This window comes from Malus domestica, chromosome 05, assembly GCF_042453785.1.
Source record: "Malus domestica chromosome 05, GDT2T_hap1".
Taxonomy (NCBI): Eukaryota; Viridiplantae; Streptophyta; class Magnoliopsida; order Rosales; family Rosaceae; genus Malus; species Malus domestica.
Window position 1 is genome coordinate 24,041,256 of NC_091665.1, and position 64,499 is coordinate 24,105,754.

The 64,499-nt window shown below is 36.6% G+C and overlaps 4 protein-coding genes, 1 non-coding gene and 1 pseudogene across 5 annotated transcripts; 1 reads left to right on the forward strand and 5 right to left on the reverse strand.

Annotated features, from left to right (window-relative positions):
• Positions 1 to 9,436: 9,436 nt before the first annotated feature.
• LOC103440814 (myb-related protein 308) lies at positions 9,437 to 10,960 on the reverse strand. The gene is made up of 2 exons (XM_008379525.4): positions 10,347 to 10,960; positions 9,437 to 10,138 (listed from the first exon to the last, which is right to left on the reverse strand). The coding sequence occupies exons 1-2, from the start codon at positions 10,607 to 10,609 to the stop codon at positions 9,634 to 9,636; spliced, it is 768 nt and encodes a 255-aa protein (XP_008377747.1). The 5' UTR covers positions 10,610 to 10,960; the 3' UTR covers positions 9,437 to 9,633.
• Positions 10,961 to 16,145: 5,185 nt separating this feature from the next.
• Positions 16,146 to 16,252, reverse strand: LOC139196653 (small nucleolar RNA R71). Its single transcript, XR_011581750.1, has one exon. It is a non-coding gene; the product is annotated as a small nucleolar RNA R71 (small nucleolar RNA).
• A 261-nt stretch (positions 16,253 to 16,513) lies between these two features.
• Positions 16,514 to 18,248, forward strand: LOC139196154 (uncharacterized). The gene is made up of 2 exons (XM_070821814.1): positions 16,514 to 18,091; positions 18,228 to 18,248. The coding sequence occupies exons 1-2, from the start codon at positions 16,514 to 16,516 to the stop codon at positions 18,246 to 18,248; spliced, it is 1,599 nt and encodes a 532-aa protein (XP_070677915.1).
• A 12,326-nt stretch (positions 18,249 to 30,574) lies between these two features.
• On the reverse strand, positions 30,575 to 43,752 carry LOC103410246 (L-ascorbate peroxidase 3-like; annotated as a pseudogene).
• Positions 43,753 to 50,946: 7,194 nt separating this feature from the next.
• On the reverse strand, positions 50,947 to 55,604 carry LOC103440812 (synaptotagmin-2-like). Its single transcript, XM_029102195.2, has 12 exons — positions 55,256 to 55,604; positions 54,314 to 54,412; positions 54,176 to 54,226; positions 53,961 to 54,084; positions 53,636 to 53,754; positions 53,421 to 53,522; positions 52,947 to 53,021; positions 52,740 to 52,816; positions 52,403 to 52,649; positions 51,849 to 52,199; positions 51,565 to 51,696; positions 50,947 to 51,325 (listed from the first exon to the last, which is right to left on the reverse strand). The coding sequence occupies exons 1-12, from the start codon at positions 55,364 to 55,366 to the stop codon at positions 51,194 to 51,196; spliced, it is 1,620 nt and encodes a 539-aa protein (XP_028958028.1). The 5' UTR covers positions 55,367 to 55,604; the 3' UTR covers positions 50,947 to 51,193.
• A 620-nt stretch (positions 55,605 to 56,224) lies between these two features.
• On the reverse strand, positions 56,225 to 60,648 carry LOC103410608 (L-ascorbate peroxidase 3-like). The gene is made up of 9 exons (XM_029102196.2): positions 60,389 to 60,648; positions 60,063 to 60,187; positions 58,817 to 58,866; positions 58,576 to 58,641; positions 58,430 to 58,478; positions 57,646 to 57,728; positions 57,476 to 57,555; positions 57,282 to 57,384; positions 56,225 to 56,628 (listed from the first exon to the last, which is right to left on the reverse strand). Exons 1-9 carry the CDS (start codon positions 60,499 to 60,501, stop codon positions 56,431 to 56,433), a joined length of 867 nt encoding a protein of 288 aa, XP_028958029.2. The 5' UTR covers positions 60,502 to 60,648; the 3' UTR covers positions 56,225 to 56,430.
• Between the last annotated feature and the right edge of the window lie 3,851 nt (positions 60,649 to 64,499).

A 64,499-nucleotide genomic window follows, 5' to 3' on the forward strand; every position in this document is an offset into this window, starting at 1 on the left:
TGCATATGATGTTGGTGGAAGTTGAAGCCATAGAAACAATATATAATTAAGGTGAAACAATATATAATTAAGGTGGAACAATAATTATTCTATTGAAAATTTGATAGAGATAGAGAGAAGCAATACTTGACCTAATAAATAGTCTTTGTGGTAAGCAATTTTTTTCTTGGCAATAACACGTGAAAAGAAAAAATAATTTCGTGGAAGCTTCCAATGCTTCTTCCGAACACCTTTGAAAAAGGAAAATAAAGTAGCATAAAAGGTAGCTCCTTTTCTAATGTGGGAAGGGCATCGTTTTTTTGTTCATCTTTTTTTAATTTATGTTTTTTAATTTCTGGATTTTCTTTCTTGTGTCCTTTTTCCAATGACCATCTATGTCTTAAAGAGACCATTTGATTTGCTTTTTGGGATGGAAGTGGCAAAGTCTTTCTTCTTTGGGAGATTTCACTTTATTATTTTGTCTGCCTCTGTTTTTGCTTTGCATTAATCTCTAAACTAAACATATTTACGTTGGTAATTGTCCATAACACAATTAGTGATCACTAAATTATATAGGGTTTTAGTTTTACTTCGATTATTTTATATGATTAGGTGGTTACGGATTAAATCTAAATCAGTGAAACAGAGCTAGGCACTACTACTAGATGGATTAATAAAGATTTGTTGTTCTAGTCGGACCCAAAGTGACATAACATACCAATGAATATATGTTTGTTGATAAAATTTGGATGGTGGATATGACTCATTGACCTACAATTTCGTCACATTTTTAATCATGAGGCAAGCACGAGAACTACAACTTTAAAAAACTAGCTAAGTTGTTCAAGTGATAGACTTGAAACTAATAAAAGTTTTGATGTATGGAGCAACATATGTATATCCTACCCAACTAATTAAACTCCTCTTCATTTAGACGGAGAAAAACTTGCATGTCACATGTATTAATTTTCATGTGTCTCACATATATGTTAGTGTACTTTTTACATAATGTTACAAATGCAAAATACATGTTTGATGCAACGAGTGCATGCATGCAAGTTTTCTTTTCTCATAACAACATTGTGTGTTCACAAAAAAAAAAATGGTGTGTTTATGTTTTTGTTTCTTTTTAATTTTTTGAGTGTTTATTATTTCTTCGTACTTAGATTTTTGTTGTTTTTGATGTGGGAGTATAAACGCACTCTCTAAGATTAGTTTGAAAAGCAGAAATAGAGAATGACAAGCGGATAAATGATGAGTTTGCCAAAATGTACTCCAATTGATCAACTCTCAAAGTAATTTTTATATAAAACTTAGAGTTGTCATAATGTACTTTAGAAAAGAAAAAAAAAAAAGTAGCACACATCCGACCAAATTTGTTTTACGCCCCCATTTTTGTCTTCCTATTAGAGCAGGAATAGTGACTGAATGCTAAACCTAGTGAGAGTTCCAATTTACATGCATTCCCTCCCTGGAGATGCTCTTAGGGCATTGTTTTATGCAAATCTTGAGTTCCAACTTTCTGGGCATGCTGTATTAGTCTTAGTCAGAAGAAGGTGTGCACGTATTGAATGATTAAAGGAAACGAGCCTCCCTAAAAGAAAATAATCTGAAAATATGAGAACACTCCTTGGAATTCAATTTTCTTTAACTAAAATTCATCATGGTAAATTTCTCTAACAAAAACCCAATAACTAAGCTCCAACTAAGTAATATCCATAATTAAGTTTGACTTGGCAAAATCTGTATTTTTGGATGTCTGAATTACCCCTAGTAAACACTTACTTTGGGTCTCTCACTTATTATCTACATTTATTTTACATTATTTCATTCAATTAAATGTCTTCAAATAACTTATGGGGATTTAAAAAAAAATTTAAATGTCATGATTCCTATGCATTTAATAATAAAAATGTACATGATACCAATGTTCCTTATATAGTTGTTTTCACATGATGCTAACAAGTAAATTAGTATATCCTACAAATATAAAAAAGTTATTTTATTCATAATTATCAATATTTTAAATATAACATAGGTGAATTATTTTGCACAACATAAATATAACAACAATATAAGTTCCGAGTAAATTATGTAATGATACATGCAAAATAATTTACCTACAAAATAAATAAATATTTTTTATTCAAAATTAATTAATACCAATATTTTGCAAAAAAAATATATATATAAAACAATTTACCTACATGCAAAATAATTTACCTACAGAATAAAAGAATGTCAATTGATTGCACACTCTATATAATAATAACAAAATGTGGCTATTATATATGTAATATCACATGAAAAATAATTAACCTACAAAATAAATAAATATTTTTAGCGAATTGATTCAAAATTAAGTAATTACATATTATTTTACATAAAAAAATATAGATAAATTATTTGCACCCATATATATAATTTTTAACAAAATATGCTTAATACATACATGCAAAATAATTTAGCTACAATGATTGTCAAACAAATAAAAGAAATGAAACATATGATTGTAAGAGAAGTATAAAGTAGATAATTTTATAATAATATGACACTTATTTCCCACCATTATGATGGATAATTAAATTCATTAACATAATTAGAGTGTTGTGGCACAATTGTAAATAGTTTGAAAATAATAGATATTTATTTGTTTACATGACAGTAGACATGGCATTCGTGTCGTGTTTTCCGTGTTCGTGTCGTTTTCGTGTCATACCCGATATCTTAACGGGTCGTGTCGTGTAACACCCGTTAAAATAAACGGGTAAAATGACCCGACCCGAAATCGACCCGATAATATTAATAGGTAATATGACCCGACCCGTTACCCGTTAAGGAAAATATATTTTAAACCAATAAATAATCAAATGAAAAACATAATACTAAATAAGTATATACATTTCATATTATCACATCCAAAACATAAAAACGCAATTTTGTTTTAAGTATATTTTCGCTTACCTAAAGTCTTTAATAGTTTTTTAATTAATGTAGAAGTGTAAAAAAATATAGAAAAAATATATAAACACTCGTAATGACAAGTTTTTTTCAACGATCCAACCGTCAAACTTATTTGTACACATTCCAAGATTGCATACGTAAAAAATTGTAAAAAAACAAACATTCAAATATTACGTAACGGAACAAAAGTTATCGACGATTATAAACGAAAAATCACAATTTAACGGTTATTTTAGCTCCGATTTTGATGATTTTTTTACATATACACTCCTCGACCCTATAAGAATGTAATGAATAAATTTGATCTTTAATTTAAAGTATTTACACTAGTAGATACCACAAAAACTTATTTTATACTTAATAGAAGTATTATATTAACTTTAAGTGTTTGTTTAATCTATTGTTTTGACGCAATATGCATTCTACGAAACTTTTTTCAACGATCCAACCATCAAACTTATTTGTACAAATTCCGAGATCGCATACATAAAAAATCGTAAAAAACAAACATTCAGAGATTACGTAACGGAACAAAAGTTTTCGACGGTTATAAACAAAAAATCACAATTTAACGGTTATTTTAGCTCTGATTTTCATGATTTTTTATAGATACACTCCTCGACCCTATAAGAATGTAATGAATAAATTTGATCTTTAATTTAAAGTATTTACACTAGTAGATACCACAAAAACTTATTTTATACTTAATAGAAGTATAATATTAACTCTAAGTGTTTGTTTAATCTACTGTTTTGACGCAATATGCATTCTACGAAACTTTTTTCAACGATCAAACCGTCAAACTTATTTGTACACATTCCGAGATCGCATACATAAAAAATCGTAAAAAACAAACATTCAGAGATTACATAACGGAACAAAAGTTTTCGACGGTTATAAACGAAAAATCACAATTTAACGGTTATTTTAGCTCCGATTTTGATGATTTTTTTACAGATACACTCCTCGACCCTATAAGAATGTAATGAATAAATTTGATCTTTAATTTAAAGTATTTAAACTAGTAGATACCACAAAAACTTATTTTATACTTAATAGAAGTATAATATTAACTCTAAGTTTTTGTTTAATCTACTGTTTTGACGCAATATGCATTCTACGAAACTTTTTTCAACGATCCAACCGTCAAACTTATTTGTACACATTCCGAGATCGCATACATAAAAAATCGTAAAAAACAAACATTTAGAGATTACGTAACGGAACAAAAGTTTTCGATGGTTATAAACCAAAAATCACAATTTAACGGTTATTTTAGCTCTGATTTTGATGATTTTTTACAAATACACTCCTCAATCCTATAAGAATGTAATGAATAAATTTGATCTTTAATTTAAATTATTTACACTAGTGGATACCGCAAAATCTTTTTTTATACTTAATAGAAGTATAATATTAACTTTAAGTGTTTGTTTAATCTACTATTTTGACGCAATATGCATTCTACGAAACTTTTTTTAACGATCCAACCATCAAACTTATTTGTACGCGTTCCAAGATTGCATACGTAAAAAATCGTAAAAAACAAACATTCAGAGATTACGTAACAGAACAAAAGTTATCAACGGTTATAAACAAAAAATCACAATTTAACGGTTATTTTAGCTCCGATTTTGATGATTTTTTACAGATACACTCCTCGACCCTATATGAATGTAATAAATAAATTTGATCTTTAATTTAAAGTATTTACACTAGTGGATACCACAAAAACTTATTTTATACTTAATAGAAGTATAATATTAACTCTTAAGTGTTTGTTTAATCCACCGTTTTGACGCAAAATGCATTCTACGAAACTTTTTTCAACAATCCAACCGTCAAAATTATTTGTACACATTCCGAGATTGCATACGTAAAAAATCATAAAAAATAAAGATTAAGAGATTACATAACGGAACAAAAGTTTTCGACGGTTATAAATGAAAAATCACAATTTAACGGTTATTTTAGCTCCGATTTTGATGATTTTTTACAGATACACTCCTCGACCCTATAAGAATGTAATGAATAAATTTGATCTTTAATTTAAAGTATTTACACTAGTGGATACCACAAAAACTTATTTTATACTTGATAGAAGTATAATATTAACTCTTAAGTGTTTGTTTAATCTACTGTTTTGACGCAATATGCATTCTACGAAACTTTTTTCAACGATCCAACCGTCAAACTTATTTGTACACATTCCGAGATCGCATACATAAAAAATTGTAAAAAACAAACATTCAGAGATTACGTAACGGAACAAAAGTTTTCGACGATTATAAACGAAAAATCACAATTTAACGGTTATTTTAGCTCCGATTTTGATGATTTTTTACAAATACACTCCTCAACCCTATAAGAATGTAATGAATAAATTTGATCTTTAATTTAAAGTATTTACACTAGTGGATACCGCAAAATCTTTTTTTATACTTAATAGAAGTATAATATTAACTTTAAGTGTTTGTTTAATCTACTATTTTGACGCAATATGCATTCTACGAAACTTTTTTTAACGATCCAACCATCAAACTTATTTGTACGCGTTCCAAGATTGCATACGTAAAAAATCGTAAAAAACAAACATTCAGAGATTACGTAACGGAACAAAAGTTATCAACGATTATAAACCAAAAATCACAATTTAACGGTTATTTTAGCTCCGATTTTGATGATTCTTTACAGATACACTCCTCGACCCTATAAGAATGTAATAAATAAATTTGATCTTTAATTTAAAGTATTTACACTAGTGGATACCACAAAAACTTATTTTATACTTAATAGAAGTATAATATTAACTCTAAGTGTTTGTTTTATCTACCGTTTTGATGCAATATGCATTCTACGAAACTTTTTTCAACGATCCAACCGTCAAACTTATTTGTACACATTCTGAGATTGCAAAAGTAAAAAATTGTAAAAAACAAACATTCAGAGATTACGTAACGGAACAAAAGTGTTCGACGGTTATAAACGAAAAATCACAATTTAACGGTTATTTTAGCTCCGATTTTGATGATTTTGTACATATACACTCCTCGACCCTATAAGAATGTAATGAATAAATTTGATCTTTAATTTAAAGTATTTACATTTTTTATATATGAGTGATTGTATATATATTTTTTTACATTTTTTACACTTCTACAATAATTATTATTAATTTTATTAATTTTTCCCTCAAATAAAAAACATTATTCATGAGGGTTTGAAGGATTTTAAAAATCTAAACGATAATATAAGTGTAACAATTATCTATTCGTGAAGGAATAATGATAAATCACGAGTGTTTATATATTCTTTCATATTTTTCATACTTGTATGTATGTCTTCTTAATTCTTGCATATACAAATACTATACTAGTATATTTTAATTTTGGACAAGAATATGTTATGTAAAATTTATCCTAGTAATAATAATAAGGAACTCTCATAATAAAAATAAATAATGACTAAAACTTTTTTTATTTTTTTATAATTTATATAGAACAATAATACAAAACTATATATTTAATATAGAATATATTGTATATATTAATATGATTATTGTATTTTATAATAAATCTTTTAGTAATTAAACTTTAAAATTATTAAAATATTTTTTTTCTTAACGGGTCGAAACGGGTTACCCACGTGTTACCCACGTGTATACCTGTTAAGAACCCGTTATTAACGGGTTCTTAACGGGTCACCCGATAGTGACCCGATAAGTTATCGTGTTGACCCGAAACCCGTTATTTTCGTGTCGTTTTCGTGTCGTGTCACCGTGTCGTGTCAAAAACTGCCAGGTCTACATGACAGTCTACTTCAAATTTGGGTTTTATTTAGATATTTAAAATGAGATGGATTTTTGTCAATGAAATAAGTGTTGCATGAGCTTATATCTCAAGAATCCTACATATGGTAGAGTTGACAAAATCATCAAACCTGCGAGACAATTTACGATCTGGTTAACTTGAAGTCAACAAATAAGGGCTTCAACTCTTCTGCTGGTATCAAATTATCAATGGCGTCCCTTAAATTTTGACCTAATATATCCATCGAGCTACAAGTTGTTGTAATACCTCCATCGACAATCAAGAATCAACCCATGCATGCCTGCATGCAGCAGCCTCTTCAATGTTTAAGGGTCTTTGAACTTAATTAATTAATTAATAATTAGCGTAGAAAAAGATTGAAAAATAAAATTAAAAAAAAAAGAATGGGAAAGGGTTGACTCTTCAAGTCTAATCAATTTGTTAGAAGAGACTTCAATTCATAAATTAAATTTTAAAATGTATAACAACCGACTTCTTGTTTCATAATTCCAACCAAATTATTCCATATTGTTTATTTATCATCTCATCCATATATTTAAATGAAGGTAGCTGGTGCTGGTAGCACCAACTATAACCAAATTGAAATTATACTAAAGTTTGCTTGCCAAACATGCTACAGTACATACTATATTGATACACTATTAATTTGAATGATAAAGTCTGTGGTCTAACAAAAATATGTACCATAATGTATGGTAATAAGTACATTAATCACTGCCACTTAGTATTACGGTCTAGGTATTCCTCTTCACTTGTAAGTGAGAGGTCTTAGGTTCAATTATTGCCAAAGACAAATTTGAACCACATTATTGCTAACCCATTATGAGGTTTAGCCCACTCCCCACCCCCGTTAGTGTAGACAATATCATTTGTTCAAAAAAAAAAAGGTACATTAATCACTAACATTCATATCTAGTGCGTCAACACTGTTCATTTATAGTAATTAAACAACTTCACCAAAAGAAAAAAAAACATGTAAAATGATTTATTTTTTTCTTGTTATTATGAAATATAAGACAAGAGTCAAGCTCTTGTCATGATTGCTGGAGCGAAATATTTTACCACTGGAGTTATAAGTTCTTGTTTATGATCAAAATTTATAGACCTCAATTCTTGTGGTCAAATTCCCCATGACAAAAGAACTCTAGTGGTTAAAAAAAATATGGTGGGATGTATAGGGTTTAGGTAAGTAGTTGTTGCAAAACTTCTAAATTAAAATGATGATTAGTATGTAGACTACTCCAAAGATTCTCTCCAATAATGAACATCCCTTACAACCCAAACTTTTCATTGTATAGAATGAAGTACTCTTACAAAGTAAGAGATATGAGAAAGTCTTGAGCGTCACTAGTTGTAAATATTATGCGTCTATCTTTCTCTCATTACGTGACTTAGCTCATTACAATTAGAAATAGGGCAAACTGTTGGAGAAATGTGTTGACAGAAATCACTAGAGAGAAGATGGTATTATGTAGCTAGGGTTTTTCATATGGAGGCAGATTCTCTGCCCTCTCACTTCCCGTGCCCTCCTGTTTGTGTGGTCACAGTTAAGCCATGTCAACATTTTATATTACTATTTATTTTTGTCTTATTATCTTTATAAAAAATATATATATATAATGTTAACGTGGCTTAACAGTGATCACACAAAACAAGAAGACATGGGAAGTGGGAGGGCAGAGAATCTGTCTCCTTTTCATATTTGTGATACATTTGTGATAAATAGTATGGTAGGTTGGGATTTCATAACTGGGAGGTTGGTAGAGAAATGGGGTACTACGGACGGTTGGTAGTTCCTTCACGATTTTTATAGTATTTGGGGGTTTTAACTAAAGAAGTGATAGGCTACCCACCACTCCCTATCTCTCTTATTTCTCCTCCTCTCAGAGCTTATCCATTTCTTCCCAAATGAGAAAAATTCAGTCCCATACTTCTACAAAGAGACAAACCCCCCCCCCCCCCCCCCCCCCCAAAAAAAAAAAAGAATCTAACAAGTGGTTTAAAAATCAAATTTCAATAATGGATGTTGGTGATTTTAGAATATAGTATTTTATATATGAGTGGATATTTTAGAAAATTTGTTTAGAATATACAAATTAATCAAAAAGAAGCCATGCTCTTTTGAATATCTCCAATAAGGAGGGGTAAGGATTGACTACACTATTGTGTTGAAGTCTTCAAGTCTTGAAGCAAAATCATTATAGTTTTGCAGACATAAATTGGGTCAATTCAGTGTGCTCGTTATCTTATACCTAAGTTTAAATTCTCTTTTTTTATTTATACAGAGTAGTTTATGTTTTATTTTTGTCAAAGAAACAACAACAACAACAATAACAATATCATTGCTTTCATTTGAAAAAAATATAGAATTTGAGTTTGGAAGAGAAATACACAAAAAACTCAACACCTATCTTTGGGTATATAGAGATCCAAATAAACAACTAGATTATTTACCAACTCTTACTTAAAATTGCTGGTAGCAACAACCACCATAACATGGCATTAAACCCTTTTGAAGATCTGGTATGAATCTGACAAATCCCAATTTGTCCTTTTAAATAGAAAAAAACAAGTGAAATAATATAGACAAGGGTAGGCTGAATTGTTTTCTATAACAATAAACATAAAAATAACTCACATTCTAGTAAATATGATCATAGACATTCATCATCAATCAGCACTGTACTGGTATTATACTAAAATATGCACTAACAGTCATAAAATTTCGAGACAAAAGAGAAAATTAGAGAGCTTTCATGGGATAATTAGCAAAAGCAATCTCTTTCTCTCATTTCTCTCCACTCTCATTCCAACTACATATTACAATTTTTAATTTTCATGGGCTCCAAATTAATTAACCTCATTTCATCTCCAAGCTTCTGTAATCCAAGACCCCATTTTTCAGCCCCAAGAAATCATAACCAATTTTGGCAGTGCCACTGGTGGCGCCACCAAAAGCATCCCTCCCACAGCTGCAATTCTTTGCATCTTGAATCCCCAAACTGCAAGAAAAACAGAGTCCTCTCCCTCCACTCTTCAAACTCTCACTGGGTTGCTGAGGCTGGCAGGGAGGGCTGATTTGAAGCTCAAGATTCAAGTCAGGGCACCTTTCCTGAGCTGGGTTTGTTGAATGCTTGCGAACAAGCCCATTGGTTATGGAGATTTTTTCATCATCTTCTTTGATATTTGCAGAAGCAGCAGCAAAAGAAATTGTGTTTGCAGATTCCTGAGGAGTCTCATTGAGTGGCCTGTGAGTTGTGGGGTCAATCCCTCTGGTCAAAAGCTTCCTTCTTATGTGGGTGTTCCAGTAGTTCTTTATCTCATTGTCTGTTCTTCCAGGCAGCCTTCCAGCTATCAAAGACCATCTGGAAACGTAATCCAAACAAAACCCATTAATCTTAAAGAACCCAACAACATATAACACAATTTTCAAATGTTTTGAAACACTGTTTATATTACATGAGGACTACGTAGAAGGTCACCAATCCTAGTACTATTCTCGTCCAAACTCACAAAGAGTTTGTTTTTGAAACAGGTTATGTACGAAGAGTTAAAGGAATTAGTTGGGCTTACTTGTTTCCGAGGAGGCTATGGAGTTTGATGATGAGCTCATCTTCTTCTTCCGTGAAATTGCCACGCTTGAGATCAGGTCTAAGGTAGTTGATCCACCGCAGCCTGCAGCTCTTCCCACATCGAAGGAGGCCCGCCGCCTTGGGCAGCGAACGCCAGCAGCCTTCGCCGTGAGCTCTGATGTAGGCAATGAGGCGGTCGTCTTCTTCCTTGGTCCAAGCTCCTTTGTTGGTGTGAGCCTTCTCACAGCAAGGAGACCTTCCCATTTGAAAAAATAAATGGAAAAAAGTTGAAAGCTTTAAGAAGAATAATTAGTTGTAGCCAAAAAGCCGTTGCCTTTGTTGTTGGTTTATGTCTGGCTTTTTGGTTTTTGCGACGGATGAAGTGGTGGTGGAAAAAATGGAAGGCCTTGTTTTTTGTATTTGCATTTGCTGCAACACAAAGGCCGGCCCTTGTGAGGACTTGGCGTATTATTTTATAGCCTTTTGACTAAGAGAAAAAGAAGAAAAAGAAGGGACCCTAAATGCTTCTAGATGTGAGTTGGTGAGGCAGGTTAGAGGGAGTGGCTGGTGGGCTCTCTCTCCTCTCTTCTGTCTTCTCTCTTTCTCTCACTAGATGATATTATTATGGCACCAAAATCACATATAATAAGTTAAAGGGACATTAACTATCGGCCCTACGAGTAACCTTCAGGTAGGTGTAAAAGTAAGGTATATTATGTATGTGTGTGTATATATATAAACTGGTGTTATTCACACGTTCATTCTTAACTCTCAAATATCTCTCTTAATCTGCAACTATTGAATCAAATGAATTCAAAAATATTAATGAACAAAAATTAACAAAAATATGTGAGAGGTAAAAATGATATGTAAGTAAAACGACACTATATATAGGGCAAAAACATGGTGAGATTTCTGTTTTATCTGTGTGTGTCTTAAACTTGTGAGATAAAATATAACTCCAATTCACTAGACAACATGTACGATAACAAATGTAGATGGAGACTACTGTATATTAATGGTGTAGTGGTTGGTACAAATTGAATTTCATCATACTGACCATGAGAGCCTATATTTTCTTGCAGTACTGTTGGGAGTCTTGAATGCTTCAGAGTTGGTTCCATGGAATGTCATGATAGAAGCGATTCCACGTTTCTCTGTCTCTTCTCTTTCTGTCATGGTACGAAGAAATAAAAGATATAGGCATATAGTTGTATACAGTTTGTGATATAGTAAAAAAAATTCTAAGCACACATCTGAGTAAATGTTATGTCCTGGATCAAATTATCAGGATTTATCTAGATGAAGTGAGGTAGATTTAGTAAACGTAACGAAGTTATTATTTAAAACGTTGGTTGTAGTGGGTTTTAGGGAAGAAATGTCACTAGTTGGTTTGGCTATTGTTGTGCATAAAACAAAGATGGTAGTTCTGGTTCTTTATTCTTGATAACGCATGAGAGAGAGAGGGCTTCTAGAAGGGTGGGAAGTTGGGGTTAAAGGGAGGGAGGATGATGAAAGAAAAAGGAGGGCAATGAGTGTGGTTGTAGTTGTATGTGGGCTTTGGTTCACCCTTCACTTTTTTCTTTCTTTTTTCTTCCCCCCTCCAACCTTGTGGTGCAAGTTTAGGCAACAAGGGGTAGGGTTAGGGAGGGGATGGGAAGGTTTGATTCACCTTTTTGTTGTTATCTCTCCCTCCAATTTGCATATTATTTTTTTTGTTACCTTACCCACCACCACACATGCACTCTCTCTCTCTCTCTCTCTCTCTCTCTCTCTCTCTCTCTCTCTCTCTCTCTCTCTCTCTCTCGCATGATCATGTATTTCAAGTGGATGGTAGGAGGAGAGTTAAGGATCATGGGCACAAGTTGTTTTCAAAAGAGAGAGTGAGAGAGAGTGAGAGAGAGGGAGAGAGAGGGTCCCCTTGTGTTATTGTCTGTGCGTGTATTTCACCTACCTTTTTTCATCCTTTCTGACTGTCCTATGGCACCCAGTTCAACTCTCCTCCTCCAAAAGCTTCTTTCACTCACTCCTTGATGTTGAAATTTGGCACGATTTTGTAAAATCTTCACTCCTTTCCCACAAGCTACAAGTACAACTCTCTTAATCTCTTCTCCTCACCGTTAACCTTATCCATATTTTTCGAGCTGAGAGCAATGATGATGAGGTTGGTCGAGGACGTGTAGACTGATTCCAACTACATTATGCGCAATCCTTAATGTACAATGCATCAACGGTCAAGATCAGCTCATGCGTAATTTTAGCATTCTTCTTGCATATAACCATTCCGCAATTCAAGCTGCTAGGCCAACTTAGCCTATATCTTCCCACAGTAGAATAAAATATCATTGTATACAATAAAACATTACACAAATTGTAAAAATAATTCTTACACTCCATGTAACATAAACCTCGCATCTGCCCCATCCATATATTCTATACTAATAGAGCAAGAGTGTTAAGGTCAGTGATACATTGCAAAGCATACAATGCATAATGTATCAACGGTCAGAATGAACTCGCGCCTGACTGAAAAAAAGACAAACTTGTTAGAGACTTGCATTATTGAATCTCTCTCTACATCTAACAAATCTCGAATTCTTAACGAACTTGAACTCAACTATTGGAATTTGTTAGGTTGAGTTTTGACACCAGTGATGAGCCACAAATGGTCTGTCTGCAGCCAGTTTTTCCTACAAAACACCCACATTGGCACATGGACAATGTAAAGAAAGGGAGAAAGAATCAAACCTAATCAAAGCAATTAGGCAATTTGATTAAGGGAACTTTAGGAGGGTATGGATGTAGCCAGCACACCAACACGTGGATCTCATGTGCATGGGTATTGAGGTGGAGGGTTGTCCTTTGAGCATTACCCACCTCTTTAGGCTGGCTGTCCCTTCCCATGTGGGGGTATCTCTGAAACTTAGGGCACGGTCTTTTTCTTCAATGACCCACATTGTGCTGGATTTGGATTTGGATAAAGCTCTCTGCCCTTTAGAAAATATGGCCTAATCCTATTATTAATTTTCCTAGCGTTTGGTATCCTTTTTAATTTCATACGGAATTGAATTCATGGGAGGTAGCAGTGGCGGAGCCAGAATTCTGAATGAAGAGGGGCATTTCAAAAAAAAAAAATATATATATATATGAGTGTGTGTAAAAAGTTGAATTCATAACATGTTGACATTTACAATTTGTGTAATCCTCACAAAACTAAAAAAATTCTCTTAAATTCAATACTAAGAAGAAAAAAATGTAAAAACCCAGACAACCAAGTAAGAGATAGGTTGTGGAAGGCTAAAGAAAATACAAAGAAGTAGAAAAAGAAGGAAAAGAGGGAGAGGTCTGCAAATAAAGAAGGTGGGTTGCTTTAGAAAATTATAGGGTGTATATTACTGTTAGGTGAGATAATCGAAACAGAAGTGAGATTGCTTTGTCCATTTAAAATTGCACATCTATTTTAAAACTCCCCTGCCAAACTTATCGTTTCATTAGACAGCTGAAAAGATTTAAAATCAAAACAGCTTAACGACGTCGTTTGCTTCATCTTCTTCCATGATGTTCACACCTCAGATGAAGTCAGGATGGGCCGGGGACTACCCTAGTCCCTTGGTGGCTCCGCCCCTGGAGGTAGGATTGGATTCATGGGTTTTGTGGCAAAAAGGCTGCCATAGGACCAATTTGTGGCCACCAAATCTATCACCATGGTCTAAAAGGAGAGTCTTGATCTATGCTTTGGACGGGACGCCGATTCTTTCTTAAATCTTTTACTCCTTCAAAGAAAAAATCATCATCTTTGTTTTTATTATTGGCACGGTTATTCGGAGGGTAGTGTTAGGGTGATATTTTATATATATTTGTTAACTCTTTTACCTATAACTTAGTCATGATTATATAGTAAATTGGTGAGTTTGATGTGTTTTTGTGCGATTTTTGTAGAGAACATAATTCGTGAATAAAGCAGGGAATTGGAAACTTAAATTAGAGAAACTCAAAGAATTATCGAATGGGATGTGACTGATGGGCTGGAGCAAAGAATGAAACAATACATCATATGGGAAATTGGATCATTAAAGCAAACCCAATAAAATTAGGCAGTGCAAGCTTGTGGTGATGGTTTTCCCAAAAAGAATTGGGTTGGAGAGAAAACGGCATGTGGATTAGAAAACAAAGAAAAAAGGCATAGAAGAAAAGAAGGGTTTTGGAACCGTCTGACGAATAGAACCTACCGGGCTCTTGAATTGCTGGGGGGAGATTTCAGGAGCCGCAAGAGGAGTGGAGACCCAAAAGAAAAATAATTCAGATCAGACACATACATAAGCCGAGTGAAAGAAGAAGCAATTGGAGAATTCTAGCTTTGCTGTGGAGTGGAGAATGGAATTTCAGTTGTTTCCTTCTTTGTTTTCGAATTCTAGCGTGGTGTATTTTATTTCGATCATGAACTAAGTCCTTTTGCTAGGATTAGGGTGTACTCTTACCATGAACATTTAATTCTTATTATTTCATATTGATCTCGGTTGTTTTCCATGTTGAGTAATTGTTATTGTGCTTATTCGTTATCAAATAACTGGCCATTATTTGTGTGAAGAACTAAATTGGGACTGATAGGTTGAGTTTAGTAGATTGCTTCTCATAACAATTACCATGAATTACATAATTGAGTAGACATACTGGTTATGACTTGTGTAGTATTGTGAAATTATCCATTTAGCGTAAAGGGTTTCGATTATCTACTTCTGTGGTTAGACATAGCATGGGTAGATAGTTAGAAACACAGTTAGTATATTCTGAAAGGAAATATTGACGAATCAAGGGATAATTGCTAGCAACATGGGAATAATTTGAGTTTAATATGAATAACGGGATTAGATGGGATTGAGAATGAGGAACCTGATGTCCTAGTGCTTCAATATATTAATTTTTCATAATTCATTCACTTTTACTTCGTGTTTGTTCAATTGATATTTTCACTTTCGATTGGCTTCTTTGCATATTTGAATTTGTCATCGTAATCCATCTTTTATTTAAGTTTAGTTTGAAGTCAATCTCAATAGTAAATTTAGGTTAATCCGATCCTTGTTTGAACGACACTCTACTTATCACTATATTACTTGGACGATATTGTACACTTGCAATTATCAACAACAAGTTTTTGGCGCCGCTGCCTCAGATCGAATTTAATTCTATTTTACTTTTGTGATTTTGTTTGGTTTATTTAAATTTTATTTTCGTTTTTTTTATTTTGATTATTTTTTTTCTCGGAGTATTCTCACCTTGTCTCATTGTTTCTTGAAGGTGAATGCTTGGTACTCGTTCGTCGGATTGTGTACTACTTGAGTTTGAACCAGAAATTGAGAAAATACTCCGTGAAATCCGAAGAGAACAAAGAGAAGTCAGTGAGAAAGAAAAGCAGCAAGAGAGCAAGATGGCGTTAGTTCAGAATGAAACGATGGGAGATCTTGATATGCCAACCATTCCGGAATCACCGTCGAGCATAGCTCTTCCTGCAGCTGCAAGGAATTATGAATTGAAGACTATCCACTTTAATATGATGCCTTCTTTTCATGGCATGAGCACTGAAGATCCATTGGCACATATTAGAGATATCTTCAATATGGTGTCCAACATGGCATTGGTAGAAGGAGTCACCGAGGAACATCTCAGGATGAAGGTCTTTCCATACACTATGAAAGACAAAGCGAAGACTTGGTTGAATTCTTTGAGGCCTAGAACCTTGACGAGTTGGAACGATATTCAGAATAAATTTTTGGAGAAATTCTTCTCGACCCAGAAGACCGATACCCTTAGAGATAGTATCACGCAGTTCACTCAACAGGCAGATGAGACGTTTTCTGAGGCATGGGAGAGATTTAATAATTTGTTGATTCAGTGTCCGCACCATGGTTTGCCTACTCTAGTTCTCATGCGGATATTTTATAAAGGATTAACAGTTTCAAGCAAAGCTGCAGTGAACAACTATGCAGGGGGATCAATTAAGAACAAGACGCCAGCCGAATGTCAAGCACTTTTTGATACTCTAGCACTCGAAACACAACATTCTGAAGCAAGAGGAAGACGGGCAGGAGTTTTTGAGATTAATAATTCTACCGAATTTGCTTCAAAGGCACAAGTCGATGTGATTGCTAGTAAACTTGACACTTTGCTTCTATGAATGGGAGAGCATCAGTTCCAGAGGTTTGTTCCATATGTGCAGTTCCTGGTCATGCCACAGTTGGTTGTCCGTATAGTGTTGATTTTCCAGAATTTGTTCAAGAGCAAGCGAACATGGTGAATGCTTACAGACGTCCTGGTAACGATCCATACTCCAATACTTATAATCAAGGATGGAGAAACCATCCAAATCTCTCATGGGTCAATAATCAGAATGTACAAAAGCCACCATCTGGTTTCCAACCTCAAGAGAAGAAGAATAATTTGGAAGATGTCATTGCACAGCTTGCTGGTAACGTGAATACTCTTTCTGTCAATACAAATCAATTTATGAGCAAAACTGAGACAACTCTTCAGAACCAGGCTGCTTCAATAAAAAATTTGGAGATTCAAATGGGGCAGTTAGCTCATTCTTTGGCAGTTAGAGAAAAAGGTTCTTTTCCAAGCCAAACTGAAGTTAATCCAAGAAACCATGAGCAAGCTAAAGCAATAACTCTTCGAAGAGGGAAACAAGTGAAAACAGCAGCTGATTTTGAGAAAAACAATGAGGAAGAAAAGGTAGAAACCATTTCACAAGAGGAGCAGCCACTGTCCGATGTTGTACAGCCACTAGCTATACCGGGAACCACTTCAAAAGCTTCACCACAATCAGTCATTGCAGCCACACCACTCCCTAAGCCTGTTGTCCAACCCGTGAAGCCATATGTGCCCCCTATTCCTTTTCCTCAACGGCTCAAGAAGAATATGTTAGATGAGAAGTATTTCAAATTCTTAGAGATGTTTAAGAAATTGGAGATTAATATTCCATTTGCCGATGCTTTGGAGCAGATGCCGAATTATGCTAAATTCATGAAGGATATCATCTCAAAGAAAAGAAAATTTGGTGATCATGAGAAGATTCAGTTGACAGAAGAATGCAGTGCAATCCTTCAAAGAAAGCTTCCACTCAAGCAAAAAGATAGAGGGAGTTTCAAAATTCCATGCATTATTGGCACTAATTTATTTGAAAAAGCATTATGTGATTTGGGGTCTAGTATTAATTTATTACCTTTATCTGTTGCTAAGAACATTGGAATAGGTGAAATTAAACCCACTACTGTTTCTTTGCAGATGGCGGATAGATCAATTGCATATCCAGAGGGAATTATCGAAGATGTGTTAGTGAAGGTTGACAAGCTGATTTTTCCAGCAGATTTCTTGGTGTTGGATATGGAAGAAGATTATGAGACTCAGTTGATTTTGGGTCGGCCATTTCTTATCACAGCTAGGACTTTAATTGATGTGGAACAAGGGGTTTTGACATTGAGAATTGGGGAAGAGAAAGCAACATTCAAAGTGTTTGAGGCTGGAAAATTTCCAAGAGAAGCGGAGGATTGTTTTCGCATTGATTTAGTTGAGACCGTGATTTCAGAAAAATTCAGAGTTGAGAAGCCCAGTGATCCTATGGAAGCTGCACTAGTTCATGCTGCTACTTCAGAAGATGAAAATCAACTGTTAGCGGAATGTGCTCTTTATTTGGATGCTTTTAAATCAGTTACAAAGAGTAGACGATTGGAGTTCGAAGACCTTGGATATGTACCTTCAAAATCGCCGCCAAGTATTACAGCCGCACCTACCTTAAATTTGAAACCATTGCCATCACATTTAAAGTATTCTTTTTTGGGAGCTGCTGAGACTTTACCTGTTATAATTTCTGCATATTTGAGTGAAGTTGAAGAAGAAAAACTATTGAGAGTGTTAAGAAGGCATAGAATGGCAATTGGGTGGAGTATTGCTGACATCAAAGGAATTAGTCCGTCCATTTGTATGCATCGGATCTTGTTGGAAGACAATTACAAGCCTTCAGTTGAGCATCAACGCAGATTAAATCCAAATATGAAGGAGGTGGTACGAGCTGAGATTTTGAAGTTATTAGACGCTGGAATAATATATCCAATTTCGGACAGTAAATGGGTGAGTGCTTTGCATTTGGTACCGAAAAAGGGTGGAGTTACAGTGGTTAAGAATGACAAGAATGAGTTAATTCCATCGAGGACTACAACAGGATGGAGAGTATGCACTGACTATAGGAAATTGAACAATGAGACTCGAAAGGATCATTTTCCTTTTCCATTCATTGATTTGATGTTGGATAGACTTGCTGGATATGCTTACTATTGTTTTTTAGATGGGTACTCTGGTTATAATCAGATTCCGATTGCACCAGAAGACCAAGAAAAGACGACATTCACATGCCCTTTCGGTACTTTTGCGTATAGGCGTATGCCTTTTGGGTTGTGTAACGCGCCTGCTACTTTTCAAAGGTGCATGATGAGTATTTTTTCTGACTTGGTAGAGCGTTGTATTGAGGTATTCATGGATGACTTCTCAGTTTTTGGCTCATCGTTTGATTCTTGTCTAGATAATTTGTCCTCGGTGTTGCAAAGATGTGAAGAAACCAATTTAGTTCTAAATTGGGAAAAATGTCACTTTATGGTGCAAGAAGGGATTGTTTTGGGTCATAAGGTTTCGGTCAACGGCATTGAGGTAGACAAGGCGAAAATTGAGACAATTTCAAAGTTACCGCCACCCACTTCCATCAAAGGAGTTCGAAGTTTCCTAGGTCATGCTGGTTTTTATCATCGTTTTATTAAGGATTTCTCTAAGATTACAAAACCGTTGTGTAACTTGCTCCTGAAAGAAGCGGAGTTTGTATTCGATTCATCATGTTTTGAGGCGTTCAATGTGTTGAAAATGAAGCTCACGACAGCTCCTGTGATAGTTGCACCGGATTGGGAATTACCTTTTGAGATTATGTGTGATGCAAGTGACTATGCTATTGGAGCAGTTTTGGGTCAGCGGAGAGATAAGCTACTGCATGTGATTTATTATGCTAGTCGAACTCTCAATGATGCACAATTGAATTATGCCACTACCGAGAAAGAGCTTCTAGCCGTTGTCTTTGCTTTAGACAAATTCCGTTCTTATCTCATTGGTTCAAAGGTAATTGTCTACACCGATCACTCAGCTTTGAAGTATTTATTATCCAAGAAAGATGCAAAGCCTCGGTTGATTCGATGGGTGTTGTTACTACAAGAGTTTGATTTAGAGATACGGGATAAGAAGGGGTCTGAAAATGTGGTGGCGGATCATCTTTCTCGAATTGTGCATCATGAAGGTGATAATGACTTAGTTCCTATCTCCGAAACATTCCCTGACGAGCAGCTCTTTACCATTAACTAGTCAGTCACTCCTTGGTATGCAGATTATGTCAATTATTTAGTTAGTAATATCATGCCTCCTGATTTGACTTGGCAACAGAAGAAAAGATTCATTTCGTTAGTCAGACATTACTATTGGGATGAGCCGTACTTGTGGAAGCATTGTCCGGATCAATGTATAAGACGGTGTGTTCCTGATGACGAGATGGAGGAAATATTGCGACATTGCCATTCTCTAGCATGTGGTGGTCATTTTGGTGCCACAAAGACTGCTGCCAAGGTACTACAATCTGGTTTTTGGTGGCCTACATTGTTCAAGGATGCTCATACTTTTATTTCTACATGTGATCGCTGCCAACGTGTTGGAAATATCTAAAGTCGACATCAAATGCCGTTGAATAATATTCTAGAAGTCGAACTTTTTGATGTTTGGGGTATTGACTTCATGGGACCATTTCCATCATCTTATGGCAAGCAATACATCTTGGTAGCTGTGGATTATGTTTCAAAATGGGTTGAAGCAATTGCTTTACCTACTAATGATGCTAAGGTTGTTGTTCATTTTCTCCGGAAGCATATTTTCACTCGCTTTGGCACCCCGCGCGCCATTATTAGTGATGGAGGCAAGCACTTTTGTAATCGTCACTTCAATGCTCTTTTGGCGAAATATGGAATCACACATAAGGTTGCTACACCTTATCATCCACAAACTAGTGGGCAGGTTGAGATTTCCAATCGAGAGATCAAGAATATTCTAGAGAAGACCGTGGGACTTTCACGCAAAGATTGGGCTGCAAAGTTGGATGATGCCCTATGGGCGTATCGGACTGCATTCAAGACTCCAATTGGCATGTCTCCATATCGATTGGTGTTTGGAAAAGCATGTCATCTACCTGTGGAACTGGAACATAAAGCATTTTGGGCAGTGAAGAAGCTTAATTTTGAGATGGACGCAGCGGGAGAAAAGAGAGCTCTTCAATTGAATGAGATGGAAGAATTTCGGAATGATGCATATGAAAATGCTAAAATCTACAAGGAACGTACCAAAAAGTGGCATGATCAACATATTCTTCGTCGTGAGTTTTATATTGGCCAGCAAGTTCTTTTGTTTAATTCTCGGCTGAAACTTTTCCCTGGGAAGTTGCGAACACGATGGTCAGGTCCTTTTACAGTTGTTCAAGTTTTTCCATATGGAACGATTGAAATTCGTGATCATACAACAGATGCTACATTCAAAGTTAATGGACAGCGATTGAAGCCATATCTTGCTGCCAGTTTTGAGCGAAACACGAATGTTGTGACCCTTGCTTCTCCCGATTGATTGCAATGCCAAGTCGGGCTGAGGACTTTAAACTAAGCGCTTGTTGGGAGGCAACCCAACCAGGTTCATTCGTTCCTTTCCTTGTTTATTAGTTTTGCATTTTCTTCCTTTCTGTTCCATACTACTCATTGTGCATCTCTTTGTTGTGATTTTGCATTGAGGACAATGTTTAGTTTAGGTTTGGGGGGAGAGCCTAGTTTTTTTTGTTAGTTTGGTTGATTCATTTGAATTTTTGTTTTTAAGGTCAACAGCTAAGGTTTTTATGTTCCAAGTTTAATAATATTGAGTTCTTCACCCACATGATGATTTGAACATGTTTAGTTTGTCATTTCAAATGTGTTTGGAGTGGTTTTGTTGTTATGTGCCAAAGAAATTGCAAAATTGCACTTTGAGTTCATATTTTGGTCATAATCAACTTAGCTACCTAAATTAATTTTGGATGTTTTTCAAGTTAATTTGATGATGCCAACATGTTTAGAATGTTTAATATGATGTGTTGGAATAGGGTTGGGACAGAAATTCGACCTACATTGTGAATTGGGACATTTAGACCATCTCCAACCCTGGGCTAAAAGCCAAATTACCCCCCAAATTACCCCCCCAAACACTCTCCAACCCATGCTAAAATTTTAGGCTAAATGCTAAATGCTATTTCTGGGCCAAATACCCCCCAGCTTTCCCCCTGGGCTAAATGCGAAATGTTTATCGGAATTTAAATTTTTTTAGATTAAAATGTTCATAAAATTAATTTACAATAATCTACATATTTATTTTTTTTTTTTAAATTGATTTAAGAAAAAAATTTAGGCTAATTTCATTCTTTAATAATTCCGGGCTAAAATTTTAGGGTAGAAGGGTTGGAGCAGAAAAAACGTTTCTGGGCTAAAAGCTAAATTTTCCGGGCTAAAAAATTTGGCTTTTAGCCCAAGGGTTGGAGATGGTCTTAGAAGCTCAAAAAGTGAAAATAAGCTTGTAAATTTGCTGCATAATTTCTGCAGATTTTCTGTCATAAAAGAGCTTTAGTGACGATCTTCAAAGATTTTCTCGGTCACAAAAGGCATGTTCATACTTTTAGCGACGGTTTCTGGGAATTATTTTTGTCACTAAAAGTCAATTTTGCTTATTTTTGCAGATTTTTATCCTATGATGAAGGCAACAATTTTGGCTCGGAATTCATTATTTTTAAAGCCATTCCATCTTCCATGATGCCCAAAAATAGGTGTATTCTCTTCCTATTCTCTTACTTTCTTTCATGCTTATATTTATACATCCTTATGTGATGAATTGTTTTGTTAAAATTTTTAGGATGAGGTAGGAATTAAAATTTTGGGATTGGGTGTTAGAATTTGTTGGAAACAATAAGAGCTTGGAAGCATAAGTTGTTAAGGTTATCACTTTATTCTATTAATGGCGATGTATATGTCTTGCTAAGAATTCTTCCTTTGCTAAAGGGTTGCCTAGAAGGTTTTTGCATCACATTCTTTTTACCATTCATTTTGCCATGTCTCAAGTACTTTGGTGGACAAGCTGTCCATGTTTGGATGATGTGGAGAAATAGTGGAGACTACCCATGTGAGTTGTTGTGCCTAAGCTTTTCTTGAGAGGGTTAATTTGTTTCTACTCTTAAACACTTTCCAATTTCTTTCTTTAATTTTCATGATCTCATTAAAATTAATTTGCATTGGGTACAAAAGAACTTTAATATATGTTGGGTATTCTTGCCATTGGGTTAGACGGAACTATAGAAACGATGTTAGGCTATGCATGTTTTCCACCGCTAAAAGGCCTATTCCCTACCCTTTTGTGTGCTCCATTAACCCCATTGAAGCCAAACACTTAGCCTTTTCTTTCATTACCCACATAATTTCTTATCCACTCTACCCTATATTAGCCATACCATATAGCTTGAGAGATACCAAGGTGATATCAAAAGAAATCAAGGTTGAGTTGTACATCAAAGTAGTGGCGTGTACCGAGGTACCATGGTTCTTATTATTATTTCTTGTAATTATTTCAAAAAAAAAAAAAAAAAAAGTCAAGAAAAAAAAAGAAAAAGAAAAAGAAGAGAAATTGTACCATTCATTATAACATGAGTCCTGGACGCAACAAATTATATTTCAAGTTTCAAAGGGGTGCCAACCTAACTACATACGAAAAGTCTTGGTGTTTCTCAAGTTTTTGTTTTTTTTTCCTTATCGTTTCTTTCTCTGCCCAAATACCTAGCCTTACATTACAACCGTTTCAAAGACCTAACGGATTTATAGGGAAGTCTAGCTTATTTGGTGAAGGTTGATACCTATGTTCTTAGTATTCGATTCCTTTCATGAGATCTATTTTCAGAAATTGCTGTTTTTCAATGTTGATCATATGTGATAATATATTGATTCCTTTTGCATAAACTCATCACATATGCTTGTTAAGAGAGAAAGCCTAGGTTCTATGAGAAAATAGAGTGATATCTAGTGAGGCTTAGAGTCGAGGCGAATTTGTACACACGCCAAGTATGGATGTTTTTAAGCCAGAGTGCTTGGGATGTTGGCTTCATACTTTCCATTGTGATGCATTGATTTATAAAGGCATAACTTTAGTTTTGGAAGTATGATTGGCATGCATTGGTTTTCATTAATTGATGGAAGTGATAACTGTAACACCTTTGCTTTTCAGTAAAGCGTTTGTGGGTAGCGTAACTGGTAAACCCTCAGGAGACACAACTCCTCCGACTAGGGACACCTAGGGGTTTAAAGGCTTGTTGCACATGCTCAGTGCAATCGTTTTGCCAGCGAAAGTGGGTTTAGTTAGACTTGTATTAGTCAGTTTCTTATTTTTGTTTTATGTTTTGCTCGAGGACTAGCAAAAGATAGGTTTGGGGGTATTTGTTAGGGTGATATTTTATATATATTTGTTAACTCTTTTACCTATAAGTTAGTCATGATTATATAGTAAATTGGTGAGTTTGATGTGTTTTTGTGCGATTTTTGTAGAGAACATAATTCGTGAATAAAGCAGGGAATTGGAAACTTAAATTAGAGAAACTCAAAGAATTATCGAATGGGATGTGACTGATGGGCTTGAGCAAAGAATGAAACAATACATCATATGGGAAATTGGATCATTAAAGCAAGCCCAATAAAATTAGATAGTGCAAGCTTGTGGTGATGGTTTTCCCAAAAAGAATTGGGTTGGAGAGAAAACGGCATGTGGATTAGAAAACAAAGAAAAAAGGCATAGAAGAAAAGAAGGGTTTTGGAACCGTCTGACGGATAGAACCTACCGGGCTCTCGAATTGCTGGGGGGAGATTTCAGGAGCCGCAAGAGGAGTGGAGACCCAAAAGAAAAATAACTCAGTGCAGACACATACATAAGCCGAGTGAAAGAAGAAGCAATTGGAGAATTCTAGCTTTGCTGTGGAGTGGAGAATGGAATTTCAGTTGTTTCCTTCTTTGTTTTCGAATTCTAGCGTGGTGTATTTTATTTCGATCATGAACTAAGTCCTTTTGCTAGGATTAGGGTGTACTCTTACCATGAACATTTAATTCTTATTATTTCATATTGATCTCGGTTGTTTTCCATGTTGAGTAATTGTTATTGTGCTTATTCGTTATCAAATAACTGGCCATTATTTGTGTGAAGAACTAAATTGGGACTGATAGGTTGAGTTTAGTAGATTGCTTCTCATAACAATTACCATGAATTACATAATTGAGTAGACATACTGGTTATGACTTGTGTAGTATTGTGAAATTATCCATTTAGCGTAAAGGGTTTCGATTATCTACTTCTGTGGTTAGACATAGCATGGGTAGATAGTTAGAAACACAGTTAGTATATTCTGAAAGGAAATATTGACGAATCAAGGGATAATTGCTAGCAACATGGGAATAATTTGAGTTTAATATGAATAACGGGATTAGATGGGATTGAGAATGAGGAACCTGATGTCCTAGTGCTTCAATATATTAATTTTTCATAATTCATTCACTTTTACTTCGTGTTTGTTCAATTGATATTTTCACTTTCGTTTGGCTTCTTTGCATATTTGAATTTGTCATCGTAATCCATCTTTTATTTAAGTTTAGTTTGAAGTCAATCTCAATAGTAAATTTAGGTTAATCCGATCCTTGTTTGAACGACACTCTACTTATCACTATATTACTTGGACGATATTGTACACTTGCAATTATCAACAACAGGTAGAATCACCAATGAAATCTTAAACTTTAGACTTGAGACTTTTAGCCTCGAATTGGTTCATTATTCAGATTTTAGGGATTTTATAATTTAAATTAAGAGAAATTTTAATTAAACCCATGTAACCTATTTTTACACCAAACTTACTATTTAATTAAACTATCAATATCTCTTTTAACCCAAATTTACTACCTAAATTACCCTCACAAACTCAATTCAATATATAAATTTGTCTTTACACCCATTTGGAATATAAAAACACAAAATCAGCGTTCTACAACTCATTCAAGATTTGTTTCTCTAGTGACATTTATTTAGCTGTGATATAATTTCTTTTATAAAATGTTGTAGAATACAATTATATCTGCTACCAAAAGATTCAAATGTGTTCCTAGGTTCATTATCTAATAGAATTTATTTCTCATGAAACATTCCACTCTTTCTTTGTTTCTTCTACCAGTATCCTCTTGCATGCTTCGTAGCACATGAACAAAGTCCCTGCTGTAGGCACCAACTTCATGCAGAGCGTTCTATTGCAGACGTCCAGGCATTTACCGAGGAGAAAAAACAGTCTCTTCTATGCAAGCATCATGGAAAAGGCGTTGATTTTGTTCCTAAGTTCTAAAAAAAAAAAAAAATTGAAGTCAAATGAATTTTTTTTTGTATAAATCAATTCATACCTTAGTTGAAGGATTTAAAACTTCAAAATCACCATCTATGAGTAAAAAAGAGTTTGCTTTTCTCTATGAAAACGTCTTAAGGTTTTAGCTAGAATGAACGTGGGATAAATATTGTGTGATGGTAGGGTTTAATTATTAGGTGGGTTTATTGATAAATTTTAATTTGATTGTTAATTTCATCTTGTACTTGATGCAATAGGGTATAAAAGACAATTCGCATTTGAAGTTTAAGTTAGGTGTAAAGAGAGGTTATATAAGTTCAAATAAAATTTCCTTAAATTAATCAATAATGTCAATAAACATATGTCATGTCGAGAGAATCTCACTTTAAAAAGGATAACAACTAGAGTGAAGCAATATATTGGGGAAGGAATACTAAGATTCCAAGCACATGACACCAGTATTAGTTACAAGGTGAAGTGCCTGTAAATCTGAATACAAAAGGAGACTAATGAGAGAAACAAAACTAGCGAACATGCAAGAAAATGTCTATTGTTGCACAAGCTCCATATGCATGAACGTCCAAATTACACAAAGAAACTAAGAGCCTGTTTCGTACTATGTGAATTCAACTTTTAGACTTAAAAATACTTTTTAAGTTTTACAGCTTAAATACTTGTTTGGCTGGACTGTTTTCAAAAATTGAATTCAAAACTAACTTAAAAAATTAGCTTACTTCTGCCACTTAGTACTACAATTTAGTGATATTCCTCTTCACTTGTTAGTGAGACATCTTAGGTTCAATTCTCACCAAAGGTGAATTTGACCCACATTATTACTAACTTATTATGATGCTAAGCCTGCCCTCCCCTTTAGTGTAGATAATACCGTTTGTTCAAAACAAAAAACAAAAAATTAGCCTACTAGAAAACATAATAAGTAAGTTTTTAGAGTTTTTAAACTCCAAACCACTATTTTCTCTCATATCCTCTCACTTCTGATCTTTCTCTGCTAGCTCTTTATCATTGCCATGTCTTTCTCTCTCCTCTCCATATCCTCTCTCCCCTCCATTTTTTATCTCCCCTCTCTCTTATTTCTCTCTCATCTCCCTCTCCTCCGACCCTCTCTTTGGATCTCTTTATCTGTCCAATTGAATTTGGTAGTACTTTTTGAATTAACGGGAAGTTGTTGTAGGTTATTTTTTTTTATGTTTAATTATTAAAATAAAAGACAATTTTGAAGCTCATAACCAAACAAGTTTTTGGATCTTAAAGAAAAGGCTTTTTAGCCAAAATAGTTCATGAAATTCCATAACTTCTCACTTTGGTCATTGAGATTTGAAATCAATAGAAATGGTCTCTGAGATTGTCCACCATCAATTATTTTGGTCCTTCCGCAAAAAGTTATGTTAAATAAGGATCAAAATTACAAAAATACCCTTACTTTAACAAACAATAGGCCAAAATGTTTTGACAAAAAATTGAGGGTATTTTTATCATTTATTCTTATTTAATGGAGATTTTTCATGAAATGACCAAAATAATTGATGATAGACAATCTTAGGGGCCAATTCTATTGATTTCAAATCTCAGGGACCAAAATGAGGAGTTATGCAAATCTCAGGGACCAAAGTGAGGAGTTATGCAAATCTCAATGATCATTTTGGCTAAAAAGACTAAGGAAAATTGTTTTTAAAAAATGTTCTTAAGAAACGTTTTGAAAAATTCTGAATTCTTTTTTTTTAATACGATGCCAAACAAACCCTAAGTAATTTTGTGAACCTCATTATCAAATGCAAACGGTAAGTCCCTTTATAAGATGTCAAGCATTCAAGTACCAAATGACACACCCCGTCCCGAAGGAAGGCATGCTGGCCATCACGTGAGAGTGACGTAACCATTTACACAGTTCGGAAGCTTTAAAGATACAATTACTAAGATGTAACACCCGAGGGTGAGTCCTACTTTTGTGAATTCTGTCAGAACACCGTTGGATTCCTTGTGGCCACCAAAGCTCTGCTATTTAAACCTGGAGGGGCGCAAAACAAAGTTGAGTGGGTCAGTAAAACAAAGTTTTCGAAAATATTTCATTTAATAACATTTCTAACCCCTCGCTGTAAAACATGTATACTTTCCCAGAGAATAACATAATATGCATATAATTCTTCAAATATCTCAAATCACTAGTCTTTATAAAAAAAAACTAGAAAGTATGCCATGCAATAAGCGTCAATAACAGAATAAGGATGCTTCAATATAACAGGTGAAATAAAGAATCAACCGGAGACCCTGCAGCGGTCCTGTTCGGCTAATTCTATAGTTCAATATCCAACCCAACCGGAGTCACCACTGTGACCTGTACGGCATTACTCTGCACACAAATCGGAACTACCTGAAGTAGTCTGTACGACAAGAATGGTGTAAGAATACGCTCTAGTGCTTCTCTCATCAACAGTTGTATAATAATCTAAAGTCACCTACAAGTCGGAACCACCTTTAATGGTCTGTACGACATGTCTGAACCACCTCTCATGGTCTGTACGACATGCACCTACTTGGATCCAAGGTGAGCATGTGGTACGAGGTGAATAATATAAGCATTAACACCAGGGGTGCAGGTTATGAGCTCTCAACGCAATTCACATCATCAATAAACCATATGAATAACATAAAACTCACCTGATACTCACCTGTGCGTCCACAGCACCAATTCACATATATGCATCAAATACTAATTCATATATTTCATATAATATGCATGGATGGCATTTTAAAACATACTTTCATTTATTTTCAATTTCTGGGAAAAATCAATAGTATATAGGTAAATATAGAAAATACTGCCCACTCATCTGGAGTTCGCCCTACAACTCCCTAGCACAACACATCAAGGTGTCATGACGATCGGTGCCTAGAATAATCATCAAGACATGCCTCAGAAATCATATCGATTGAATATAACTTATATAAAACACGTCACTACGTAGATCGATCCGAAAGATCTGCAACTCAGATTTCCGATCTAAAACTTCCATAGATCTACAATAAACCTTTAGGACAACATCCTAAAATTTCATTACCATCCAACGGTCGAATCTCCGTCAATTGCCAAAACTAAGTGACAGTTAACATTCTATATTATGAACTACAACTCCAATTCCGAAAGATTCGTAAATCGGATTCCCGATCCGTAAGTTCCTATAATCCTCAAATATTACGTATTACAACGTATCAAAGTTTGGCGATGATCCAACAGTCGGATCGTCAATTCACATTTTCACCTAACCACGAATCGTAACGAACTTAGGTTCAATTACTCAATTTACGTCAATCAATTATCAAAACTGAACCTAGAACATTAAACACATGCTAAGAATGACATTGGCGGGCCACTGGCCATGCGCCGCCGCTTGGGCCGCCGCAGGTGGTGGTCAGCCGCCCCGACTCGCCGAAAAATCCAACTATCTCAAAAAATTACCAAAATTTACAGAAATGAAGATCTCAATGAGTAGGTAAACTTTATACCTGAGGCCAAGACCAATTTGGCCTGGAAAGGCTCTAATTCCATCAAACCCGTGAAGAACCCTAGAAATGGGTGAGTTCCAATTCGTCCTCAAATCAACTTTATCGTCCCAACCAATGCTTGGGCTTTGTTCTAGGCCTCAAGAGGAAGCTATGGGTGGTGGCAATTGGAAGAAATTGCTTCAGACATAGGAGAATTTTGAACATGAAGCTCGCGGCACCCGTGGGTATTTTCATCCAAACTCACACCTAATCTCCTCAAATTTGATATGGAAATGATAGAGGGAAGGCATATAAGATGATTGAGAGTGGTTTTTTGGCTCAATGCATCGGAAAAATGGGTGAAAACCGTCGAAATTTGGGTGTGGGTGCCGCAGGTCGAAACGGGTCACGGATGAAGACCCGTTTTCTTCCTTCTCTCATCCGATTCTCGCCCTCTCTCCTTTCCTCCTTTCTCTGTTCCGATTGGTCGGTCTCATCTCTCTCTTCTCCCCATTCGCCAGTCTCTCTCCCTGGTCTGTCCCGGAGCTCCTGCCTCTTCTTTGGTTGGGCAGTTTTGCCCAACCCGCACCTTGCTTCTTCTTTTTCACCAGTCACGCACACATACATACACATACAAAACCTTCTTTCATCTTTTTATTTTTATTTTCTTTCCCTTACATCCGAGCCATCCATTTCAGCTTTCCTTCAATCTGGGCCATCCAAATGGCACACCAAATTTTTATAATAAAATTCATAAAATGCCCAAACTTCAAACTTTAAAATCTTTTTCATTATAACTCCAAATCACGAACCGTATGCGCCCACGCTTCCGTAGCAACGAGTACTACGAGGATATATCAAGAAAACAAATCTTAGATGGCACGACACGACGATTAACCTCGAATAATGCGCGTACCTCAAATGGCATTTTTGTAAAATCCTGTATTAAAACTTTAAAAACTCTTAAAATCAGGGACGGGCTGTCACACCAAAGAAACTTTTAAGAGAGTGGATGAAAAAGTTCATGTCACTAGTTCACCGTGCATTATTATTTTCCTCGAAATGAATAAAAAGTTTACTTATATCTTCCCACTGGCCAATTAGCTACCAACCTGCAAAGGCCTGCATCAATTATTCATATTCATATAGGATCAAGGTAATCTCCAACCGGAAAGAAAAAAGAAGATCGAGGTAATCAATTAAGCAAGTCTACGACTTCTACGACTCTACTTGGCGGTCTTGTGAGCTTCAAATAAGTAGCCTATGCTCATAACAATAGCAGCAAGTGTGACTCCTACCGGTTCTTGTGCAAGTATGGTGTTGTACTTAGCAGTTGTCTTTAAGGAAGTGGAGTTTGGAGTAAACCCGAGCTCTGAAAGTTTCTTATGCAATTCAGCATAATCTCTAAAAAAATGCTTCTACATCCTGTCATACGCCAAATTTAGCAAAAGTAAGAAAAAGAATGTCAAATAAAAATAGAGAGCCTTAATGGAAAAGGCTTGGACCGAGACTATTTTAACCAAAAACCACCCTATAGTTTTATTTAACCAAAAGCACCTCAAAATTAACCATAAGAACAGGGCCCAAATTTTTACACTGGCTGGATTACCAATCCCAAAACGCTCAAAAAGAAGTTTTCAAAACTGCCACTAACGGAAACAAAGCCCAGCCCGTTAACAATTTCAAACTAATTACACCCCTAACAACTGAATTTGATGAAACCTGCGATTGCAGAACTATAACGTCCCTTCCGATTTCTACAAACTCGACATCTTCCAAAACGCAAGAAATCTTCAATTTTGAATTCAATTTCTAGGAAGTAGACGAAAGTTCATTAATGGCAGAAGAATTGGCGATAAAAAATCTCAAAACAACACAAATTCCAGGCGAACATGAGGTACTAAACTCATATCCTTGTTAAATTCTCACTTCGAGAATATAGTAATATGCATGTTTGCATGTTTTTTACTCCGTAAACCTATCAATTCTTACTTCAAAAACACTACAAAATGATTAATTTTCTTTTTACTGTAGTTTGATAGCTACTCAATTTTTTCGATAAATAAATTCTATGTGTTTACTACTTTTCTTCAATTTCATATATAGTGTATAGCTTTGGGATAGTTTAAGCAATATTGTGCGTTATTTTATTTTTTTTGTTCAAATCCACAATTAGTGTGGGTTATATTGTTCTAGTTCCAAAAACCAGTGTTTATTTTGTTACCTCTCATAAATATTGGGGGTTATTTTGACATAATAGTGCGGGTTATTATGTTGTACTTCCAGAAATACTGTTGGTTTTTTGTTCTAGTTCGAGAAATAGTGTCTGTTATGTTAATTCATGATCATAAATACTGTGGAATCTTTTGTTGTGGTTCATAGACTAATGTTGATTTTGTTCCCTTTCATAACAGTGTGGGTTGTTTTGGTTTGGTTTCACAAATACTGTGAGTTTTTTTTTGTTGTTGTGACAAAAATAGTACTGGTGATTTTGGTTCACTTTCAAAAATATAGTGTTGGTTAGTTTGATGTAATTCTACAAATAATGTTTACTTTCTTACCTTCCAAACACATTGTGGGTTATTTTGATTCATTTCATAATAGTGTGAGTTTATTTAATGTAGTTCCTAAAATAACATGCGTTATTTTGTTGCAGTTGAAGAAATAGTGTCCTAACAATTTTTATTGTTGCAGATGGAACAAACAAAAACACTTACAATGAAGAGTAAACTAAGAAAAAATAAGTTAAAAAGAAGAAGAAATACTTCCAGTATAGATGCAACATGACGGGGTTTGTAGACGCAATGCAAGTATACAAGCCTATGATGCTATAACGTCAAGATATCCGTAACGAACTAGCGAAGACTCTATTTTAGAGTCTACTGAAGACATACATGGACAAGACCTGGATTAAAACAGAAAGAAAGAAGAAGCCCGACATGAACTTTATTAAAATCATTCAATGCTACAACCCCAAAAACCAAAAATTCAAATTTGGACATCATTAACCAAGGGATCCAATGATAACATTGTTCAAATATTTGGATTGGATAACCAAGGAGTTGATCTTCCAAATACTAACAAGTCCATCAAATTCGGCAACAACAACCACCTCATCACAAAATACTTCAAAGATGCAAAGATTTTCAAGAAGAAGCATATAACAGAAGCCTACGAAAATTCACTCCAAGACTAAACACCTAAGAGCGCAAAAGATACCGCTACACTAATATGCGCACACCTCATTCAGTCACTCCTATTTGTGAACTCTGGAACTTTCATGACATGGAGTTTTCTAAAAATCTATGGGAACATGGAGGAGATAAGCAATTACAACTAAGTAAGGAGTAAGAGACTATCTCTTCAAAATGTTTGACAAAGCACAAACAAAAAAAAAAAGAGAGAGGAGAAGAACTGACAACAAGTTCCTACACCATCCTTGTTTTGGTAAGTACTCAAAATAATAGTATGAAAAAACATGAATTGTTTCTTACAAATTTCACAAAACTAACTTTACTTCCTTAATTCACACGGTACTGGATACGTCTTCACACAAATCTAGTGATGACAATATAAGGACGAGAAAACATGATTCTAGCAATCACAAAATGGGACACGAGCATGATACATAAAGCAAACAAGGATGTCTTCACACACAATACTTTATGTATCATGCTCGTGTTTCATCTTGTGATTGTTGGAATCTTGTTTTCTCGTCCTTGTATTGTCTTCACCAGATTTTTGTGAAGACATCTAATACTGTGTGAATTAAGAACGTAAAGTTAGTTTTGTTGGATTTGTAAGAAACAATTCATGTTCTTTTATACTATTATTTGATTTCTTACCAAAACAATGACTGTACAACTGCTTGTTGGTTCTTCTCCTCCCTTTTTTTTTTTGTTTATGCTTTGTCAAGCATCTTGAAGAGATAGTCTCTTACTCATTTGCCCAGTTGTAATTGTTTATCTCCTCCAAGTTCCCACAGATTTTCAAAAAACTCCATGTGATGTAAGTTCTAGAGTTCGCAAACAGGAATGACTGAATGAGGTGTGCACATATTAGTGCAGCGGTATCTTTTGGGCCCTCAGGTGTTCGATCTTGGAGTAATTTTTCGTAGGCTTCTGTTATATGTTTCTTCTTGACAATCTTTGCATCTTTGAAGTATTTGGTGACGAGGTGGTCGTCATCACCGAATTTGGTGGACTTGTCAGTATTTGGAAGATCAACTCCTTGGTTGTTCAATCCAGATTTGAACAACGTATTCACTGGATATTCCCCTTGGTTCATGATCTCTAAACTTTTGGTTTTTTGGGCTTGTAGCATTGAATGATTTTAATCGAGTCCATGTCCGACTTATTCTTTCTTTCTGTTGTAATCAAGGTCTCGTCCATGTATGTCTTCAATAGACTCCAAAATAGTTTCTTCGCTAGTTCGTCATGTACATCTTGACGTTGTAGTAGCATAGGCTTGTATACTTGCATTGTGTTGCAAACCCGGTCATGTTGCATCTATACTAGAGGTACTCCTTCTTTTTAACTTGTTTTTTCTTAGTTGAACTCTTCATTGTAATTGTTTTTGTTTGTTCCATCTGCAACAATGAAAATTGTCAGGACACTATTTCTTGAACTATAAGAAAGTAACGCATATTATTTATGGAACTACGCTAAACAAACTCACGCTATTTATGAAATGAACCAATATAACCCACAATGTGTCTAGAAGGTAAGAAAACACTATTTGTGAAACAACGCCAAACTAACCAACACTATTTTTCTGAAAGTGAAACAAACTCACCCGCACAATTTTTGTGACGACAACAAAAAAACTCATAGTATTTCTGAAATCGAACCAAAACAACCCACACTGTTTATGAAAGGGAACCAAAATAAACCGCAATGTGTCTGGAAGGTAAGAAAATAAACACTATTTGTGGAATTACGTCAAACTAACCAACACTATTTTTCTGAAAGTGAAACAAACTCACCCACACAATTTTTGTAATGACAACAAAAACACTCATAGTATTTCTGAAAACGAACCAAAACAACTCGTACTGTTTATGAAAGGGAGCAAAATCAACATTTGTCGTGAACTACAACAAAATATCCCAAACTATTTGTGATCATGAATTAACATAACGCACACAATTTCTCGAACTAGAATAAAAAACCAACATACAGTATTTCCAAAAGTACAACATAATAACCTACACTATTTTGTAAAAGTGATAAAAAATAACCCCCCATTATTTATGAGAGGTAACAAAATAAGCACTATTTCTGGAACTAGAACAATATAACCCACACTAGTTGTGGAATTGAACCAAAAATAACACACAATATTGCTTGAACTATCCCAAAGTTATACATTATAACAAAAAATAACACACCGTATTGCATGAACTATCCCAACATTATACATTATATATGAAATTAAAGAAAAGTAGGAAACACACAGAATTTTTTTATCGAAAAAAGTTGAGTAGTTATCAAACTGCAGTAAAAAGAAAATTAATCATTTTGTAGTGTTTTCTAAGTAAGAATTGATAGGTTTATAGAATCACGAACATGCAAACATACATATTACTGTATTTTGGAATTGAGAAGTTAACAAGGATGTAAGTTTAGTACCTCTTGTTCGCTTGGAATTTGTGGTTGCTATGAGATTTTAATCGCCGATTCTTTTGCCATTGATGAACTTTCGTCTACTTCCTTGAAATTGAAGATTTCTTGCGTTTTGGAAGATGTTTGGTTTTTATAGAAATCGGAATGGTAGTTATAGTTATGCAATTGTCAGTTTCATTAAAATCGATTGGTAGAGGGGTGTAATTAGTTTCAAATTGTTAGTGGGCTTTGTTTTGTTTGTTAAGGGCAATTTTGAAAACTTATTTTTGAGTGTTTTGGGCTTTGTAATCCAATCCGAGTAGAATTTTGGGGCTTGTCCTTGTCCATAGCCCAAGCCTTTTTCATTAAAGCTCATTTTTTATTTATTAAAGCTCCATTTCTTATTAGATTGCTTACAACTCACAAGGCTTATAAGAAATTAAGAGCTAATAAGTAAACCATCTTATAAACAGCTTAATCTAAATCAAGCATTTTTCGAGTGGTTGGCAGGTCAGGGTTGATCAATTACGCACACCAGAACATGGGTGAGCCACATTTGAATTATTAAATCGGTGTCAATCGACAATATTAAAGTAGCTCTAAACAAACACTGTAAGTATGTAAATATAATCAAAGCAATGATAAATAACCCAACACTAATTAAAAGAAAAATAGGACTGAACCAAGCCTACACCCAAATTACCTTTACATACAAATAAACATATTTACGGAACTCAGGATCCTCCACTAAAGCTTGCATCTGTCAGAAGTTTCAACAACCCCTCTGATTCCTCGTTCAACAGTTCAATGTCAACAATGAGTAGCAACAAATGTTCATAACCACACGCAAGCATAATGACATAAAATGATAGATTTTCACCAATTTTTCAAGTCTTACACAAAGTATGAGTTACAAACTGCAGAGGTTCCTTAGTCCACGAACTATCAATACCAGATCTATCTGGATGTGCCCTTCCCTATAAGACCAGAGCAAACGATGCAGAGAAAATGTGTCTATCCAATACCAAAGAAGACCATATATAGATACAAACAAGGTGGAAGAATTACCAGTATAATCCCTAGATAGTGCAACAATATTCTGGTTAGACAACCCCATCCTACAAAACTTTTCCCTCAAATGTGGTGCACCTATTATCAAAACATAAAAGACACCGACAAGAAATTAAACTTCCTTTAATGAACAACAAAAAACTCATCTCCCAAACAATTTAACTGAAAATGATACACAAGAAAAGTATGCCAACTTCTCATCTCCAGCATTCTTAGGCCATCTTCAACCGAATGGTCCAGTGGGCTAGAGGGCCGAAAATAGCCCGAAAACCGTCTCCAACCGAGGGCTAGGCCAGAGGGCTCGTGGGCCTGACGAAATCTAAAAGAGCCAAAAGGCTGGCCCCTTCCAGCCAGCCCCGGGCTGGCCAGAATTTTGTGTAAAAGTGTCAGATTTCCTGTCGAATATAACCAACAGGAATAGTAATTTGAATATAAATGGCATCGCAAGAATCAGTTTGACTCGGCGGAATCGTGTCGGTTAATTTGAATTGCAATTGTGTCAGTTATTATCGACACGAATAGTTTAAAATTTTGAATACAACGGCTAGCTGACTGAAGCTAGTCGTTGCCTTACATTTTTTTTTGTTATGAATTTAAACCTTTTTTTTTTCTTCTATAAATACCTAAGTCATTCCTACATCATTTCTCACATAATTTTCACCCTTGCATACTATCTCATTTCATTCTATTTCAAATTTAAGTTGTAGTTTTTAAATTTAAGTTGTTGTTTTTAAATTTAAGTTGTTGTTGATTTAAATAATAAATTATGTTTGGCCCTCGATTGGAGACGGTTTTTTATGACAGGGCTAAAACGAGCCCTATGGCCCTTTGGCCCTCGGTTGGAGACGGAGGTAAATATGACCCTTTACTGTTCATTAAAATATTAATATCTTGGAGGACCATATGGCTAAAAGGAGCCCTCTGGCCAGCCCTCGGTTGGAGATGGCCTTAATACACTTACAAAGCTAGGAGATGGGGAGAAGTGGGTTGAGTTTTAACATGGAGCAACTTATAGCAATTCCATGGAAAAACAGAGGAATCCCACCATGCAAACCAATCTGAACTTAAGAGTATATTAGTGGTGTGACAACAAAAATGAGTAATATTCAAAAAAAGAGGTGGAAGGCATCAGTCGCTTTCGTGGCTTGGTTGAGCTCATAGGAAACCTGTGCACACTAATGACTAGAACTATTTGCATGAAGAACTTGTAGCCAACACCGAGAACGACCTATTTAAGACATGTACCATGTTAGTATGTTACACATCCTGACATAGATACAAAGCTGCTTAACCAGTATCTCTGACTCTTATAACTTACGAGTTTGCTACACATTAACCACTAAAAGCAACACATTTATAAGAGTAACAAATTTGAATTACAGAAAGCAAAAGGCAATGCCAAAATATAACAGAGATGTTATTAGAAAACTCTTCATGTAGTCTAACCAGAAAACTTCTTAGTCTCTGAAATGTAAACGATACAATTTATGAATTATAATCCAATTAAAATGCTAGCATACCAGAAATATAAAAATTGGGAAAATTAAATATTGAAGAAGATATCTAAGGTATTGGAATAAACCTCGTTTAGCATCTGGAAGTCGTCCTTCCATAGGAGAAATTTTAGAATCCTAAGAAAAAGTACAAAAAAGCAGATGAAAACTTGAAAGCAATGATAAGGAAACTTGCCATGTTTCTTGAAATAAGTGATCACTGACCACAACATACCTTCCTGCCTGAAGAAAAATCAATGACGGGGCCTCCAGTGACCTCAACTGCAATAACACCCGCAAGCTGAAAATACAAGTAATCATGCCCTTAATCACTATGCTATCTCCGACATAGTTAGGAAAAACTGTGGTGATCTATGTAAAACCTCTTCACTTGCTAATAATTTGATGAACTAATTATATTCAGGCTGAGTAAATCTTTCAGAGAACTATAATCACCTGGTATAGGTCTGCATATGTAATCCTTGGATGCTTAGACTTCACTTCCTCTGACATAAAAGAGAAGCACCGGTCAAAATACATTGTCTACCTGTCTTAAAAGCAAGACTCTCAATTCATTATTTGTACGTAATCTTTGTAGATGTAATGATCATACAATTTTGTATAATGGCCAAACGAATGACACTATAGTTACATATATATTGAAACATGTAAGGCACCTTGGAGACAACCTAATATGCTACATAATGTCAACTTTAATACACGGTTGCTTACTAATGAATTCATTACAGTTCCCTTATCAGTTTCATTTAGAAATAAGAATCCGAGGCTAACCCAAGTATGCACATTGTCTTCTCAGTTGCATATACAAGACCGTAAAACCATCTAAATTTGTTAAATGCTCGGCATTAAGGACTTGCGCTATCTGAATTGCAAACAAAGACCAATTGTAGAAGAGATGCATGTTCACTATCACCAATAAACTCATATAAACAACCAATGAACCAATAAAGCTTGCATGATGTTTAAATGAATTACTGATTTTTTTACAGCTATAAGATCAACTGATCAAGTTTAGTAAATTGAATAACGATTGACGATACGAAACAGCAGAAACGAACATACCACAAAAATCAATAGCCTTCTTCAAGCCATTGTTGGAACCTATATTGGGTAATATTGTAACTACACTATCTAGGGATATTACTTAGTGATTAAGTATTTGTTAGTTAGTTATAGTTTACTCACCTTAGTGGTTACAATATACTTGTATATATATATACTCAAAGTGTAACTTTATTCAGTTGAATAAATGAAATCATTTTATCAAATATGGTATCACTTGCCTTCTCTGTCTAACGACTTCGATCTCATCACTCCCACTTCTCTCCCTACCTTGTTCGATCTCTTCTTCGATCGATTCTCTTGATCTCTTGATCGATTTCTTGATCTTGTTCAAGTTTCTTGATCTCTTGCTCGAATTTAGCCATGGTATCTCCTTCGTCGGAATCAGCTTCTCCTGTTCATCATGTTCCAACTGCCTCTCCAAACCCTAATTCTCTTAATTCCGTCTCTGTCACGATCCAAAACATCGGATCTATGGTGCCAATCAAGCTCACCACCACAAATTACTTGACCTAGAGTGCTCTATTTGCTCCGATTTTTCGTCGTTACAACCTCACCGGTCACATTGATGGATCTATGGTGGCGTCGCCTCAATTTCTTGATTCTTTGGGAAATCGCACTCTCAATCCTGAGTTTGTTTTGTGGTATGAGAATGATCAAAATATTCTCATCTGGCTCAATTCTACCCTCTCTGAATCCCTAATTCCCTATACGGTTGGTGTGAATTCTGCTCACGAACTTTGGGCGAAGTTGGAATCTCACCTCGCCACGGCTTTTCAGTCTCACATTCATGAGCTTCGATCTCATCTTCGTAATCTTACCAAGGGTGATTCTACTGCTGCTCAGTATCTTCAGCAAATTGAGGCAATTGCTGATGCCCTTGCTAGTGCCGGCTCTCTGGTAGACGATTCTGATTTGCTTTCTGTCACTCTACATGGTTTGCCCCTTGAGTATGATTCGTTCGTTGATGCCATTCAATTCCGTCTTGGATTTACGACTATTGATGAGCTACATGGTATGTTGCTTAGCAAAGAGATACAATTAGTCAATCGAAGAAAAACCACCTCAGACTCCTCTACATTTCAGGCTCTCCACAGTTCTGCCGGTATTCTTCCCATTCTAACACTCAACCCTAATTCTCAGGCTTTTGTTGCTCAGTCTTCTTCTACCTTCAATACTCAAGGTCGTGGCATGGATCGCAATTATAATCGTGGCTGATCTTCTTCTTGTGGCAATACCAATCGTTCCACCAATACCAATTTTCGTTACAATCGTGGAGGCCGCCAACATTTCTCATCTTACACCAAGAAGAATTCGTGTCAAATTTGTCATCAATTCGATCATGAGGCCTCTGATTGCCCTCATCGCATGAATCCGGCTTATAGTGGCAAACCCTCTCACTCAGCTATGGTGGCCAATTCCTCATCATCCACTCCATCTTGGATTATCGACTCTGGCGCTACATTTCATATGACCAACTCCTATGCAGCCTTGCAAAATCCTAAAGCCTATACTGGTCCAAAATAAGTGTACATTGGTGATGGCAAAGGTTTGCCCATCACTCACTCTAGCTCTACTACTTTGACCACATTTGATAGTACTTTTCAGCTTAATAAAGTACTATATGTTCATGCATTAAAACATAATCTTCTATCTGCAAATCAATTTCTTATTAATAACAAATGTTCTATGCATCTTTATCCTACTCACTTCACTGTGAAGGATCTTTCTTCGGGGAGGATGCGTTTTAAAGGACTTGTCCATCATGGTTTCTATCATTTTCATTTCTCTTCTTCTGCACCTGATCAGCAGCATGCTCTCACTGCATCTGTTAAAGCTTCCAATGATGTGTGGCACCAGAGATTGGGTCATCCTTCAGTCAAGATCATAGATAAACTTGCAGCACAGTCTTGTATTTCAGTTTTATCTCATTCAACTAAGTCTTTTTGCTCAGATTGTGCACTAGGAAAATGTTCTCGACTTCCTTTTACTTCTACAGTTTGTACAACTAGCAAGCCACTCAAACTTGTACACACGAATGTTTGGGGACCGTCACCTATAGCTTCTTGTCAAGGTTTCAGATATTATGTCATCTTTGTTGATGACTTTACCCATTATTGTTGGTTCTATCATTTAAAGTACAAGTCTGACGTAATGTCCACTTTTATGCAATACAAATCTCTTGTTGAAACCTCTCTATGTACAAAGATCATTGCTTTACGATCAGATTCTGGTGGTGAATATGTGAACACTCAGTTTTCACAGTTTTTAACTACACATGGTATTCAGCATCAACTAACTTGCCCTCACACTCCTGAACAAAATGGATGTGCAGAACGCAAGCATCGCTACTTATTTGAAACAGCTCGGACAATGCTAGCAGCTTCTAAGCTACCTCATACTTATTGGGTTGAAGCTTTTCACACAGCCATTTATCTTATCAACCAAATGCCAACTGCATCACGATCATCTCCTTGGGAATCTTTATATCATCGGGTACCTAACTACAATTTCTTGAAGGTCTTCGGCTATGCTTGTTTCCCTTGGTTAAAGCCTTACACTTCTTCTAAGTTGGATCCTCAGAGTAAAGCTTGTGTATTTCTTGGTTACAGTCTGAATCATAAGGGCTATAGGTGCCTTGATCCTGCCACCAACAGGTTATACATCTCTCGGCATGTTATCTTTAATGAGTCTCATTTCCCATTTCACTATATTTCATCTTCTCAATCTTCAATCTCACATTCCTCTTCTGGATCTCTTATTCCCTCCACTCTTACTTTTAAACTTCCTACACATACACCTCCATCTTCATCTACACCTACACCTCCATCTACCCTGTCTCCCTCTTCTCAGAATCCTATCTCACCTAACCATATTTTGTCTTTTTCCATACTCTCATCTTCTCATTCTTCTATGGAAGTTGCAGAACCTTCTCTCATTCCCTCTCTCAATACTCATTCCATGCAAACACGATCAAAATCTGGCATTTTCAAGCCACGGGCACTCACTGCCACTAAACACCCTCTCCCATCTCATCTATCTCCTGATTATATACCTACTACATATCTCCAAGCTTCAAAGTCTTCTCATTGGCGTCAAGCTATGCAAGAAGAAGTCAATGCCTTTATCAACACTGGCACATGGTCTCTTGTTCCCAAATCTACATCTCAGAACATTGTAGGCTGCAAGTGGGTGTTCCGAATTAAAAGAAAGCCAGATGGTACTATTGATCGGTATAAGGCTCGCCTTATGGCCAAGGGATTCAATCAACAAGAAGGTTTAGATTACACAGAGACTTTCAATCCGGTAGCAAAACCCGTTACTATTCGAATTCTTCTCACCCTTGCGGCTCAGTATGATTGGTATTTAAACCAACTCGATGTCAGCAATGCCTTTCTACATGGGACACTTACTGAATCTGTTTTCATGCATCAGCCTCGTAGTTTTGAAGATTCTACATAACCATCTCATGTCTGTCACTTGCACAAATCCTTATATGGTTTGAAACAAGCTTCGAGAGCTTGGTATGAGAAACTTCATGGTGCTCTTCAGTCACTTGGTTTTCACGGCTCTTCCAATGATCATTCATTGTTCATTAAAAAGGTTTCCAACTCTGCTGTGGTGTTCATTTTAGTGTATGTTAATGACATTTTAGTCACTGGACCCAATTCTGCTGAATGTCGAAAGGTTATTCATCAACTTAGCTCCATGTTTCCCATTAAAGATCTCGGACCTCTTTATTTTCTTGGTCTTGAAGTTAAACGCTCATCTTCTGGTATTTTCATATCTCAGACCAAATATATTGTGGATCTACTTTCCAAAGCCAACATGACTGGTGCTAAACCCTGTACCACACCTTTTAGCACTTCTAAGCTTGATCATGACTCCCCTTTGTGTGATAATATCTCTGAGTATCGATCCTTGGTTGGTGCACTTCAATACCTTACATGAACACAACCGGATCTCAATTTTGCAGTGAATCTTGTCTATCAATATATGCATCAACCCAGAATTTCCCATTTTCAAGCGGTCAAGCGCATTCTTCGATATCTTAAGGGCTCCATTGATATGATTTTCCAAAAGTTCTACACCTCCCACACTCACTACATTCTTAGATGTTGATTGGGCTGGCTGTGCCCTTGATCGTCGATCTATTGGAGGATATTGTGTTTTTCTGGGCAATTCCTTGATCAGCTGGAGTGCAAAGAAGCAACCCACTGTTGCTCGATCTTCAACAGAGGCAGAATATTGCTCTCTTGCCAACACTGCTTCTGAAATCACTTGGGTCTGTCAGTTGTTACTAGACATTGGTTATTGTTTGCCTCACACTCCTCAAATTTGGTGTGACAATATTTCTGCAATATCTCTTGCTAAGATCCTATATTTCATGCCTGGACCAAGCATGTGGAAATAGACTATCATTACATTTGCAAGAAAGTCTTAGCTCGTAAGATCTCTGTGCATTTTGTTTGTACCCAAGATCAGGTTGCTGATATTTGCACAAAGTCTCTGTCAAAATCCCGATTTCATTTTCTTCGTGGCAAACTTCAACTTCGGGTTCCCCGGTTTTGTTTGAGGGGAGATATAAAGGGTAATATTGTAACTACACTATCTAAGGATATTACTTAGTGATTAAGTATCTGTTAGTTAGTTATAGTTTACTCACCTTAGTGGTTACAATATACTTGTATATATATACTCAAAGCATAACTTTATTCAGTTGAATAAATGAAATCATTTTATCAAATAGAACCATGATAGTACTCTTCCTCTTTCCGAATCGACCCATTCGGCCCACCCGTCTTCGTCTTGGCATCGTAGGTCCCACCACCGTGCCACCTACAAATTCACACCTCCAAAAACAATGAATCGTAACTCCAACAAAATCGATACAAACAAGGACATGCAACGCAAATGCTGTGATAGTTATGATTGGCTACTGAGAAAATGCAAGAAACGGATTTGGATATTTCGTTTATCGAAAATTTCATCGGGAAACAAACAGAGAGAGAGCATACGCCCAGCGGAGCATGATCGGAGCGCAACTTCGGCTGTAAATGAGAGCGCGGAGATCGCGTCGAGCCTTGGAGCCATGTCGATTTCTTTGAGGTACTCTTTGTCAACGAGCGGCGACGTCATCGGAACCGGAAGTGGGTGCTCTCGATTGTGACTCGGAGCGAAGAGAGAGGGCGATGAGACTGATAGTGCAACCGTGCAAATGAGGTTTAGAGAGCGCGCGAGAGCGAAAGACCCAGTAAATGAGGAGACTGCACTGAAACTGCTCACAAGGTCATAATGGTCATTTCGCCATTCCCAGAATAATTGTAGGATACCTTGATTCGGTTAAGAATAATGCTTTGGAGACCAAAGTTTTAAACAAAATTTGTAAAACAAATGACATATCACAAATAAGAAATAAGCACGTTGATAAATACTTAAGTAATATTTCATTCATCAACATCCACATTGTTTGGTAAACAAAGTTTAGTTTAAAAATTTTGTCTTCCTAATATTATCTGTTAGTTAAACTAATATATTAAAGTTCAATTAATTTTTCAAAATTCTAATTCTTCTATTTGCAATTTAGGGATGTAGTGTATTGAGATTTATGCGGACATTCTATTAAGTTTTTAATGTGATAGACTGTGATAGAATTACTCACTATTATATATTCTATAAATTCCATAGACTTCTGTTGAATTCTAGAGAGTTCAATGCTAGAATGTTTTTTTAAATAATGTGATTGTCAAGCAGTCTGAGCAAGATATGACTTATTTGAAATTAATTAAATGAACAATTTATAATAAAAAAATCTTTCTATGGTAGTTCATATATTCTCCAGTCCCTTACCAATTCTTGGTCATTGAGAGGTATAGTCAATACAGATTAATATTTAAGGATAACTATTACCTCTCCCTTCTATGGTATAGAGAATGATTCTCATTTCAGTCGATTTTATTAAAAAAAAATTTTTGGTCAATCTGTAAATTGAATCGTGATTATCTGAATAGGACGAACCGCCCTGTGGATATCTTTGCTTCGGAACAAAACAATTCAAATTAGTCGGTCAACTGGAATGTGTATTATCCAGTGAAGCAGGGTTAGGAACAACAAAGCTCTTTATGCTAAAGAGATTCATTTTGCAAGTTCGTTATTACGGCTAGTTCCTACAAAGGATCGGACAAATGACGTATACAATACTTGAATTCTTGATGTAGATGCTACATAGTTGGTTCTCATCCTTTAGAGACTACGAGTGTAATAGGAGCATCCGTCGACAATTGTCCATGTACCAGTAGAAGATTCAGCAGCTACCGCGGTCCCTACTTCCTCAAGTGGAACTCCAGGTTGAGGAGTTACTCAAAATGCTGCCAAAAAGAACAAGTTAATAATAATTATTATTATTTTGAAGTTTTCATTATTGAAATGGTGATCATAACCATGATAAAGTGGTCTTAAAAAGTGATCGTGGAAACGATGGTAGTGGAAGTGTCATGTGGTGATTGTCACCAAGATGATAGTAGTAAAGTTGCTGCCTTTGGTGGCGGTGATAATAGTAGGGTTATAATTGTGGTGGCTAGGTGGTGGGGGTAGGGATGGGGGCAGTGGTGATTGGGTGGGGGAGATGGTCATAGTAAGGTGGGTGGAAGTGATTAATGATAGTCATTGTAATATGATGGATGGTAGAGTATAGCATTAGAGAATTGAGAAAAATGAAATTCATCAAAATCTTAGGTGAAAAGGTAACCTTTGGAGAGAAGTGTTGGAATCTAAAGGTCTTCGCCTAAGCCGATCAAAGACAGAATATATGGAGTGCAAGTTCAGTGCAAATGGAGGCCAAAACGAGTTAGGGGTGAGGATCGGAGATCAAGAAATACCAAAGAGCGACCGTTTTCGTTACCTAGGATCTATCTTGCAAAAGAACGGAGAATTAGATGGAGATCTCAACCATAGAATACAAGCTGGATGGATGAAGTGGAAGAGTGCATCCGGCGTGTTGTGTGACCGCCGTATGCCACTGAAGCTCAAGGGAAATTTTTATAGGACGGCAATAAGGCCGGCGATGCTGTATGGCACAGAATGTTGGGCGGTGAAGCATCAACACGTACACAAAATGGGTGTAGCGGAGATGAGGATGCTTCGTTGGATGTGTGGGCACACGAGAAAGGATAAGATTAGGAATGAGGATATCCGGGGTAAAGTAGGAGTAGCCGAAATTGAAGGAAAGATGAGAGAAAATCGGTTACGGTGGTTTGGACATGTGCAAAGAAGGCCTACTGACGCTCCGATTAGAAGATGCGACTATGGGACAGAGGTTCAGGGCCGAAGGGGCAGAGGAAGACCTAGGAAAACTTTGGAAGAGACCCTAAGAAAAGACTTAGAGTACTTGGATCTAACGGAGGACATGACACAGGACATAACACAATGGCGTTCTAAGATTCATATAGCCGATCCCACTCAGTGACTTGGATTTTCCAAGTCTCCAACCGAGAAGTTTTCCTCACTCGGGAAATTAAGGGAACACTACCTCAACCTATATGCTCCACTCACAAAACTTCAACATACAAGCTTCAACAAAAGAAAATTCAAAGAACTTAGCGAAGAAGGCTTTGGTGTATTTAACACAATACGTTGAAATGAAGGAAAGCTTATTTATTGATATCCCCGATAAGTTACAAATATGTACATATACTTGAGTCAAAATAAACAAACAAGAGGGAGCCTTCACAAAGGTTGCTTAGGAGAAGTCTCAGCAGTCGGTAGAGCCCCAGAAAGAGAAGGCACCGGAGGGGGATCATTCGGAGCCTCAGTACTGGACAAAACCCTAGAAGGAGGAGGCATCAGAGATTGATCATTTGGAACTTCATTACGCGGTACAGCCCCAGAAGACGAAGGCAATAAATGCCTTTGGAACAAACCCACAAATCTCTGATGATCAAGTAAAACCTGACCATCAGATTCCTTCATCTGGTCAAGCTTCCTCTTCATGTTTGTAGCATAGTCATGTGCGAGCCGGTGCAACTGTTTATTCTCATGCTTGAGCCCTCTAATCTCCTGTTTGAGACTCATCACTTCAGCCGCCAATGATTCAACTTGGCGGGTTCGAGCAAATAGGCGTTGGGCCATATTAGACACAGAACCTGCACACTGAACACTGAGAGCCAGAGAATCCTTAACAGACAACTCATCAGACCGTTTGGAAAGTAGTCTGTTATCTTTGGGAGTAAGAAGGTTCCTGGCCACTACCGCAGCGATCATATCATTCTTCATCACGGAATCCCCAACGGTAAGAGGACCAGTAGGGGAGACGAAGGATGGGCGCCATATGTTGTCTGGAGAAGGCGGGGCTGCCTCTTCAACAAGGTTCAAGTCAAAACGACGGTCGGAGGGGCCAGACATTTTCAAAGGTGTTGAAGAGAGAAGAGGTCGGACAAATCAAGATCTTAGAAGTGCAAGAATGGAGCTTCTACTGGTGGATATTCAAGTGTGCTTTGGAACTTAATGTCAGCCCCTATAAAAATCTGCACTCGACGAAGCTTCAGAAATCGAAGAGGCGCCTGCTCAGAAATCGAAGAGGCGTTTGCTTTCTCAAAAGCTGGGCTGCTCAGAGACCACGAGGGTCGATCTCAGAAATCGAAGAGGTGTTTGCTTTCTCAAAAGCTGGGCTGCTCAAAGACCACAAAGGCCGATCTCATAAATCGAAGAGGCTTGCTTTCTCAAAAGCTGGGCTGCTCAGAGACCACGAGGGCCGATTTCAGAAATCGAAGAGGCACCTACTTTTCCAGCCTTGTCAGCACCTGTCACACGCACACTCAGCTTTGCGGAAATTATGGGTATTCTGTCGAAGATTTCTGGCGAAGTAGAAAGCACATGAATCGTACTGTTCAATCACCCACTTCCCACACGCAACAGTAGCTCATGGGTACCACAGATAACTTTGCCAAAGTTCTCTGACAAAGTTGAGACACGTGAAGCTTGCAGCTCCCACTACATCGCTCTGACCAAGAAGGGTAAAAGAATTGCAAAGAAACAACACTAACAAAGTTTAGACACATAAATTTTGAAGGTCTAGCTACCATATTATTACCCACAAGGGTAAAGGAACAGTACCACTGCTGGATAATTGGAAAGTCCCGGTGTGTCAACCTCTGTGCTTCGTGGCAAGGTAGACTAGCAAACATGCCCAACCTTTACTCACATTCGAGAAAACACTCCTAACAAGATTGCTTGCTCCAAAATCGAAGAGGCACCGCCCTCCGAATCTCGAGAGCCAGACTCCCAACATGATTACTTTCTCAAAAATCGAAGAGAGGGTAAAGGAACAGTACCACTGCTGGATAATTGGAAAGTCCCTGTGTGTCAACCTTTGTGCTTCGTGGCAAGGTAGACTAGCAAACATGCCCAACCTTTACTCACATTCAAGAAAACACTCCCAACAAGATTGCTTGCTCCAAAATCGAAGAGGCACCGCCCTCCGAATCTCGAGAGCCAGACTCCCAACATGATTACTTTCTCAAAATCGAAGAGAGGGTAAAGGAACAGTACCACTGCTGAATAATTGGAAAGTCCCTGTGTGTCAACCTCTGTGCTTCGTGGCAAGGTAGACTAGCAAACATGCCCAACCTTTACTCACATTCGAGAAAACACTCCCAACAAGATTGCTTGCTCCAAAATCGAAGAGGCACGGCCCTCCGAATCTCGAGAGCCAGACTCCCAACATGATTACTTTCTCAAAAATCGAAGAGACACCGCTCTCCGAATCTCGAGAGCCAGACCCCCAGCAGGATTGCTTTCTCAAAAATCGAAGAGGCATCGTTCTCCGAATCTCGAGAGCCAGACCCCCGACAGGTCTGTAATCTTCACACGCAACATCAGCTTTCCAGATACCACAAACCACTTTTTCAAAGTGCTCTGACAGAATTAAAACATGTGAAGCTGGCAACTCCCACTACCGTGCTATAACCAAGCAGGGTAAAGGAATAGCATTATTACTTGATGTTAGGGAGACTCCTATATATGTCGACTTCCATCCCTAACGGACAGGCAGACCTGCAAAAATGCTCAACCCTTTCTCTTATCTGAGAGGGCACTCCCAACAAAGCCTTTCGAAATATTCAGCTTTCTTTCCCCCCGATAATACCTCTGTAAACAAGCTATACTAGAGCAAGAATATCTCATATCATCAGGGTTAAAAGCAAGAGTATCCCATATCATGCTTTTTCCCTGTCTTTTCCTTTGGCCTTGTTCTTACCTGCAAGACAAGGAGAAAGAGAGCAATCAGTCAACACTTGGAATCAAGCTTCCAGCCAGGAACTGACTGCCTGGAACCCCTTACCTGATTACTTACCTGGCATTGCTCTCGAGTACTCATCTTCAACATCTTATGTTTCCAGGGAAGATACCGCATCTGCCTGAGGAACAGATAGGGCAAGTGAGAAGGATACAAGGAAGCATGTGGAGACAAGCGTAACAGCACACGTGCCGATACATCCACTACTCTATCAAAAGCAAAAGTATCCCATATCAGCAGGGTCGAACGTACTCTAGATTTGATGGACTTGTTTTGACCCTCAAATTCTTCAGTCGGCCTTATACTCTGGAGGAAACCAGAAAACCCTCCAGCCCAGTTCAAGAATAAGCCTGTGGAAAGTTACTTCTTCAAAAGTAAAAGTATCCCATATCATCTCTCCTCATTTTTCTTCTCTTTATCCTTCATGCTGCCTGCAAGATAGGGAGAATGTGAACAATCAGCCGGAGCTCTGATTGCTTACCTTGTCTGTCACCTCTTTCAGCAGATCCCCCAGCTCGGCGACTTGGGGGACTCCTACTACATGGTTTGTATCTCGCTTGACCAAGCATGAAACTACAAGTAAGCTTCAAGTGAAATTGATACATTACCTTGTGCATCTCCACCAGTTACAGATACCACCCCTGGATGGAGGAAGAGTAATTCCAGAGAAGATGCCACATCTACCTATGAGACAGATAAGGCAAGTCAAGACGATACCACACTCCGGTACTTAGAAGTTTCGTGGCTACGAGATCATTCTCCCACAATATTTCCTAATGTCATTTGTACTAAATCATTCACTTGTACTCACTAAAGGAGAGCTTGAACCTATGTACTTGTGTAAACCCTTCACAATTAATGAGAACTTCTCTATTCCGTGGACGTAGCCAATCTGGGTGAACCACGTACATCTTGTGTTTGCTTTCCTATCTCTATCCATTTATGTACTTATCCACACTAATGACCGGAGCAATCTAGCGAAGATCACAAAAAGTGACCGTTTTCGCTACCTAGGATCTATCTTGCAAGAGAACGGAGAATTAGATGGAGATCTCAACCATAGAATACAAGCTGGATGGATGAAGTGTAAGAGTGCATCCGGCGTGTTGTGTGACCGTCGTAGGCCACTGAAGCTCAAGGGAAAATTTTATAGGACGGCAATAAGGCCAGCAATGTTGTATGGCACAGAATGTTGGGCGGTGAAGCATCAACGTACACAAAATGGGTGTAGCGGAGATGAGGATGCTTCGTGGAATGTATGGGCACACGAGAAAGGATAAGATTGGGAATTAGGATATCCGAGGTAAAGTAGGAGTAGCCAAAATTGAAGGAAATATGAGAGAAAATCGGTTCCGGTGGTTTGGACATGTGCAAAGAAGGCCTACTGACGCTCCGGTTCGAAAATGTGACTACGGGACAGAGGTTCGGGGCCGAAGGAGTAGAGGAAGACCTAGGAAAACTTTGAAAGAGACCCTAAGAAAAGACTTGAGTACTTGGATTTAACGGAGGACATGACACAAATGAGCGCAATGGCGTTCTAGGATTCATATAGCCGACCCCACTTAGTGGGAAAAGGCTTTGTTGTTGTTGTTGTTTGTAAGTTTTAAAGACTCACAAAAACTCATAATTAAATACCACAAGATTTTTATGACTTCTTAGAAGTCATAAAAGTTTATATGACGTTTGTTGACTCTTTAAAAATCTAAAGAAATGCTAAGAAGACTCTCTCAAAAGTATGACTCTCCATCAACTGTCTGCCTCCTAATGTTTTTGGTAAAAATTTATATTGAATGCACTTGAATTTGAGAGTCGAATAAAATCCATCAAACTCTATGTACAATACGCGCCCCACCCCTACATCAGATTAAAGTAAAATATCACTATTTAAAGTCATAATCTTTATTCAGTTTTGATTTCCCTAATATTCTTTTTATCAAATTGGAGTGCAGCGAACTTGTAATCATGTTAACTCTAACTAATTTTCATTTCTCTAATAATATATCATTATTATATTGGAATACATAAAACTTTAAAATCATGCTAATTTCAACCCAGTGTGAGCAATGCAAACCCATTAAATGGATATTATCAAGGATTTCACTTTGTAATAAGATTCGTTGAAAGATCATTACAACGATCATGTACATGATCACCAAAAAAATCGATATCGTTTGACGAAAATTGAGCATAGAAATTCCATCTCACCGTCGTATGTATTATGCTATGGACTCAACCTGTATCAATTTAATCAATGGAACGGTTTCCGGGTGTAACAAAATTAAGAAGAAAAATGAACTTATGACCTCATTCAACAGTTCTCCATTGCAGCTCAATCTGCACTTGACCATTCTTCGAGTCTATAAGATGGTATTTCTGATTGATTCGCTTGTTTGAAACGACATCCGTAAGAGTGATTTGAACATATCCCAGAGATTCCTGATTCCACAAAATACGAATGATTTCGTCAGATAATATAAACAAAACAAGGATGCGGAAAGAATTTTTCATAGCATCCGAAAGGAAAACTGCAAGTTCTTTTGGATAGAAAGTTGAGTGCAGGACAGGATACTGTGTGTTTAAACGGAGTGCAGTTGCTTGACATAGAAGGTATACACAACATTATCCAGGATGGGTGTCAATTTGCATACTAAGCAAAAATGAGACGTGATTCGCACCTTTCCATGCAGAAGGCCCATCCTCGACGAGGTGCTGACAACCTCCACATGTAGTTTGTCATTAGTAGGAGGTTCCTCACACATGAACTGAAAATCCTCTGCCCATCTTGGATCTCTGCTTTTCTTTAGTACCTGCACAGCTCAAAGGAAATTGATAAACATAACAAGAAACAATCTTAAAATCGCAGACTTTGGGCATTTTCTACGACTCCAAGATGCATACATTCTCAAGTGTATGTGTCTGTGTATGATAACTGATAAACATAAAGATGGTGCTCTCATACCTTGGTTCTCTTTTCCTCCCCTCTGAAAATAAGTCTTACAGACGGATTACAGTGGTGCTTTCCTTCAAGATCTTGACCTTCATGAACTACAACAACAAGCAAACCTCCACCAGGTGGCGTTCCCTCAGGAGCTTTCTGTACTGTCAGTGTTTCATCAAATCCTTTTTGCATGTCCTCCTCTTTGAAAGGTTTATAATGCAATTCCACTTCAAGCTGCCCCCGCTGCTTCTCATTTGTGGCATCATTCAAGTCCATGTTTTTAAGGAGGTCGAGAGTCATAACTTTTGGCTCATTGTGGGGTAGATCTTTCATAGGTACTACATTCATACCCATTTTATCATGTTTGCCCACCTACACAAGGTAAAATGCATCATATAGTGAAAGATTTTGTTGTTGATGCCCCGAGGACGTAGGCAAATAGCCAAACCACATTAATTCTTGGTGTTATTTGTCTTGATTATTTTGTTTTCGATTTTCAAGTTTGTTTTGTTTTGCCCATTCTTAAGTGCGATAACATACAATATGACTTTCGATGGTAAACTGGTATACCATACCTTCTCCCAGTCGTAAACAAGAAGTTCTAAAGCCTGAGACTCTGGATCTTTAACAACCAAGTTAAATTCCTCATTCCATTCAGGATTCAGGTTCTTGTGCTTGACAGTGGTCTTCTTTGAAGGCATATTGTTCTCGGTGAGCTTTAATTTCACATAAGGGTCTGAAGCACCAAGAAGATCCTTCTTTTTCAACTTCATTGCCCTCAGAACCTTCACATGGAGCATTCCTACAGGCCGGTTAAAGGCTCTGCAACATCGAATAACTTTGTCAGCCAAAACTCAAAGAAACAAAAAGTATGTAAGTCACAATAAATTTCAGACAAATATAGAGACGTACTTTGCTGGGTCCATTATTGGCACTTCGAGAGTTTTGGGCCACAGATACATGTTAGCAACCTGATCTTTGATTAGCTCCTGCAGAAAAACCGTTTCTAACACAGTTAAAACTACTATTATGAAACTGATAAGCATAACACCATGATTAAGAATAAGTTGATCACATATGTGCAAAGAACAGAAACAGAGAAAGACATTGACATTCTACCTGGACGAATCTATAAAGGCCAGGTATTGACATAAGATCAGCGCCCAAAAGCTTTAATCCGAAATCAACATAAGGCTGCAAAACCACAAGAAAATAATCATGGAAAAGATTGAAGAATTAGCACTGGAAAGCATAAGATCTACATAAGCTCTTATGGAAAACACTAAACAGATTCAACAAAGAATATATTTTTGACGAAAGACAATCCTGAATATACATAATCAGGCTTGATCTGGACTTCCAAAAAATGAACATTGTAATGTGTGTACCGTAAAACTTGTAAAATAAAGAGGAGCTTCGACATCATAATAGAATAGAACTATGTAGTTGTGGTTACAATACTGTAGCCATCACGAAGAAAACAATGGCAACTTCCTTGAAAACAAGATATGTACATATATAGTTCTATGTTATTAAGACCCAAAGGGCCAGTACGACACCACAATTAAATTTTTACTTCACCAAAACACAAACCTTATCCATGAGAGACACGTTTATTTGTGCGAAACAAGGAAAGCTTGGAACCAACGGCTTCAAAGTGATACGTGGTGCAACAAAAACTTGTAAATCCAGTACCTGAAGTGAAGCAAACAGTACAACATTAATAGAAGCAATACTATCTCCCTGCCTCAATTCAAGGACACAAAAAAATTAACAGTAGAACATATTCCTAGCACAGAACAGAAAACCTGAACGGTTGCTTTCATTCCAAATGCTTTAGCAGCAACAAGGACATTAGGGTTTCCAGCCCATTTTATGGAGGGTTCCATAATCAACTCTTTCTCATCAGTGACATAAACTTTCATGCCTAAAACCAATAAGATGCAAAAAAAATGAATGTGATGTTTGGAAAACACTTTTTACATAATATGTGTGTGTGTATGTATACACACACGCACATATAGAGTTCAAGAAGACAGTGAACTGCCAAAGCTGGAATGGAAGTTCCTAATAACTCTCTGATGAGGTGTTTGTGATAGAGAACCTCTAAAGTGGAATATCAAGTTAACGAACCTTGGAAAGTCGGTGGTAAGGAACCTAAAGTCAGTGTTTCAAACTCAACAGATTCAATCTTGTAATTTGGAATTTCCTTAGCAATTATGGGCTTTGCAATTTCTTTTGCAGTCTTGCAGATTGCCTATAGAAGAATAAAACAGAAAGCCATGAAGCATCAATAAAAAGTCAAGATTATATGAGAAAAGCAAAGGAGCTATATAAGTTTCAAGCACCTTGTCCAGATACGGCCACATATATTCAAGAAATCTGTTTAGCCAGTCAAGCTTCACATGGGAAAAAAGAAAATGTCAAAGAGAATTTAAATGCTATAACACCATGCTATTTAACATTATGAAAGAATAGTTACTGACACGATCGTAGTCTGGATTTTTCACCCACTGAGGTATCTCGGGCAGCATACGCTGCAATGTCTCCGTATCTTGATCAACCAAGGGACGAATTTCAGGATTCTGACAAACACAATTCAAACTATTAGAGTTACACAAACAAAGATAGACATGTCATATTTTTCCACAAATAGGCAACAAACACTGTGCATCAACTTCTTTTCTCGTTTGTTCCAATCTTTTCTTTATCTACAGTTATAATCTAGTAAAAGTTACTTTAAACCAAACAAAAACAGTGAGTCGATAATTTAATAAATGGACACATTCGTGTAGTACTGAGTTGATACTTTAGCAATGCTGGACACAGAGCACCTATTGACCAAAAAAAAACAAAGAACACAGAGCACCTATACTGCTTGTTTCATGAAAGTCAAGCTAAATTTAAAAATCTCTCCAACTACATCAGCATCTAAATCCAGAAGATATTTATTTTTTACCAAAATACTATATAAAAAAAATGCAGATAGCAATGCTGCAACACACACTCACTGTATACACATACATATAATATAGTATCTATATATATGTATGTATCGACATACACACACATGTACACATATTATATTAGGATTTTACCAAAGGTGTCCTAGAAATTGACCTAACTTATCAGTTTGATCCCTCAATTTAAAAATCGATCAATGTCATCTCTGAATTTGACTCCCGCACATCATGATTAAATGAAGAAATCCCACAACATATTAATCAAAACCCATTTACACGGATGAAGAAAATAAGGAAACCCAGAGCAATCAAAGAAGATAAGAACAAATCACATTACATGTTGAGGAATAATCAAAACCCAAAACAAAAAAAATTCCAAAAATATAAACAAATATAAACGAAAAATGACGATATTATATTATATATATCAGAAAACAGAAAACAGGAATGGAAAGAGAGGACCACCTGAACATCAGAAGATTGGACATAGATGAACAGGAAATATCCAGCTACGAGGCCAATTGAAATCCCGAGTCCGAATCCGCAGAGCCCAAAAATCGTACTGAAGAACCCCATTTGTTCAATTAACCAAACCCAAATCACGATTTTCTTGCGCTAATCTCTATGTCTTCCAGCTTTTCAGATCAGTTAATCACTGTATTAACATCGCCTAATTACGTAATCTTTGAATATTGAAATTGTTTAGTTTGCATTCCATTTTGTAAAGCACGAGGGGAAGGACTTGGTCTTGATTCGTTAGATTAAAATTTGCGATTGAATAGAATAATCCACCGTTCTTTGAGAAGCCGTGGACAAATTATAATCTAATTATATAATTATATATAAAAGTGCCTAGCCTCACATGAGCACATGAGCCTACGTCTTACGTCGGACGGACGCCTCGCCTACCAGCCGGCAAATGCGCACATTTTTTTAATATGACCGGATATTTAAAAAAAACAAAGGTTTAAAATATTGAAATTAATAAAAAAGAAACTATGCTTTTTTTATTATCTCCAATAAAAAGGATTAAATCATTGCATGACGACGTTAGATTAATAAGCAACACCCAAAACCAAAAATCCCTAAAATATAACAAATATAAACGAAAACTGGTGATATTTTGTCAGAGTACAAGAATGTGAGGATCACCTCCACCTGAACATCGAAAGATTGGACATAGATGAACAGGAAATATCCAACGAAGTGGCCCTTTTATCATAGTGGTAGAAAAATGTTAAGTCATTGCATGAGTACGTAAGTTCAAATCTCGTCGATGACTAATCTAACACCTAATCTAACAAAATCTATCGTTCGTTACAAAAAAAAAAAAAAAAAAAAAAAAAAAACAGATGAGTGTCCTCTCCGGATCCTCTTTGCGATGATTCTAAGATCAATTCATCATAATCATTCATCGTTCATCGTGCGGTCAGCTTTCGTTAGAAATTCATGTTCTTTGATATTTGCAAAAGCAACAGCAAAAGAAACTTTTAAGAGAGTATATGAAAGAGAGGTAGTAAATGTTCATGTCACTATGTTCGCCTGTGGCAATTATTCATAAGGGATCAAGGTAATCTCCAGCCGGAAAGAAAAAGGAAGATCGAGGTAATCAGTTCAGCAAGTCGACAACTTCTAGGACTCTACTTGGCTCTTTTGTGAGCTTCATACAAGTAGCCTAGGCTCACAACAACAGCAGCAACCGCGACTCCTACCGCTCCTTGTGCCAGTATGGTGCTGTCCTTAGCAGTTGTCTTTGAGGAAGTGGGGTTTGGAGTAAACCCGAGCTCTGAAAGTTTCTTATGCGATTCAGCATAATCTCTAAAAAATGCTTCCGCATCCTGTCATACGCCAAATTTAGCAAAAGTAAGAAAAAGAATGTCAAATAAAAAAAGCATAAATAAACCCACAACGATAGCTAATTTTATAAAGTTCAATCACTCCAACCAAACACAAAATTGGGGTTCGGTATCCGCTGCAAAATGTAAAACTTAACCCTATTAGCCTCAGCTTTTAAGTGGCCATGATGCCAGAAGAGGTGTTCTGTTACTGCTTAATAATGAGCCTGGTTTAACCCAATATCGGTTAATATCAATTCAGAGAAAAGGCTAGCCCAAATTGAAGAAGAAAAGGGGAGATGGTTTACTTGAGTAAGCTCCATTTTCAATCCCGACGAAACCTGTTTTTATTGGATTGCTTACAATTTACAAGGGCTTATAAGAAATTAAGATCTAATAAAGTAAACCATCTTATAAACAACTCAACCTAAATCTAGCATTTTTCCAAGTGGTTGGCAGGTCAGGGGTGATCAAATTACGCACCACCAGAACATGGGTGAGCCACATTTGATTATTTTTTAAATTAGTGTCAATCGACAATATTAAAGTAGCTCTAAACAAACAGTGTAAGTATGTAAATATAATCAAGCAGTGATAAATAACCCAACACTATTTATCAGAAAAATAGGACTGAAACAAGCCCAAACCCAAATTACCTTTGCATACAGATCAACATATTTACGGAACTCAGGATCCTCCACTAAAGCTGCATCTGTCGGAAGTTTCAACAACCCCTCGGACTCCTCGTTCAACAGTTCACTGTCAACAATGAGTAGCAACAAATGTTCATATCCACGTGCAAGCATAATGACATAAATTGATAAATTTTCACCAATTTTTCAAGTCTTACACAAAGTATGAGTTATCAAACTGCAGAGGTTCCTTAGTCCAAGGACCATCAAAACCAGATCTGTCTGGATGTGCCCTTCCCTACAAGACCAGAGCAAATGAAGCAGAGTAAACATGTCTATATAATACCAAAGAAGACCGTATATAGATGCATTAAGGAGGAAGAATTACCAGTGTATGACCCCCAGATAGTGCAACAATATCCTTGTCAGACAGCCCCATTCTATAAAACTTTTCCCTCAAATGTGGTGCACCTATTATCAAAACATAAAAGACACTGACAAGAAATTAAACTTCTTTTAATGAACAACAAAAAATTCATCTCCCAAACAAGCAAAGTATGCCAACTTCTTATACATCTCCAGCATTCTTAACACATTAACAAAGCTCGAAGATGGGAAGGAGTGGGTTGAGTTTTAACATGGAGCAAGTTATAGAAATTCCATGGAATAACAGAGGAATCCCACCATGCAAACCAATCTGAACTTAAGAGAATATATTAGTGGTGTGACAACAAAAATGAGTCATGTTAAAAAAAAAAGCTGGAAAGCCTCAGTTGTTTCCGTGGCCTTGTTGAGCTCTACGGGAAATCTGTGCACGCTAATGACTACAACTATTTGCATTAAGAGCTTGCAACCAACACCGAGAACGACATATTGAGGACATGTACCATGTTAGCATGTTACACATCCTGACATGGATACAAAGCTGCTCAACAAGTATTTCTGACTCTTATAAACTTAGAAGTTTGCTACACATAAATCATTAATGCCAAAATATAACAGAGATGTTATTAGAAAACTGTTCATCTACTCTAACCAGAAACTTCTTAGTCTCTGCTATGTAAATGCATACAATTTATGAATTATAATCCAATTAAAATGCAACCATATAAGAAATATAAAAATTGGGAAAATTAAATATTGAAGAAGATATCTAAGGTATTGGAATAAACCTCGTTTAGCATCTGGAAGTCGTCCTTCCTTAGGAGAAATTTTAGAATCCTATGAAAAAGTACAAAAAAGCAGATGAAAACTTGAAAGTAATGATAAGGAAACTTGCTATGTTTCTTGAAATAAGTGATCACTGACCACAACATACCTTCCTGCCTGAAGAAAAATCAATGACAGGGCCTCCAGTGACCTCAACTGCAACAACACCCGCAAGCTGAAAATACAAGTAATCATGCCCCTTAATCACTACTTTCATTGAAGAATCCATGCTATCTTCGACACATTAAGGAAAAACTGTGGTGATCTTTGTAAAACCTCTTCATTTGCAAATAATTTGATGAACTACAATTATATTACAGGCTGAGTAAATCTTTCAGAACTATAATCACCTGGTATAGGTCTGCATATGTAATCCTTGGATGCTTCGACTTCACTTCCTCTGACATAAAAGAGAAGCACCAGTCAACAATACCCCGAATTGTATATCCATTTAAAAGCATGACTCTCAAATGCATTATTTGTATGTACTCTTTGTAGATTGGGTAAATTGCGGTTTGACCCACTGAACTATCACCCCAGTTGATATTGACGCCCTAAACTGTTTTTTTGGTAAATTAACCCCTTGAACTAATTAAAATCAGTCAATTAACCCCTTGCCGTTAGATTGCGGAATCAATTCCGTCAAATTCAATGGCAAATTAGTCATTTCGTCATCAATTATTACTTGTCAGCTATAACCACCGATAAAATTTTGACACAAGGACGTAGAATAATTCAAAAACATATAGAATAATGAGAAAACATATAAAAACCAAACATTTACATAACGGACCATATCAAATTGTCATTACAAATTATTTTGTTTTCAAATGTCATAAGTTCATTGGTGGTTATAGTTGACAAGTAAGAATTGATGAAGAAAAGACTAATTTTCCTTTGAATTTGACGAAATAGTGGATTGAATCTACCGATAAGGGGTCAATTGGCTGATTTCAAATAATTCAAGGGTTAATTCACCCAAAAAATAGTTCAGGGGGTCAATTTCAACTGGAGTAATAGTTCAAGGGATCAAATGGCAGTTTACCCTTGTAGAGTTAATGATCATACAATTTTTGTATAATGGACAAACGAATGACACTGTAGTTACATATATATTGAAACATGTAAGGCACCTTGGAGACAACCTAATATGCTACATAATGACAACTTTAATACACGGTTGCTTACTATGATTTCATTACAGTTTTCTTATCAGTTTCATTTAAAAATGAGAAACCGAAGCAAACACAAGCATGCAGTATGCACATTGTCTTGAGTTGCATATACAAGACCGTAAAACCATCTAAATTCGTTAAATGCTTGGCATTAAGGACTTCCGCTATCTGAATTGCAAACAAAGACCAATTGTAGCACCGATAAACTCATATAAACAGCCAACGAACCATTAAAGCTTGCATAGCATGTCATATGACAAAAAAAATTACAATCATCTTGATTCTCGCTTCTCATATACAGAATTGCATGTTGTTTAAATGAATTACTGAATTTTTTTTTTTTTACAGCTACAAGATCAACTGATCAAGTTTAGAAAATTGAATACCGATTGACGATACGAAACAGCAGAAATGAACATACCACAAAAATCAATAGCCTTCTTCAAACCATTATTGGAACCATGAGAGTACTCCTCCTCGTTCCGAATCGAACCATTCGGCCCACCCGTCTTCGTCTTGGCATCGTAGGTCCCAGCATCGTGCCACCTACAAATTCACACCTCCAAAAACAATCAATCATAACTCCAATAGATTCGATACAAACAATGACATGCAATGCAAATGCTGCGATAGTTATGTTTGGCTACTGAGAAAACGCAAGAAACGGATTCGGATTTTTCATTTATCGAAAATTTTATCGATCGGGAAACAAACAGAAAAAGAGAGAGAGAGAGAGAGAGAGCTTACGCCAAGCGGAGCATGATCGGAGCGCAGCTTCGGCTGTAAATGAGAGCGCGGAGATCGCGGCGAGCCTTGTCGATTTCTTTGAGGTACTCTTTGTCAACGAGCGGCGACGTCATCGGAACCGGAAGTGAGTGCTCGACTGTGACTCGGGCCGAAGAGAGAGGACGATGATTGTGATAGTGCGACTGGACAAATGCGGTTTTGAGAGAGAGAGAGAGAGAGGGGGGGGTAGAGAGCGAGAACGGAAGGCCCAGCAAACGAGGAGTTGTACTGACCGTGCTCACAAGGTCATAATTGTCATTTCACCATTCTCAGGATTAGAAAATTCGAGTTCAATTAATTTACCATTTCTTGGATAACTCCCGTCACGGGTCTACAAACTAACCCGTGTTTTGCACCAGTGCTTCTCATTTCGAAGTTAGTTTACTTCAGAAAGATTGAAGGATTAAACTATAATTTGGGATAAAGAAGCAAAGGATGAAAAGTTCCAAGTGTTTTACTCTAACAAGTTTATTGACTTAAGTAAAATAAACTTAGCAAAATATTTCTTAAGGTATCTAAGTCCTTCTAAGAATATAGAAGCGCGTTCTTCCTCGCATCCAGCTTTTCAGTTATGTATCTGGAACTCCGACCAAAGGTTCACAATATGGGTCGAAATCCTAAAGATCATATCTTTGAGAAACAAGCAAGCAGCACTTGCGGAAGTTGGCTAGCTCCAAATCAAGCAAACAGTTTGAAGGTTGTTTTGTTACGCATTACACAAAAGTTATTATGGGATGATTCACTCATGATCTGTTGGTAACTATTCATCTTCAAAGTGGAGCCCTCTCTCAGAAGCATAGTTAGGAGAAATTATGAGACTATTATTGTCTGAGACCATGACATGTGACACCTCGGGTGGCAAGAAGGACCGGAAGACCCATAGCCCTAAAGCGTAGTCCAATAACCTTAGTCTAGTAGGCTAGGCTTATGCCCATTGAAGATATGACTTGTCTCTCAAGTAAGGAAACTCTAATTCAAGTCAAATTAGGATATCTTGGGGATAGGCAGCGTAGTCATAATCCTAGAATAATTGGATATATGTCCTAGATTCTCTCCTATATAGACTCCCGATTTAATTGGGATTCCTTTCTCTACAAGAATTCTCAATATCTTTATAAATAATCTAGCCTGGTATTTATCAGAGGACATTTCTCTCAACCTTTCTATGTTCATCTCTCTCAAGTTTGATATTCTCTATAAGACTACGACACACATATTCTCTCTATGCCTACGTAGGCTCATCATGCATACACATTGCCGTCTCTGCAAAGACACTTCCATGTAGAACTCATCTCCTTAACGACCAGTGATAGGCTTTTAGTCAAGGATGGTACATGATGTCTTGCATATCAAACCATTCTTTCTTAGAATTATACATGTGGTTTGATTCTCCTTTCCCAGAGATATGTAGGCAATCCAATCTAGATTTAACAATACCTCAAATCAACCTCATTCTCCTATCGCCAGAGATCATTGGCAATTTCGACTAGATTTCACCCACCAAAAAACTTACATAACATAAAACATCATTGTAATAGTGCACTCGTGTCATATAAATCACTAAAAGACATCAAGGTGTTCTCCAAGGGAAATGTCATATATGACATGCTCGACCCCGATATCCTCCAAACACCAGGGTAGGCACGTGCTGGCCGACACCCGAAGGTGACGAAGCCATACTTACATGCATGAGAACTATGAAGAAAGAACGAACATAAATAAAACTCGTAAATTTAATTATAATGAATATGCAATTGTGGAACGTGTTCAGAGCATACAACTAAACCAGAACATTGAAGAAGGAATATCATAAAAATGTACAAACACAGAAATGGGTCATACATTGAGAGGACTCGAAGATAATGATGCGGGAGTGCCTTGACGCTGGGATTGTACACCTCGATTCTAAGTCTTGAGAGGGGCGCAAAACAAAACATGAGTGGACCAAGTTTATATATAAGTAATACTAAAACAGTTATTCTTCAACGTACTAACCCCCAGTTTAGAAAACTCATATAGCATAATAAGTAATAGGTTTTCCGAAAACCCCAGCATGCCATAAAACCTTCATAAAACATATATCATATATAGTGTGCTTAATAGCATCATGAAGACATATATATATATATGTGTGTGTGTATATATATATATATATATCTTCATTCACCCGAAGGCATTTCATCACCTGCCTGTAGGCATATATAAATATCTTTCAACCGAAGCCATATATAAGTATATTCTGCCGTATGCACTACATCCCTTGGTTGAAGCCATATATAAGTATCTTCCGAACGAAGCCATCTACAAACGCCCAGCCGAAGCCATATATAAGTATCTTCCGCCCATAGGCACATATAAGCACATAAAATCATAAACATAATATTTCCAAAATATATCTCATCAGAGCTCAATAGCTCAAATATCATATCATAAATCATGTTCATAGTATATAATCATATATCTTTCAAAGAATGTAAATCCAACAAAGCATGATATTCCATAAAGCGTAAATCCGATTTACTCAAAAACGTTTCATAAGACGTAGTCATAAAATCATGCTTTCATATATGCATTTCTAATAATAAATCATGCTTTTTAGAAGGGGTCCACTCACCTTACTTTGTTATTGAAGAGCCATGCAAACTAGGTAGGACAGAAACGCCACTAACAAAAGCACATAAGCACATAAAGTGACCAATTAATAAAACTCTACTAACATGATTGAATTTGGGAAAACGGACGTCGAAAACAAATTCAGGACGTCGAAATACCCTAAGAGGGGTCCAGGGCAAATTTCGTAAAAGTCAATAAGAATATTCCATAAATATTTCAGAGAATATTTCCTGACAAAATATTCTGTAACTCACCGTGGTTTGGCCGGAAAACACCTTGAAAGTGGCGAAGGTCACTGAAAATTGGGTAAACTTTAAAAGGTTATAACTTCCTCATTTCTTAGCCAAATCGAACTCATAATATGTCAAAACGAAGCTTCAGACGAGAGGAATAAGATTATGCCTATTCGAAAGCCAAAAGGTGACTGGAGATGGTCGAAAAATACCTGCAAACACACTGGTCTCGCAGGTAAACTGGGGAAGAGTCCCCTCACCATTTCTAGGTTCGTGGGGTTCACACAAAGGGTGGGGGATGGTGGTGTGTAGCAGTTGTTGTTGTTGTGTTTGTGTGCTTTCCCAAAGATGGGAGGTTAGAGAGAGAGAGAGAGATGAGATAAATGAGAGAAGAGAGAGTGAGAGAGCCTTACAAGGGAGAAGAGAGGGAAAAAGAAAGAGGGAATCGGGGACCAAAAACAGAGGTGGGCCCTACGTGGCACACCAAATAAGACCAAAAATCAAACATTTAAAATAAATGCCCCAACTAAAGCGAAATTACAAAATTACCTTCGACGTTCCGTAAAATCCAGGACAGGTCGTTACAATCTACCCCCATTAAGAAAATTTCGTCCTCAAAATTTGAAATAACTTGTTATACATAAATGCTCGAAGATATGCCACACCGTTGCAATCAGGTTGCAATGATTCCTCTTTCATGCCTCCAAGCTCATACCTTCTTCCCCTATCAATATAAAAGTATAATCATACTTTATAAAGATATAAAGTCGAAAATATATAATAACGTAAGGTCAAAAATATGTACGCACATTAAGATAACGTCAAAATAGATATGTATAAACAAAGAAGCCGAGAACTCGTACTGAACTTAAAACTAAAAATGGAAAAGACTCACCCAAACGTTTGTAATGTCAAACATACAAATATATAACTATAATAAGGTAAGTTATAATACTTGTATTGAAAATAAAAACCGACATTGAAAAGTGGGTCTCGCCCAAGCATTCATAATGTCATGTACTCCGAGAATAGGTGTGTGTCTTTGGGTCGAGCCCCAACAATAACTACTCAATCATAACTACCGTAGATGGGTCTACCTGCACACTTGCTTCATGAACCCAACGAATAAGCCATCGATATTACAATCTACAGCCCGTAACATCGACAACACATTGTTGTCTAGATAAGCAAGTAGTAATTTCCTAAGGGTGCAACATTACCATTTT

What these genes read in the sequence shown, in the direction of transcription:
- LOC103440814 (XM_008379525.4), bottom strand. Translation starts at nt 10,609, where the DNA reads ATGGGAAGGTCTCCTTGCTGTGAGAAGGCTCACACCAACAAAGGAGCT. An exon ending in CATAGCCTCCTCGGAAACAA is followed by an intron (nt 10,139 to 10,346) that starts GTAAGCCCAACT and finishes TTACGTTTCCAG; the next exon opens with ATGGTCTTTGATAGCTGGAA.
- LOC139196154 (XM_070821814.1), top strand. Translation starts at nt 16,514, where the DNA reads ATGAATGGGAGAGCATCAGTTCCAGAGGTTTGTTCCATATGTGCAGTT. An exon ending in AGTTCGAAGACCTTGGATAT is followed by an intron (nt 18,092 to 18,227) that starts GTACCTTCAAAA and finishes ATTTGAGTGAAG; the next exon opens with TTGAAGAAGAAAAACTATTG.
- LOC103440812 (XM_029102195.2), bottom strand. Translation starts at nt 55,366, where the DNA reads ATGGGGTTCTTCAGTACGATTTTTGGGCTCTGCGGATTCGGACTCGGG. An exon ending in ACGTGTCTCTCATGGATAAG is followed by an intron (nt 53,022 to 53,420) that starts GTTTGTGTTTTG and finishes GTGGTTTTGCAG; the next exon opens with CCTTATGTTGATTTCGGATT. An exon ending in TTGTTTACGACTGGGAGAAG is followed by an intron (nt 52,200 to 52,402) that starts GTATGGTATACC and finishes TACCTTGTGTAG; the next exon opens with GTGGGCAAACATGATAAAAT.
- LOC103410608 (XM_029102196.2), bottom strand. Translation starts at nt 60,501, where the DNA reads ATGACGTCGCCGCTCGTTGACAAAGAGTACCTCAAAGAAATCGACAAG. An exon ending in CCGATCATGCTCCGCTTGGC is followed by an intron (nt 60,188 to 60,388) that starts GTAAGCTCTCTC and finishes GTGAATTTGTAG; the next exon opens with GTGGCACGATGCTGGGACCT. An exon ending in TTTGATAACTCATACTTTGT is followed by an intron (nt 57,385 to 57,475) that starts GTAAGACTTGAA and finishes CATTGTTGACAG; the next exon opens with TGAACTGTTGAACGAGGAGT.